General features: G+C 35.9%; 1 protein-coding gene across 2 annotated transcripts; it reads left to right on the top strand.

The window, feature by feature from the left end:
• The first annotated feature begins 39,336 nt into the window (after positions 1–39,336).
• On the top strand, positions 39,337–52,428 carry LOC141720352 (uncharacterized). 2 transcript variants are annotated; one of them, XM_074522709.1, is made up of 19 exons: positions 39,337–40,771; positions 42,145–42,230; positions 42,374–42,763; positions 42,855–42,938; positions 43,087–43,458; positions 45,173–45,233; positions 46,308–46,449; positions 46,560–46,666; positions 46,753–46,935; positions 47,107–47,357; positions 47,487–47,717; positions 47,792–48,013; positions 48,117–48,170; positions 48,319–48,384; positions 48,489–48,629; positions 48,717–48,770; positions 50,021–50,080; positions 51,321–51,725; positions 51,814–52,428. In XM_074522709.1, the coding sequence occupies exons 1-19, from the start codon at positions 39,610–39,612 to the stop codon at positions 51,979–51,981; spliced, it is 4,239 nt and encodes a 1,412-aa protein (XP_074378810.1). In that variant the 5' UTR covers positions 39,337–39,609; the 3' UTR covers positions 51,982–52,428. The 2 variants fall into 2 exon arrangements, with proteins under 2 accessions (XP_074378810.1, XP_074378809.1); XM_074522708.1 differs by having other exon boundaries at positions 39,338–40,771; positions 46,753–46,998.
• Positions 52,429–72,089: the final 19,661 nt, after the last annotated feature.

Below are 72,089 nucleotides of genomic sequence, written 5' to 3'. Positions count from 1 at the left end.
TGTACTGAGGACCCGATTGGCTGTTGCTGAGGCCCGACTGGATGAGGCCAGGAGGGAGTTGGATGCGGAGAGGGCGGGTAGGCGTACCCGAGCTTATGAGACTAGGGCTGCTATACCCCGATCCTTGAGGAGGGAGCTGACGGGGATAGAGCTCACGTCCCGAGCGAGACTAAGATCTCTCCAGGGGGACATGCATGGTAGGATCTCCAGGCGGCAGGCCGACTATATCTTCCGTCGTGCGATGGAAAGGGTATGGGAGCTGACCCGCTCCGGTGTGTGATTCAGGACCGACGATGGGATAGTCTAGTTGTCTAGTTAGCCGAGGCCTTAGTAAGAGCCAATTTTCCGGCATAGTTGACTTGTATATAACATCCCTTTTTCTGACTAGACAGATAGACTCTTGTGTATCACTTTTGGGACAGATGGCTGTAGCACTGTTGTACTTTTGACCAGATTAAACTATGTATTTCTCGCGTTATGTATATATTTGTTTCCTTTCGGTTCAGTTCCTTAGTGACGAGGTCACTATTTTTATCATTATTATTACTGCACTTCGTATTAGAACTGTCATAAAATAATAGAATTGCGATATACGTTCTCCCCATTATAGAGCTGTGCAAGGCACAATGTTGTATATGATTGTGACCTAATATTGAATTTCCCAATAATTTTTTTATTATCAGTATCATGCCGCCAAGAAAGATTGGAACTAGGGCGAACCCTGGATCTGAGGACCAGGGAAGCCATAATCAGGACAATAGAAACCAGGAACACAGTGAAGAGGAAGACGAGGATTATGTGGAACAGGATGACTCCCTGTATGAAGAGGAAGAGGAAACCTATGATGTTGAGGGATTTGAGATAGAGGCTGAAGAAGGAGAAACTGAGGTTGAGCAACCAGTACCAAACCCAGGCATGGATCCCATGGGCCAGTTCATGTAACTCCTAAGGCAGAACTTGGAACGTCAACCCAACCCACCCCCTCAAGGAAATAACAATGTTGTGGCAAACTCTTTCAGGGCTTTTAAGTCCCTTAAGCCCCCTGAGTTCCATGGATCAGCCGACCCAGTTGAGGCAACGGCATGGTTAAAGGAAATGGAGAAATCCTTTGAGATTCTGAGTACCGATGAGGCACAGAAGACTGTATTTGCTACCTACCTTCTGAAAGGAGAGGCTAACTACTGGTGGGAGGCCAAGAAAAACATGGAGACAGATGCTATTATAACCTGGGAGAGATTCAGTCAGTTGTTTCTGGGAAAGTATTTCCCGAGGTTTATGGAAAACCAGATGGAGCTCAAGTTCTTGGAGCTAAAGCAGAATAACTTGTCTGTAGCAGAGTACGAAGTGAAATTTACTGAGTTATCAAGGTTTGTGATGGAGTTTGTGAGCACCGAGGAAAAGAAAGCTAGGAGGTTTCAGCAGGGACTGAAACCGTGGATTCAGAATAGGGTGGCAATCCTTGAGCTTACGGATTATGCCACTCTGGTGCAAAAGGCAACGATTGTAGAAGCCGGAAGTGAACAGATGCAGAAGAAAAGGGAGAAGAAGGGAATAAAGAGGAAAAGTATGAGCATGGGTGGAGGTTCCGCAGGAAGGAGCTTTCCAACTAGGTTATATCGAGTAGCAGTGTCCCTACCGGGAAGGAACACTGGGTTTAAGCGGCCCATGAGCGCGAATGTGAGCCAGAGTGGCCAGAAGTCAAGAATGTCCTATTCCAACCAGTCTTGACCCCCATTGCCAGCCTGTAACACTTGTGGAAGGATGCATTCTGGGGAGTGTAAAGGAAAGCCGGTAATCTGCTTCAAGTGTGGTCAAGAGGGTCACTATTCGGACAAGTGCACTTCGCCAACCCCCATTACCCGCCCAACCACCACTTGTCATCAGTGTGGACGCCCGGGTCATTGGAAGAGGGAATGCCCAATGAACAAACCAGCAGCTTCGGGAGCAATCAGGGCTGCTTCCAGTAAGCCACCTACTGCAAGGACTTTCAACATGACAGTCCAGGATGCTATGAAAGATTCAGATGTGATAGCAGGTACCCTTTCTCTAAATTCAGTCAGTACAAACGTTTTATTTGATTCGGGAGCAACTAAATCTTTTATATCAAGGGACTTTGCGCGTAAATTAAGACTTAAAGCTGAACCCTTGATAGAACCCTTACAAGTAGAAATAGCCAATCATGAAATTATTCCTGTTAACCAGATTCACCCCGCCTGTGAGATAGGCATAGGGGAGCAATCTTTTAGTGTTGATCTGATTCCTTTTAAATTAGGGGAGTTTGATGTAATTTTGGGAATGGACTGGCTATCTAGCAATGATGCTCAGATAGACTGTAAAGGGAAGAAAGTTAAGCTAAATATCCTAGGGAAGAAAGAAGTTATATTTAGAGGAAAGAGGCAGACGCAAATTTTTTTGACTATGGCCCAGGCCAGAAGGATGCTACGAAAAGGAAATGAGGCCTACCTAGCCTATGTGGTGGACACGCAGAAGGAGGTGCCCAACTTACAAGATATTCCGGTAGTAAACGAATTTGAAGGCGTATTCCCACAAGACCTTCCGGGATTACCACCCGATAGAGTGATTGAATTTGCTATTGAGTTGGCCCCAGGGACGGCGCCAGTTTCAAAAGCACCTTACCGATTAGCCCCATTAGAAATGAAGGAATTAGCTATCCAATTGCAAGAACTCTTGGATAAGGGTATGATAAGACCCAGTGTGTCTCCGTGGGGAACACCAGTTTTATTTGTTAAGAAGAAAGATGGGAGCATGAGGCTGTGCATAGACTATCGAGAGTTGAACAAGCTAACCATAAAGAACAGGTACCCATTACCTAGAATAGATGATCTATTCGACCAGCTAAAGGATACTGTTTATTTTTCCAAGATTGACCTGAGAACTGGATATCACCAACTAAAGATTAAACCCCGAAGATATTTCCAAGACAGCGTTCCGTACCAGGTATGGGCATTATGAGTTCTTGGTAATGTCCTTTGGATTAACCAACGCCCCAGCGGCTTTCATGGATTTAATGAATAGAGTATTTAAGAAGTACTTGGACAAGTGTGTGATAGTTTTTATCGATGATATTTTGATCTACTCAAGGACTGAGGCAGAACATGCAGAGCATTTGAGGATAGCTCTAGGAATACTCAGAGAGGAACAGTTGTATGCCAAATTCTCGAAGTGTGAATTCTGGCGGAATGAAGTACAGTTTTTAGGACATGTGATCAATAAAGAAGGAGTATTGGTCGACCCCTCCAAGATAGAGGCGGTCTCAAATTGGGAAAGGCCAACCACACCCACAGAGGTAAGGAGTTTCATAGGATTGGCCGGCTACTATCGTAGGTTTGTGCAGGACTTTGCGAAGATCGCAGCCCCTTTGACACGACTTACTCGTAAGACAGAGAAGTTTGAATGGACGGAGAAATGCGAGAACAGTTTTCAAGAATTAAAGAAAAGGTTGGTAACGGCCCCGGTGTTGGCATTGCCGGACGGAAAAGGAGATTTTGTGATATATAGTGACGCGTCGCACAAAGGATTAGGGTGTGTGCTTATGCAGCACGGTAAAGTGATTGCGTATGCATCGAGATAACTGAAGGAATACGAGATTAGATATCCTACTCATGACCTTGAGCTCGTGGCAATAGTATTTGCCTTAAAAATTTGGAGGCACTACTTGTATGGAGAGAAGTGCGAGATTTTCACAGACCATAAGAGCCTCAAGTACATATTTACGCAGAAAGAGCTCAACATGCGCCAGAGAAGATGGTTAGAACTAATCAAGGACTATGATTGTGAGATTCTCTATCATCCGGGGAAAGCCAATGTGGTGGCTGACGCCCTTAGTAGAAAGGAAAGACTCAGAATGATAACGACTTCGGAAGAATTGATAAGGGATTTTGAGAGAATGGAAATAGAAGTAAAGGTAACCGGATCCGGAACTGAAAAGCTTTTTGAGATGTCAATGCAGCCAAAGTTATTGGAAAAGATCAGATTGTGCCAAGAGAAAATAATGAATGAAGGCAGAGAGTCAATGACTGGAGAGGAGATCCATACTGAGAAAGATGATAAAGGGATAATGAGGTACTCCTACCGGATTTGGGTTCCGAATGTTCAAGAACTTAAAGATGAGATTTTGGATGAAAGCCATAGTTCAAGGTATTCCATTCACCCGGGAAGTACCAAGATGTATAGGGATTTGAAGGAATATTACTGGTGGCCCAACATGAAGAGGGACGTAGCAGAATGGGTAAACAAATGTTTGACTTGCTAAAGAGTAAAGGCAGAGCACCAGAGACCCAGTGGACTTTTACGACCCCTGGAGATTCCCGAGTGGAAATGGGAACAGATAGCGATGGATTTTGTTGTAGGCTTGCCAAGGACGAAAGCCAATCATGACGCCATATGGGAAATTATAGACCGACTGACAAAGTCAGCCCATTTCATTCCTATCAATGAGAGATACACAGTCGATAGACTGGTGGACATTTACCTTAAGGAAATAGTGATGCGATATGGAGTCCCAGCGTCCATTGTCTCAGACCGAGACCCAAGGTTCAACTCCAGATTTTGGAAGAGCTTTCAGGAATGTGCAGGGACCAAGTTAAATATGAGTACCGCGTACCATCCCCAGATGGATGGGCAGAGTGAAAGGACCATCCAGACACTAGAGGATATGTTGAGAGTCTGTGCAATAGACCTTAAAGGAAGTTGGGATGATCACTTGCCGTTGATCGAGTTTTCTTATAACAATAGCTTCCATGCTAGCATCGGAATGCCGCCTTATGAGGCCCTGTACGGAAGAAGGTGTCGATCTCCCTTATACTGGGATGAAGTAGGAGAGCGGAAGATGCTCGGACCCGAAGTGGTCCAAAGGACCAAAGACATAGTGGATCTTATCAGAGGACGGCTTGTAGCAGCCCAAGACAGACAGAAGAAATAAGCAGACTTAGCCCGAAAGGACAAGGAATATGAAGTCGGGGACTTAGTACTGCTAAAGGTATCCCCTTGGAAGGGATTAATGAGGTTCGGAAAGAAAGGAAAACTAAGCCCAAGATACATTGGACCTTTTGAGATATTAAGACGGATTGGAAAGTTAGCTTACGAGCTAGCCTTACCCCCTAACTTGCAACAAGTTCATAATGTGTTCCATGTGTCAATGCTAAGGAAGTATCATCGGGATGCCAGACACATAGTGGAGTACGAGCAGGTGGATATGCAACCAGATCTGACTTACGTGGAGAAGCCAGTAAGGATTATCGATAAGAAGGAGCAGGTGCTTCGGAACAAAGTAATCAAGCTAGTCAGAGTGCTATGGCAGAATCATAATATGGAAGAATCAACTTGGGAACTAGAGAGTGCGATGCTAGAAAAGTACCCCCAGTTGTTTTCTATTTGATTCCGGGACGGAATCCTTTTAAGGAGGGGAGACTGTAATAACCCCCAAAATTTTCAACTTTTTGTAACCCTTGTGAATAGTGTTTTTGCTAAATGAGAAAACTTTTCATGCCACACTATGTAGGGGTTCTGTTATGGATATTCTGAGATTTTATTAGTACTCTACATGGTATATAAGTGTATGTAAAGATCATCAGAATCCAATTCCGAACACTTTGATTTTTCCCGGAAATCCACTAGATACGGAAAGAATTGAGTATAAGGTAACAGGATAAAAAGTATTTAAATTAAAGGATTATAAGAGAGGATCATAAAAGGAATATAATATATTGAAAAAGGTTAAGGGAACCTAAGTAATAAGATCCCGGGTATGATCCCTCAAACGATAAACGAAAAGGAAAGTTAAGCGAACCGTATAACAGATCAGCAGTCATTAGGCAAATAATTAAGGAAGTTAATCAAAGGGATTAGAGAGGATGATGTCACCCAAGCAATGAGAAGAGGACAAGGAGGGGAAGATGACATCATAGCATGACATAAGCATGACATAAGAAGGAAGGAAATGTGGTGGATTGTTAACCACACAAAACCAAGGTTAAATTGGTAATTAACCTAAAATAAAACAAATCCAATTCAATCAACCGAGCCAAACAAATCATTTCTCATCAAAACAAACTTTTATTCTTCATCGCCAAGGCTTGCTCTCGGCTTTTGCCATTTTCAAGAGAAACAAATTTCAAAACTCAAGATCAAGTCTTCCTAAATTGGTAAGATAATTCCCTAGTCATCCTTATGCATAGTTATGGCTATATTATGAGTTTAAGCCTTCAATTCTTTCTCAATCTTCTTCAAAAAATCAATGAAGAAGATAATGAATAGTGATTTCAAAGTTTTTAACTTGATTTTTTCTTGTTTTCCTTTAAGATCCAAGCATCCCTAAGACTTCTCAAGGCTTCTTAAGGCTTCCTAGCTACTCCCACCACTTCAAGGAAGGTATATCATCTCCAAACCCTAGATTCCTTCGTATATAAGATGATTTTGATTATTATGGTGATATAGTAGCTTAATGCTTGTGGTTTAGAGTTTGGGTTGGAGTGGTAGTGAAATGGAATGGTGAATCTTGTTATTTTGGTTAAAAGAACTTAAGTATAGTTAAATTCAAGCTTAGGCATAAGTATAAATGTTAATATTGAATTGATTGGGGCTGTTATGATGTGATAAGGATGGACTTTGGTTGTATGAATGGGTTGAGGTTGAATTCTGATGGTTTTTGAATGGTTTAAATTTGGGAAATCGCGTAAACATAGCCGTCGTAATGTCCGATTTACTTTAGACTGCTTTTGTTCATAATATTTGGACCCGAGAACTCCCTGCTATATTATGACCATTGCCATGTGTAGATAGCTCATGTTACGAGCTTCGTTTTGATATGTAGTTCGTTTAATTCCGATATACGGTTTAGGAGAAATGACCGTTTCAAGTAACAGCGTTTTGCGAACGAAACTTTTCCCCTCGCCTTACTTTGAAACATAGGTTAAAGACCAAAAAGGGTTAATTAATGTATGAAACAATTATGGTAAGTGTGTTAGGAAGTTGGTAAGACACCCGCGAAAGAATCACCTTGAAACTTATAATGATTAAATTATTAAAAATGGTGGAGCTGAGGGTACTCGAGTGACTTAAGAGAATCAGTAAGCGCAAAACAAGCGTTAGAGTCTAAGTTAGTTAAAGTATAGATTTACAAGTGACTTTGGTTTAATTCCAACTTACTTGTTGTTTATAGGTTACCAGACTCGTCCCGAGCCTTTTATCACCCCCAGTCGCTCAGGCAAGTTTTCTACCCGTTATAACTGTTGTTGTGATGTATATGTGTATATGCATGATCTTACGATAATTGCATATTTGTTATTAGCAAATTCTTGCGATATATTGTAGCATGTGATATGGTATATATGCATGCCTGTTTCATATTCTTGATTTATATATCTGTTGGTTAAAATGCTTACAATTGCATAATACCTATGCTAGAGATAAGCGGTAATGAGTTTACCCTTAGTGGAGGGGATCAAAAGGTGAAAACATTTTCTAAAACCGGGAGTCGAGGATCCCGAGTAGATTATATATATATATATATTTATATATAGATGGTTATAGTTTTCCAAACTATTAATCGAATAAGGTTTATTCGATAACTTTATTTTATTTAATGAATATTATTTGAATATTCATTCGAGGACTTATGACTCTGTTTATTATATTTAATGATTATTAATTGGATATTCATTGGAGGATGTATGACTCCGTTTATTTTATTTAATGAATATTATTTATAGTATTCATTCGAGGTATTATGACTCCGCTTATTATTTAATAATATTCTTTATTTTATTAAAGAATAATGTTTCGATAATCAAACTTATTTTCGATTATTCAAATAAAGATAGTACTTTCATATAAGTATATCTTTGGTTATTTAATATCCATTTCAAGTATAAGTTTTAAAACTTCTACTTCGATTATTTTTATAAGGATTATCTTTATGAGAATATTATTTAAATAATAATATTCAGATATTTTCTAATATATCGGGACTGATTTATTTTAATAAATCAGCAGTACTCCAAACATTCTTAAAAATGTTTTCGAGTCTTCAAAATGATTTTTAAAGTTAGAGTGGACCCCAAAACTCATTTTTTTATATTTAAGATCTTCCTTTCAAAGGGGATTTAAATACTCGCTCAAAACCTGGGGGATCCAGCTCTGTGGTGCATTTTACATTCGCAACGTGGTTGCTGTTTTGAGAAAACAAATGAATTGATTACTTACCCAACATTCGGGAAGTAAGCCCATCTAATTGAGTCGGCATAAGCGACAGGCCGGGGTACGGTCTATCAAAGTGTAAGTGGCTGGGTGGCAGTCCATCAACGCGTAAGAGGCCGGGTGGCGGTCCAGCACAAGGTCCTTATGTGGCCAGGGTGATGACCGGTGGGGGATTCATCCATCTACTAGTAGAAAAGGTACTTATTGGTATCTTTGCCTGATCAACAAGATATCGGGTTTATGCCAAAATTCTTTTCCTTTCCAAAATTCATTGGATGTTACCAACTCTGTTCATACTTTACATAACAGAGGTTCCAGGAAATGTTTAAGAGATATATGTGGATATATATCGGGACTAAATAAAGTATCTCGTAACTTTATTTCATTCAATAATATTTCAAAGATTGAATCTATTCAAGTCTTAACTTGTGGTCTCATCTATGGGATGACTTTTTTTTAAACCTATAATACTTTGAACAGGGGTAGTTCAAGTAGCCTTATAAATGATATAAGTATAGTGGAGTATTTGGTAACTTCATCTTCCTTTAAGCTTATATCCAGTAAGTAATTATCTTACTTTTGATAAAGGTTTTCAGTAAGTTATCTATTAGATACTTGTATTATTGATTACACTATATATTATCTTGCGAGCTGTAAGGCTCACTCTTGCTTTATTTCTTCATCACACAACAACAGTTAGGAAGGATGGCCAGACTCAAGCAGACCCAGCGCAAGCGCGTGGGAAGCGTCCCGCGTCTTCCCGTTGATGTTGTAGATGCTATAGCTGCAGAGGTAGATCTATTGTAGATCAGACCATCTACTTTTGAGAATCAATTATGTATAATTATAACTTGTGGCAGATAATGGCAATTAATTGTAAACTTATTAAGTAATCATTTTGGGTTGTAATAACTTTTAAATTGTGGATTCAAAGACTTGTACTTATTTCAATTTCATCTCTGAGACTATAACGGGTTGTGGTGTGTGTTAGTGTGGGGTCACAACATAAGGTTATTTATAAATTAAGTGAAGTGATATTGTGGAAAGAAAGACCGTGAAGACCCGGATCCCCGACCCCGGATCTGGGGGTGTTACAGATACCAAGTTAAAGAAACAATCACTCAAGGGTCCGTTCACTTCCATTTATCTCCTTTCCTTCATTGGGGTCTATTATTCTCCGTAATTAAATGAAAACTTCCACTATCGTTGCACGTTATCTTATTCGTAACTTCACATTAAGGCTCCCATACTGGTAGTATCCCCGTTAACCCCTTTGTAATCATTAAGTAGAACAGACTATCCAATAGTCAACAAGTCAGCTATTGTCGCATCATCTTGTTAGAATATATATATCATATCATTACAACACCATTTCCTAATTTCGAGAAATCTTCAGATCCCTAATCTCCTCTAACTCTCTCTCTTTAACACTTATCTACTCCATTCCACAAACTAGTCATGAGTGGCCTTAATTACCAATAGCTTCTTGTAATATGATAAAAGCCATCCTCCAGAACACGTGAATCTTCTTTCTAAACTCGTTTCTCACCTTGATTTGTATCTCAATACTCACCATTTACTGCAGCTATCGTGTCCCTTCTCGCAAATGCTGTTATTTCATTGGAAAGGTTTTTAAACTAAGGATATAGAATATAGTATATAGTAAACAGAAAAGATATATTCATGGTTGAATGTTCAAAAGAACAAGAATAAGCAAATGAAGGTTCTTGAATAGGTAGTCTCGTATCGAGAAATGATAGAATAGCGCTGAATAACTTGGAGAGGCGCAACTATCATAACAGAAAGTAATACCGCTAATACTGATGGAAGAACAAGGATCAAATCGAATATGGGAGAAGATGACGATCCTTAAACGGAAGGATCCAAACGATCAGTTGATGCACGGAAATCAGGATCTGCCATTGTCGTTGCCTGGATATCACGTCGCTAGTTGAGAATCCCGAATCGCAACACGACCCATGCCGGAGACCTACTATACATTCGCACTCAAACTCACGATAACCTATCTTTCTATTTCCTATTCCTAATCCTAACCCTCTACCCAATCCTGACAATCTAGGCTTATTTCAGTGACTTATAACCTGTAGCTCTGATACCAACCTGTGGCGCCCTCCAAACCCGGGTCAGAAGTTTGGGGTCCACAACACATACTCAATATATAAACCTGTATATAAATTATTATTTGCAATGACCCTACTTTACATAACCATGGATCGTAACAGGTTAAAGTATGAAAACAAACCACAACCTTAACTTTTATTACATCGTACCAAATCCCAACTAATTTAATTTACAACTGATATGAAATTATTCTTACAACCTTACTATCTCACTACTGCAATAAGCTCCTGCTAGCTCGATCAACCATAATCTGGAATCCTAGCTCGAACATTGAACTGTGAAACCTCGCTATCAACTGTATCCTTTGTAATTGTAGCATACATAAAAAGATTTGCAAGAGTGAGCTAACTAGCTCAGCAAGTCATATCATTATTCACTGAGGTTAAACAATAATAAACAAGATGATTCAAAGGAATCAAGTTTCTTGTTAAACAACCAATAGAATTGGATATTTATTTTAAGTTTTTAAAACCAAGGTTAGGCTGCTGATCAGTCACGCACTAACCTCGAGCAAAGCACACATCATTGCTCTAACTACTGGATCCAAGGCACACATTGGCCTAACTTGACCATTGATATGGTCTGACCACGAATCTGGTCTACATAAAGAAAACTATCCAATTCTAAAGCAGTTCAATATGATAAACAACAGAATTCAATAAAACCTGATCATAATCAATAACAATAAAACTTTTGTATAAAAGCATGGTAAAAATTCATGGTTACTGAAAGGGTATGTCAAAGTACATGAAAGAAGTGGCCTCCAACCTGCAGGACAATCGGGTATTAGATGAATAATGTTTTTACAGGGTTTCAATACTTTGATGTCACAAGGTATGGTTAAGTATAAAAGTTTCTGCAAGTTTAAAACAATTTTGTTCCAGTGTTTGGTATGTGATGGTTATATATTTGTGGAGTAGTATCGTATATGTGTGGTTTAATATTTGGTAAATCAACCAGAAATGGTTCACAAAGAATAAGGCTTACAGCTCAAGATCAAATGATGTGGCTCAGGTTCAAGGCTGAAGGATTCAAAGTATTTCCAATATAAAACAGAGCTATTTTGAGTATTAACAATATGTCACAGGAGAATTTAGAAATATTTGCAATATATCTCGAGAAAGGTTTAGAAGTACTTGCCTTATCATAATCGATTTCAACTTCACTTGTACTTATATACTGTCTCCATTCAACAATCACTCGTCTGCTTTTCTTATGCCTCGCTTCTATTCTCTGATTACTTGCTGTATTTTCTACATGACAATTCTATTTTCTGATCACCTGCTTCCTTTTCTTACGCCTTGCTTATTCTGCTAGGCATTATAAATATCTATCAATATTTAACTCATACGATTCTATTCGACATATACTTCTATCTACCCTTCGTTTCACCCAAATCCGATTAACGGATTGAAAGTTATGCTATAAACAAGTAATCACCGAATATATAGACCGACAGTCAACCAACAAGTCACATATAACACATAGCACGTCATATAATCAATGATATATCACTTATAAAGAAGTCTCAGGTCATAAACAGGCTTTCAGGTAATAAAAATGATTTTTAAAATATTTTTCGGAATTAAAACGGGTCGTTGGATCAATTTTAGATTAATAAAAAGGGTTCGATTGGCCACATCTGGTTTCGAAACAATTTTATAATAATTTTCGAGCCTTAGAAATAATTTACAATAATATTTTAAAGCTCGAAACTATTTTTTGGAATTTTTAAATCATTTTTAAATAATTAAATCTAATTAAATAATTAATTAAAATCAATTAATAATTAATTAAATCAATTAATCAATTAATTTTTGAATTAATTGACTAATTAATCAATTAAAAATTAACTGAAATTAATTAAATAATTAATTCAGATTTATTTTTGAATTAAAAATAATTTTTGGAATTAAAATAATGATTTTTGAAATTAAAATAATCATTTTCGGATTTTTCTGAAATTAAAACAATTTTGAAAATAATTTATAAAAAGAAATCTAAATTTTAAAAGAATTTAAAACAGGAATCCAGAATTTGTAAAATTCTGGAAACTTCAGGTACTAACTTGCAAAAACGCCAAAAACAACTTTGATTTAGGGATATTCTGGATCAAAACCGGGTTTTTAATAAAAAGAAACGGGTCAGGAACCGGGTCGCCGGGTCGGGATGAACCGCCAGACGAACCCGGAATCCGGTGACCCTTTCCGGATTCCGGTGACCTCAATCGGGGTCGAAAACAACCTCGTTTGATCTATTTTTCAATGCAAAATCAGTCTAAGCATTTCCAGAAGCCTAACCATTCAACAATCTGTCCACAACAATCATTTAATCAATTTTTCGGCCAAAACACGAAGAACTCCGGCGAGAACTTCAAACAACAACTCCGTTCAATCTAGAAATCGTCTGATAACATGCTATATACGATTAGATTGCAAATTTTAAGGGGAACAAAACCCACCCCTTTAGAACTTCTGATAATCCCTAAATAAGAAACCCCCAATTTTAATCAAGAACATTCAAACGAATATAAACCCTTATTATACAATTCGAGAATCAAACCTTAATTTGAACATGTTATTGAACTCCAAATTCGAAGTATAATATACCAAAATGATCAGGAAAACAAGCTCTACAACATACAATCATCAAATCATTCAAACAACCATCTGTACAAATATTCATAGTTTAAAGACCAAGAAATTCGAATATAAATAATTAAATAGAAAATCACCTGATGTTTCTGGGTTGAAATTGATGGAAGATTTGGATTCTAGATTTCAGTAGCTTCGTTTTGAGTATATGTACGCCAAAATCGGATATCGATAACGCCTCCGAATTTGTGTTTGATTATGAAGAACATAATATAATTATAGTATTTTCTCTGTAAAAACTCTGTAAATACTGTTTGTAAATGATTTCCAGTATAAAATAAAAAACGGTAGAGGCTATTTATAATTACGGAAAATTAGTATCTCGTTGGATCATTCCGGATATAAAACGGTACGTTTATTTATAAAAGCTGATCCAAACGGTACCGGTTTTCGAGATAATTATCCAAATCAGTACAATTTGTACTACGGTCTTGGTCTCAGCGCCTGGTTACACGTATTACGAGGTGATAATTATGATAGTTTAATAAAAAGCTCCCGTTTATCAAAAATACGAGTTTTATTGATTTACCGAAACGAATAATATATGAAAAATATTGTGCCGGGACCCGCGCAGGACAAACCGTACGCCGGATTGAAAAAGTCGAAACACGGAAAATGCTCGGAATATTGCAATTAGGTTAGGAAGGAGTTCTCGGAAGAGTTTCGGGTTCTAAAAACGTAAAAACGGATAATGGTGGTTGGTTCCCGTATTTATAAAATAGATTTTAAATACCCGGAAAAAGATTTTATAAAATCCATATGATTCTTATAAATTCATAAATCAACATAAAAATAATTAGGAAGATATGACAATTATCTGTATTTTATTTTAGACATATAAAAATTAAAATACTCAATTAGTAATATTTTTAAACATCCAACACATTTAACACTTAACAAATAATTCACATAATAGATACTGAACACATATAATAATTATTTAATAGCAAAAATAATTACACGATATATCCCGGATATTACATTAAATATCCAGAGCAAAACATAAGCATAGCAAGATCATTAGAGTTACACACAGAGTCAACACATAAGTCATAAAACCAAATAATTATGCCAAGAGTGTATCCAACAAGTATGCACCAATTGATTAGTCAACACAAGACTGAACCAATTAAAAACTACCCCAAACATAATCATGTCACAACTATCACTAGTTATGTTGCATATTTATTCTAGCACAAAAAAAACAGAGTTATTCTTGCATGAACAGAGAATCAGAGTGATCAAAGAATCTGTTGTCAGAGTTACCTAGGGTCTGAAACTCAACAAACATACAGGATTACTTAGGAACATGATACAATCACACATATATAAATAGAGTATTCAAGTTAGTTATACAGGATCAAAAGCAGGATCTAGACCTATAAATCAGAGTTATGATAGAATCACAAATAAGATTATAGGGTCTAAAATTAGAGTGCAAACAGTATTGAGATGTGTGTGTGCCAAAATAAATATCAATATCAAGAGCGTTTGCATCAGAGTAAACACATAACATGTAAAATTCAAACCACTCATATATTGCATCAAAAATTCTAACTTACTTACCATTAGCATATGACATGTAAGGCATGGTAATCAGTTAGCTTCAAAACAAGTTTACAAACATGGATATATATAATGAATAGATATGTAAACTTACTTTCCCCTCATAGCATCATCATTGGGGTAGTAAAGTTTACCCGCACCAAATTACATTTGTTGGTTTCCAATTAATTGGACAAATTCAACATGCTAAGTTCACTAACCAACTTATTGAAGGTAACTTCATCAAGTGGTTTCGTGAAAATGTCTGCAATTTGGTCCGTTGTGGGAACATTTTAAAGTTCCACAATACCATTCGTTATATGCTCTCGAATGAAATGATACCTTATATCAATATGTTTGGTCCTTGAGTGGTGAACATGATTGTTTGAGATCGTTATGGCACTTGTGTTGTCATAGTAGATAGGAATATTCTTCAAATCAAGTCCATAGTCTCGGAGTTGGTTTCTCATCCAAGGAATTTGAGAACAGCAGCTTCCAGCAGCAATGTATTCAGCTTCAGCAGTGGATGTAGAAACTAAATGCCACTTTTTACTAAACTAAGAAATCAATCTTCTTCCAAGAAACTGACAGCTTCCTGAAGTACTCTTCCAATCAATCTTACAACCAGCGTAATCAGAATCTGTGTAGCTGATGAGATCAAAGCCCGTATATTTAGGATACCAGATACCTAGATTAGGTGTACCCTTCAGATATCTGAAAATTCTTTTGACAACTATCAGATGAGATTTTTTTGGATTAACCTAGAACCGTGTACACAAACATGTTGCAAACATGATATCTAGACGACTTGCAGTCAGGTAGAGTAATGATCCAATCATGCCTCGATAATGAGTGATGTCCACCATCTTACCAGACTTTTCTTGATCAAGTTTCGTGGCAGTTGCCATCGGAGTCTTAGCAGGTGTTGAGTCTTCCAACTGATATTTCTTCAGAAGATCTTTGATGTACTTCGTTTGACAAATGAAGATACCATCTGATTTCTGACTCACTTATAGTCCAAGGAAGTAGCTCAACTCACCCATCATACTCATCTCATACCTACTACGCATAAGCTTAGCAAACCTTGCACAAAGTACATCATTCGTAGACCCAAATATAATGTCGTCAACATAGACTTGCACAAATATGGTATCATCTTTATGATTCTTATGAAACAGAGTCGTATCTATGACACCTCTAGTGAAACCATTTTCAAGTAGAAATTCAGAGAGAGTATCATACCATGTTCTTGGCGCTTGTTTCAGACCATAAAGAGCCTTGAAGAGAAAATAGAGAAAATTTTCAAACTCAGGATCTATGAAACCAGGTGGTTGCTCCACATAGACCTCTTCTTCAAGCTCACCATTTAGGAAAGCACTTTTCATATCCATCTAATATACCTTGAAGTTTGAATGTGCTGCAAATGCTAAAAACATCCTGATGGCTTCAAGTCTAGCAACTGGTGCAAAGGTCTCATTGTAGTCATTCCCTTATTCTTGAGAGTATCCCTTAGCAACGAGTCTCGCCTTGTTCCTTGTTACAATTCCATCTTCATCAAGCTTGTTTCTGAAAACCCATTTTGTGCCAATCACTGATTTGTCTTTAGGTCTGAGTACAAGCTTCCACACTTTCTGTCGTTCGAACTGATTGAGTTCCTCTTGCATAGCAATCACCCAATCAGGATCTCCAAGAGCTTCATTTACTTTCTTTGGCTCCATTTGAGAAAGAAACCCACAATAGAAACATTCATTTGTTGTAGCTCTTTTATTCTTAACTCAATTATCTCGATTACTGAGTGTCAATTTCCAAGGGTGGTCTTTACGCCATACTCTATGTCTTGGTAGACTGTCCCTTGATGACTCAGCATTTCCAGAATTGTGTTGTGTCTGGCTATCAGATCTTTTTTCTTCTCCTTGTTCTGCTCCCCCTGAGTTGTTTCCAGCTTGATCTCTATAATCTGAAGCTTGAGGACTAGTCCCTGAGATAGTGTGACTTGTCCCATGACCATTACCTTCAGAATCTGCATCAGAATTATGATCATCAGGATCATTGCCATTGTCATTATTGTCTGGAACAACTTCAGGCTCATCTTCTTCATCAGAAAGATCTTCAACATCAAGATTATCACTATCATCTTCCTTCTGAATACTTGGGAGATTGGCGTCATCAAATGTTACATTAAGGCTTTCCACAACCTTTTGATCACTAATCACATACACCCTGTAAGCCTTTGACTCCAGAGAATAGCCCAGAGAGATACCTTCTTCAACTTTAGCATCAAACTTTCCAAGATGCTCATCGTCCTTAAGCACAAAGCACTTTCCTCTAAACATGTGAAAGTATTTTACTGATTGTAAGTCATATGTCATAGCCTATTTGTATATTCGAGGATTCAACTCAACTCAAATAAGAATGTAATAAGTAAATAGTGGATCTACCGTCAGAGAGATCTCACAGAGTAATATCTGTCAAAGGATTCAGAAACAAGGTTCATCTACAGACTTGAGGAATTAATTCACTGGAAGAAGTTCAAGAAATTGATCATGCCTCAGTGATATAAATCAAGAGTGTGGATTTAATCAAGTGACAGAGATCTCGTCAGAGTATCATTAATTACAAGGATTTAATCTGAAGAAAATCAAAGTATCAAAGTCAAGACATGAAGAAACGTCACGGAAGTTAGTCACTCATGAACCAGACAGTACATCGAGTGTCAACGTTGAAGTGGTGGAATTGATTCATAATTCTCAGTGATTTTCAGAAGATATTCAGAAGATTGGTTGCTGCTCATGGTTAGTATTAATTCTCTATTAATTAATTAAGTCATATAATTTAATTAAGAAAATAAATTATATCTGCAAAGATTAATTTATTTGATTAATTAAATTAATTGATTAATTAATTCAGAATTAATATTAAGGATTTTCAGAAGTTAAATTGGATTAAAAACAGTCTTAAATCAACAAGACAATTGAAAATGAACTAGCATGACAATCAGGATTGTCATACCGATTGTCATGCCAAGTCATTTCAATTGTCCTACCGAAAGTTCTACTGGGAAGGAGATAGTCTTGCTAGTTCAACTGATTGTCATACCGAAAGTCATTGTAGTTCAATCAGATTGTCTTGCTAGTTCAATCCATTGTCCTACCGAAAGTCTTGCCAGCTATAGGATTGTCATTCCAGTTCAATTCAATTCTGTTGAATGAATTAAAAAGACATAGAAGCAGCAGAAAGAAAAATAATCATCCAATCAAGAACACAGAACTCGAGAACAAAGAAAAAGAAGCAAACACAAATATTTCATCTCATCTGCAACTTCAAGATCAATTTCTAGATTGTAAAGTTAAATCCAATCAACTAGAAATCTTTATCTTGTTCTTGTGTAACAATCTAGCGGATCAAAATCCCTAGAACATAATCTCAAATTGCGTTTAGCATTTGAATCTTTTTATTACAAAAATAGAAAAAGTTCATGTCGAATTTATTCTAGATTTGTGATAATTAATTTGAGATTAATTCCTTGTAATCGATACAGTTGTTGTAACACCTTTCAAGTTTAATAATATTTTTATTTAACTTGAATTTTGTTTCACATTTTTTATTCCGCATTTAATTCGATTATTCGGTACTGTTTGTATTCAACCCCCCTTCTACAAACACATTGGGACCTAACAATTGGTATCAGAGCCTTCTGATTAACGAACAAATCAAGATCCTAGACTTTTGTGATTTTTCAACTCCTTGAATTTTTATTCATTCAAAAATTCATAATGACTTCACAAAAAGTTGGAACCGTTAAAATTCCACAATTTGATAAAGAAAATTATATTATATGGAAGAAGAAGATGCTCTTATTTTTACAAGTGGCAAATCCCAAATATTCAAACTTGTTAAAGAAGGGGATAAGAACTCCGATGGTTATTGAACCGGAGGTGATAGTAGATGATGTTGTGATCACCAAAGCCAGAACCTATCCTAAAGATCCTGAGGATTTTTCTCCTGCTGAAAAAGATGAAGCCTCCTTGGATGCCAGCCTTCAGTTAATTTTAATTGATTCCCTTGATCCCTTGATGAACAGACATGTGATGAACTGTAAAAATTCCAAACATATGTGGGAAACTATTGAGGTGATCAATGAAGGCACAGAGGAAGTTAGGGAGAACAAGTTGGAGATCCTAACCTCTGAGTATGAATATTTTAAATCAAATCCAGGAGAAGGAATTACTGAAGTGTTTGAGAGGTACAATGCGTTGATCAACAACCTGAACATAAATGGGAAATATTATTCAATCAGGGAGGTCAACAAAAAGTTCCTTTTAACACTGCCAACTCATCTTGAACATAGAATCACTGCCATTAGAGAAGCTAGAGATCTGAGTGAGATTTCTTTGGACAGGCTCTATGGAGTGTTAAAAACCTATGAGTTGGAGCAGATTCAACAGAAGGAAGTCTAAGGGAAGGATAGAATGGTCAGCACATCTACTGCACTTGTAGCTGAAGGTCAACAACAACATCAATCTCAACAATTAGAGAGAATGGTACAGTGTTCCAAGGCTGAGGAAAATATGTTAGTAGCAGAATATGATCCTCCTACTACAAATCAATCAAGTGATGATTTTTATTCCTTGGAAGAGCTGGAGCAATTGGAAGACGAGTCAATGGCCCAAATTGTCAAGAGATTCTCCCATGTCAGATTCAAGAGGAATCCCAAGCTTAAGTACAAGTCCAACTACAACAAATTCCAGAAAGGTGGATCTTCATCATCTAACACCAGCAGTGGTGGATACAAAACAGGGATGGTTGATCGGAGCACCATTAGATGCTATAACTGCAATGAGTTGGGACACTTTGCCATAGAATGTAGGAAGCCAAAGCAAGTAAGAAAGAACTCTGAAAGGGCTTATCTGGCAAAGGGAAGAAGCTGGGATGATACTGACAGTGAAGATGAAGATGAAGGAAATCTTGCTCTTATGGCTATTGAAGGAAAAGCTTCATCGTCAAGAATAGAGGTAAAACTTTCTGATGCTGAAATGGTTTATCATCTAAGAAGTAACTTAGATTGTGCACGTCGTGATAATGAACTGTTAAGTTTACAGATCACAGACCTTGAGAAAGAGGTCAATGAATTAAGACTTGTGCACATTAATCAAGACAAATTAAAAGAACAAGTATCTTTTCTAGAGAATAGAGTTGACTGTTATAGAAAACTCGAAACTATTCTTAAAGACAAGATCACCGGTCTTAAGACTAAGGTTAGAGCCTACTTCAATTCTTGTTCGAAGGCTAAAGAGTTCTACAGTAAGCAATCTGTTAATTAAACATCTGGAATAGGTTATGATTATAATGTTGCTATTGGAGAATTAGGCATAAACTCCCCTCCTCGTGTCTGTGCTAAAGGGAGGGAAGTACCACATGTGCTTAAGGGTGTTGATGAACCCCTCTATAAACCATCAATTGCTGAACCATTTGATGCGACCTCTTCTGTTATTCAAGAAGAAATACGTGCTGAAGATCTTGCTAATGAGAAGGTTGTTTCCAAGTCAAGTGTGTCGAAAGTTCCAGTCAAAGTTGTGAAAGCAACTGAGACTAACTCAGACACACATGAGTTGGATAACAAAAATGCCATGTCTATCATGCATAAATTGCCTGCTGTTAATCACTCTCATAAAGCATGTGGTGTTTCTAATTGTATGTCTTGTGCTTTTAATATGATGTATGCTTATTTTAATGGTAAGAATGTTTCTAATGATAAGACTACTCTTCGTCAGCATGTGAATAACAAGAAGCATGATAGGTCTAAGACTGCCAGTCCTTCTAAGGCTAGAAAGGAGACATTTGTGCCTAAGCTTAAACATAAATTTGTTAAGGCTGTTTACAAGGTCAAATGTTTAGTCATTGAGAAAGTTGAGACAATTAAAATTAAAAATGTTGTTTTGCCTGACAAAGGACAATTCTACAAGTATGTCGGGCCCAACCAAGTTTGGGTTCCGAAGAAGGTCTAATCCATTTGTAGTGCAGGGCATTAAACAGGTATAACCGGTAGTGTGGATTCTTGACAGTGGATCATCAAGACATATGACCGGAGATAGAGCCCTGCTATCAAATGTGGTTGAGAAAGCTGGCCCCATGGTTACCTTTGGAGATAACAACAAAGGTTTATCTGAGGGATATGGCTGTTTGCAAGCTGGATATGTTATAAATGAAAATTTTGTATAGTGTGCTAGGTTATTATCAGGAAGCATCATCTAACATATAGCACCAGTGACGAGACTTGAGAATATTATGACATATCAGGCACCTGCTGCACATTACACTTGGAATTGGACTCTAGTAAGATGTGTACAAGTGTACTCCTGGTTGGTGAGTCAAAAGAGGAAGTCAATGCACCACAGTTCATGGACTTTGCAGCTGCAGATCTATTGGACTATGCAATCTCTTCTTCACAATCTCACTTCAGGTTGGTATGAACTAGTGTACTACTCAAGCAATCGTCAAGAACATGGTATGGCACTCTAACTGAAGTTATTGTTTAATATGAACTAGTAGAGTCGTCATATTTTTAACTCTCTTATCATTAGGCACAATCATATTGTTTTATATGTGCAGTGATATATTGTTAATGCAACATAACAATTAGTATCTAAAGTACTTGACAAGTATCGGTCAATGATATGTTGTTAACATTATGTTGCAGATATTTGTAAGCTTTTGACATGAATGAGAATTACTTAGACTTTACCCTAAGTGATCAATGTTTTATCAAAAATTCATTCATATTGAAAAACAAAATCAAACTTCTTTCTACATTAGTGATTTCTTATTTCATGTAAAATCTTTAGAAATCACTATTGTAAATCATTTTCTCTCTATTACCATATGTTCTGTGTTACAGGTTCAGTCTCCAATGACTTTCTTTCATTGACAGTCATGAGGTTGAAAACCCACAACGTCTATCCAAGACTGTAAAGACAATCACAAAAACAGAACCAACCAACACTCTCTTACCACTAAATGTAGTATGAATGAGCGTGAGGGAGATAGTGCCTTAGTGCACCACATAAGGAAGGTTCTGTAGTCAACCCAGTAGCTCTGTCTCCTACATAGATGAGTAGTATTTAAACCGAGACAACTGCTAGCCCCCATACATCTTCTCAAAAAGATGTAATGGCTGAAAAGGCACAAAAACAGTTACTAGATTCATTCTCTCAACAGGGTGCGTCTATTGAAATTTGCCTGTCGGCCAAGGTATCCTATGTAGTGTCACCACTTCAAACATAAACAATTCTTGATGCACAAGGAAAGGTTACACACACAAAGGATGAGTTGACGGAAACAAGAGTTTCGACCATTTTAAGGTCATATTCGATTGTTTAAGGTTCGTTAGTGGACCAATTGCCTTTACAGGTGTTAGGAGAGGATACTGATCCAAAAGCCATATGTCAGTGGTCAGTGTCTACCTCCCCAGGCTTAAATCCCCTGGATGCATCTGCGGATAGTGGATCTGACATAGGTGCAGATCGGCAACTTGTTGATAATGATTCAGATATTACCTGATGAGTCACAAGGAAATGTCTTCACAGACATTAGAAGGAAACTTTGATCTTTATGCTAAATTCGTTGGATCATTGTTTACCTTCCCATAATTCAAATCTGGAACCCTAAAAGGGAAACTAGCAACTTGTAGATTATGACTCAGATTCATCTGATGAGTTTAACAAGGATGGGGATTTATGAACTCCCATTGCACCACCTGTGACCTCCTTAAGGATGGCTAAGGTGATTTTCCTTGCAGGTACAGCTGATTTTTGGAGCTATGAGTGGAGTGATACACTTGTGAGAATGAGTGTAAACACGAGTGGAGAGAAGAGTGAAACACATGTGAGGTACACTAAACAGAATCACACACTCACAGTGAGGAAGAAAGAGAAACACTTGTTATTTCTTTTCCAACCAAGTGAAATATGAGAACTCCTTCAGACGACGGCATACATTCCTTCTTTAAGGGGGAGATAAAAGCTTAAGTAATAGTTTGGAGGATTCCTCAACTAAGGGGGAGAAATAGCAGGGAGTAAGAAAAAGATCCTACATGTACACCACACCACACCATTGTTGTTTGTAACTACGGATCCTATTGTACGGGAGAGGTGGTAAACACAATGTGATTTTCTAAGTAAGGGAAGAAGTTGTTTTCAAAAGGGGAGTACCATTGGCTTTTATCTGCGGATCCTATTGTACGGGAGAGGTGGTAAACGAAGGTGATCTTCTTTAATCAGTTGATTCTCATAGGGGGAGAAGCAAGAGAGATATGGGCTTCTCAACAGGAAATGTGGTTGTACAAATGAAAATAAAACTACTTGAAGATATGTTCAGTCTAGAGGAACATCTACCTGGAATCTGGAAAATGTTAAATCTAGTCCAGAACTTTTCTACTATTTACTTTGCATTTCTTTTTATATCTTTTTCTTATTTGTTAGTTGAGTTATCCTCTAGGTATTTGTGTGTTATTGTCTAACAAACAAATAGGGGGAGATTGTAAGTCATATGTCATAGCCTATTTGTATATTCGAGGATTCAACTCAACTCAAATAAGAATATAATAAGTAAATAGTGGATCTACCGTCAGAGAGATCTCACAGAGTAATATCTGTCAAAGGATTCAGAAACAAGGTTCATCTACAGACTTGAGAAATTAATTCACTGGAAGAAGTTCAAGAAATTGATCATGCCTCAGTGATATAAATCAAGAGTGTGGATTTAATCAAGTGACAGAGATCTCGTCAGAGTATCATTAATTACAAGGATTTAATCTGAAGAAAATCAAAGTATCAAAGTCAAGACATGAAGAAACGTCACAGAAGTTAGTCACTCATGAACCAGATAGTACATCGAGTGTCAACGTTGAAGTGGTGGAATTGATTCATAATTCTCAGTGATTTTCAGAAGATATTCAGAAGATTGGTTGCTGCTCAGGGTTAGTATTAATTCTCTATTAATTAATTAAGTCATATAATTTAATTAAGAAAATAAATTATATCTGCAAAGATTAATTTATTTGATTAATTAAATTAATTGATTAATTAATTCAGAATTAATATTAAGGATTTTTAGAAGTTAAATTGGATTAAAAACAGTCTTAAATCAGCAAGACAATTGAAAATGAACTAGCATGATAATCAGGATTGTCATACCAATTGTCATGCCAAGTCATTTCCATTGTCCTACCGAAAGTTCTACTGGGAAGGAGATAGTCTTGCTAGTTCAACTGATTGTCATACCGAAAGTCATTGTAGTTCAATCAGATTGTCTTGCTAGTTCAATCCATTGTCCTACCGAAAGTCTTGCCAGCTATAGGATTGTCATTCCAGTTCAATTCAATTCTGTTGAATGAATTAAAAAGACATAGAAGTAGCAGAAAGAAAAATAATCATCCAATCAAGAACACAGAACTCGAGAACAAAGAAAAAGAAGCAGACACAAATATTTCATCTCATCTGCAACTTCAAGATCAATTTCTAGATTGTAAAGTTAAATCCAATCAACTAGAAATCTTTATCTTGTTCTTGTGTAACAATCTAGCGGATCAAAATCCCTAGAACTTAATCTCAAATTGCGTTTAGCATTTGAATTTTTTTATTACAAAAATAGAAAAAGTTCATGTCGAATTTATTCTAGATTTGTGATAATTAATTTGAGATTAATTCCTTGTAATCGATACAGTTGTTGTAACACCTTTCAAGTTTAATAATATTTTTATTTAACTTGAATTTTGTTTCACATTTTTTATTCCGCATTTAATTCGATTATTCGGTACTGTTTGTATTCAACCCCCCCTTCTACAAACACATTGGGACCTAACACTGATGGTTTCTTGTTGGTCATTAACTCATAAGGGGTCTTCTCATATATCTTGTTGATCTGGGTTCTGTTTTGAGTATAGCATGCAGTGTTAACTGCTTCAGCCTATAAGTAGGTAGGAAGATTGGCTTCATTAAGCATAGTCCTTGCGGCTTCAACCAATGTTCGATTCTTCCTCTCAACCACTCTATTTTGTTGTGGAGTTCTTGGTGCTGAAAACTGTCTTGAGATGCCCTTCTCAATACAGAAATCATTCAGCTTTGCATTTCTGAATTATGTTCCATTATCTGATCTGATTTTTCGTACAGGCACTCCAGTTTCTAACTCAATCTTGTTAATGTGATCAATAATCATATCAGGTGCTTCATCCTTTGAATGTAAGAATAACACCCATGTGTATCTGGAATAGTCATCAACAATCACTAAGCCATATTTCTTTCTTGACATAGACATGACGTTGACATGACCAAACAAATCCATGTGAAGGAGTTGTAGTGGTTCAGTGATGTCAGTCATTGTCTTCTTCTTATGTAATGCCCTCTTTGACTTTCCCTTCTCACATGCTTCACAAAGTCCATCAGGACTAAATTCCATCTCGGGCAATCCTCTCACCAATTCCCTCTTAACCAAGGAATTCATGGTCTTGAAGTTCAAGTGGGAGAGCTTCTTATGCCATAACCAACTTTCATCTGGAGAGGCTTTACTGTAGAAGCACATTACTTGACCATCTGCAGAATTTTAGTCAGCTACAAAAAAATCACCCTTTCTAACTCCATTGAGAGTTAGCTTCTCATTCTACTGATTAGAGATAAAAAACTTCTCCTTCTTGAACAAAACTTCGCATCCTTTGTCACAGAACGGACTGATACTGAGGAGATTATGCATAAGACCTTCAACTAGAGAGATTTCTTCAATAACGACATTGCCAATTTCCAAACAGCCATATACCGTAGTATAACCTTTGCTGTCATCTCCAAAAGTAACCACTGGGCCAGCTTTCTCAACCATCTTTGATAGCAAAGCTCTATCTCCAGTCATATGCCTTGAACATCCACTGTCCAGAATCCACATGACCTTCTTCTGCTTAATGCCCTGAAAACAAAAGTGATTAAGTTTTCTTTGGTACCCAAACTAAGTTGGGTCTAGAAGACTTAGAAGCATTTGAATATATAACATTTCTCTTCACAGAATTGACAGGCTTAACAGTTTTTGCTTTATTATTGACTATTTCCTTGTCACTTTCAGAAGCACCAACAGACTTGCTCTTGGGCTTGGTGACAGGTACCACTTTCCTAGCTTTAGGAGGGCTTACAGTCTTTGATCTACCAGTGTACTTACTAACATGCTTACCATGATCATGAGATGTATTATGTGAGTGTGTGGAATCAAGATAAGTGTGCATGAAAGATACTACACATGGCATGCAAATAGATTTATCACACTTAGAAACTTTAGGCATGTTAGGCATGTTATACACATAAGCATTCTTAACATTGTCTACTTTAACCTTTCTACAAGCATGAGTAAGGTGACCAGCAGAACCACAGTTATTACATAACTTCCTAGGGCCATTAGTTCCTATCCTGCTATTTCTACTTCTATTCTTCTTCTTCTTGGAAGTGAAACCTAGTCCGGCAAAAGATAAGTCAGAGTCACTAGCAACAGACATAGGTTTCTTTGCCTTTTGTCTCCTTGAGAGCTCGAGATCCTCAACAAGCATCTCATGATGAATATAAAGATTATCTTCATCAAAGGTCTCAACAGTAGCTTTCTTAAATAGAAGCTTCTTAGCTTCCTTAAGAATATGAGGTGTATCAGGGGAATTAATAACTTTCTCTATAGGGTCAATTTCAACTACTCATTTCTTAGAAGCTTTTCTAAGTTCGTCGTAGTCTAGACCTATTCCGACCTTTCCACCTACTACTTGATCAGCTATGAGCTTCTTAGCAAGATTTGCAGAATCAGTAAAAGCATGTAATTTAGTTTCTAATTCTGCATTCTTGTTCCTTAGCTCTTCCTCTGTCTCGAGGTGTTTAGTAATCTTAAGCTCTAAATATTTATTGGTTTGCTTAAGATTCTCAACACTGGCACTATCTAGAACTAACATATCATTTTCATCTTTAACTTTCTTCAGTTCTACTTTAAGGTCTTCGACATCAAGTAGAGTACATTTAGTGTAGTACTAACGTTTCTATACACTTATTTCACCACATCATGTTGTTCAATGCATTCCTTTGTATTGCACCGTGAAAGAGATATGTCCTAAGTCCAATCATGTATGAGGATTTAGGAATAACTTTTATGTAATCTGTTTTGATTTAATTGATATTAATAAAAGACTTGTTTTGTTTTTATTGCGGGCTCTATCTATTTAAATGTTTAAATAAGATATACCACAATTTAGAGTAAAGCTTTTTATGGATTGTGATGAGATCATAATAATGAGACCTAAAAGATGATAACTCTAAACTTAAATAGTTCCTGGTCGTAGGATTACTAACTGGTAATTAATAATCCGCAAAGATCGGTACATACTATGCTTGCTTCATTATGAAGGATGTCTGTTCTCATAGACATTTGTGTAGTGACATTATAGCTAGTATGTAGGTGCTTATTATAGAATAAGTTCACTGAACATGACTCACACAGCTGAACAACTGATGGAGTTCACTCACGTGTCAGCAGTTATTCACATAGTGATAGTTGTACAAGTATCCTTAGACTTGAGGTCATCATAGTCATCTTGTGTACACTGAACTATGTTTTGGTTTAGTTCTTAGTCTCAAGGGACAATTATAAGGGCTCTACTGGGTATAGGAATTTGTACACGAAGATAGTGTATGATCAATAAAGGATCTACCCCTTCCAGTGAAGGAAGAGAATGTTCAATGCTGATCCACTTATGCCAGTTCAGGAATCTCTGGCCAGAGTGAATGAAATTAATAAGGAGTTTCTAATTTACATTAAATATAACTAAGCATAGTGAATGGGAAAGCAAATGATTAAATAAGATAGGCTTAACAAAATTTCCATGCCTTGTATTTAATCGTGACATTGCAGGGTAGAAGGAATTGATTGTACGGTAACTACTCACTGAATAGGTTCTTGTTATTCTCAGCAGTGAATTCGTATTATCCGGATAGTCGCGATATGCTGAGAAGTATCCCTCACGATGTAGAATAAATATGATTAATTTATTAATTAATCATATTTAATGAATTAGAGAATTTATATAAATAATGATAAAATAGTTTTATTATTATTTATTTCTACTACCGGCTTAATATTGAACCTACAGAGTCACACCATAAAAGAGAATGATTTAATGGTGGAGGAATTAATTAATAATGGCTGGTAATTATTTATTTGTGAAATAAATAATTAATTAGCAGATTTAATAATTGATTAAATGAGATTTAATTAATTATAAATTAATTAAGAAAAGTTCTTAATATTATTAATTAAGAATTTAATTTTGGAAATTAAATCAAGTGAGAGAATTATTTTTCTAAAGTGTTTAGAAAAGGGATTAATGATTAAAAGGTATTTTAATTATTAGTTAATTGGTTAATAAGAATAATCAATTAAAGGGTTAATAATAATAATATTTTATGGAAAAATTTCAGCTAAAATTTTTGCCTATAAATATACTATTATAAACCCTATTTGCCTCAACCCAAATAATTAACCCTAATTCTAAAGTAGAACAAGAGGGAGGCAACTAATTCTCTCAACCTCTTCCTCCTCCATCACATTGTACTCTTGGTGGATACCGGTGGAGTGCTTCACACTTGAGGAGCAGCTGCTAGGGATATCCGTTCATCGTATTTGGATCGCCATTAAAGACCTCCATCTTTCCATTAACGTAAAGCTTCTTAAGGTAAACATACTGAACTACGAATTAAATATTATTTTTCGCATGGATCCTGCGGAGGGTTTCGGTTTTTTTAAGATTTAAATTTATGTTTTCGCTGCGTTTATGTGCTAAAATCCCTTCAATGGCATCAGAGCTACTTGCGAAAAGTTTTTAATTCGTTTATGTGTTTAACTGTTTTCGATATATGAGCATGTACGTGATTCGCCATGATTTGATGTTGATATAATATGCTTATATATGTATGGTTTTGAATATATGATATTCATGTGAGTTGTATAATCATAAGATGATTATGTAATCTGTATATATACTGATATATACATGATTTATGTTTGTTCTAATTATGAGAATCATATTAGATACGGATTCTGAATTGGCTGCTGCAGATTTGCTGAAATCTAGGTCTGGTGTCCGATTTACGCAATTGAATACCCTATTCCATAAGTAAACAAGCGTCTGAACAAAACTGATAGATAAAGCTATCAACGACTCGTCTGTAAGGCGTTTGACGTCGTTTACTGCCCGTAAACAGTGATTCTTGTTTTTCTGATTTGATTCTGATTTCTCTGATTTTTGTCATATTTTTTTTATGATTAGATCATGGATAATATGATATGTTAAGATCATATTATGTGTTTTAACATGCTTTTATGTGTTGTATGAGCATGGTGGATGGTTATGGTCTTTTGACCTTAGTGTAATGGTTTTGGTTTTGGTTTTAAATACGACTTGCATGTCGTCAATCTTTGTAATCATAAATCTCGAATGTAACTCGAGTTATTCTTGTAAGTTCATTAGATTAGTTTTACTTTCAATCATGTAATGTAATTAATGACTCAAGAAGGCTATCCAATGGAGGTGATACAAAGAAGAAGACGAGGCATACAAGAAGTCTAAACAAAGAAGAAGACTTATGTAATAAGTAGTTGTATTTATTTCCATCACCATATTAGATTGACCTTGATCTTTATCATGAGCTTGATAAAGATCACATAGGATGGGGCCATAACCAAACACATTTACTTTATTGCACTTATATTTACTTGTTTATTTAATTTTATATATGAGATATATGCCTATATTTACCATATGATGATAGATTTAGGTGAACTTAAATCAATATAAGGCGTGCTCTAGAAAAACTAGAATATGAATCGTTTCTTGCCTTAACAATAAATATTATGAATACGATCATGAGATTCTTGTGTTTATGAAACACGTAATTGAATATGAATTTTCAATATTGAGAGAAATGATGATTTTGTCAACAACAGATTTCTATCTGTAAGAAAGGGTTATTAAGTGACGCCTCTGGACAATGCTCCACCCGATCTGGGAATCATCTGATTATCGATTATTGATTTGAAATATTTTAAATTTAAAAGGAAGAATCTCTTTATAATATGATTATGATTGTAACGTAATATAATCCCTCTAAAATTAAATAATATCAAGTAGTAATTGGCCAATGACACAATGGGCTTGTGTCGGTCATAGCCTTCCAACATGGTAGAAAGTGGTTTTTATTTTTAAATCATTGTCGTTTCGTGCTACAGCCGAGGGCTTTGATTTCGAAATAAGAAATACTTGTCTATTACATAGAGATGTGTACATTGAATTAGAATCTAAAGGTCGGTACGTGCTACAGCCGTCGGCCGTTGGAGACTAATTCAATTGTACGAAATGTTGGGTTAGACTTGACTTAGAGTATTGAGTTTGACGTGCCACAGCCGTGACTCAATTATTCAAGAGGCTAAACTTATATTAGGGAATAACATAATATGTAATTGACAAGAATTGTCTGCCTATTGAACATCACATGACGTTTCGTGCCACAACTGAGGTTGTGTGATGGAATGTAGGATCCCTATTCCCACTAGCATTATGAATGCTTAATTTTCACTTAGGGGGTTGAAAAAATTAGATAAACTAGTGGGAGACACTTATGAATAAAGACCCAATTCATATAGTATTTTGAAATGAAATTGAATATTTGCTAAGTGTTGTTATGTATTTATCATTTACAGATTTACTATATTCGTCATGTCTTCTGCACTATCACTCCGGAGCATACTAGATGCTCACAAGTTGACTGGTCCTAATTTAGCTATTTGTTTTCACTGTAACAAGTTGGGGCACTGGAAGAGGAACTGCAAGGTTTACCTTGCAGAATTGAAGAAGAAGGGTAGTGAGACTACCGCTTCTGATTCAGCCATGTTCATGATCGAAGTTAATATGTCACTAGGTCAAATTTCTACTTGTGTATTAGAAACCGCCTGTGGTTCTCATATTTGCAATTCGTTGCAAGGACTAAAGGAAAGTAGTACTCTTGAAAAAGATGAGGTGATTCGACGTATGGGCAATGGAGCAAGGGTTGCGGCCATATTTGTAGGATCATTTAGTTTACATATGCCTACGGGCAAGACTATTATTTTAAATAATTGTTATTACGTTCCCTCTATTGTGAGGATTATTGTTTCAATTCCTATGTTGGATGTGGATGGTTTTTCATTTATTATTAAGAATAATGAATGTTCTATCCTTAGAGATAATGTTCTTTACGGACGTGGCATTTTAAATAATGGTCTGTATGTATGTGACGTAGAGCATGATTTACTTCAGATTGAACAAACTAATAAAAGAAAATGAGATGATGAAAATCTGACCTATTTATGGCTCTGTAGGCTATGTCATATTAGTGAAAATAGACTGCGGACATTGCATAAGGAAGGGTTACTTGACCCCTTTGATTTTGAATCATATCCTACATGTGAGTCTTGTCTATTGGGTAAAATGACCAAATCTCCATTTAATGGACATGGAGAGAGGGCTGCAGATTTGCTAGGATTGGTACACACAGATGTATGTGGACCAATGTCTACGCAAACCATGGGTGGATTTTTGTACTTCATTACTTTCATAGATGGTAGATCTAGATTCGGATATGTGTATTTGATGAAACACAAGTCTGAAGCCTTTGAAAAGTTCAAAGAATATAAACATGAAGTGGAGAAACAAACCAAACACAATATTATAACTCTTCGATCAGATCGAGGTGGTGAATACTTGAATGGAGAGTTTCTAGATTATCTCAAAGAAAATGGTATAGTCTCCCAGTGGACTCCTCCATATACTCCACAGTTAAATGGGGTATCTGAAAGGAGAAATCAAACTTTGTTAGACATGGTTCGGTCCATGATGAGCTATGCGAATCTTCTAGTATTCCTATGGGGTTATGCATTGGAAACCTCAGCATATTTACTGAATAAGGTGTCTTCCAAATCTGTTCCTCAAACACCATATGAGATATGGAAAGAAAGGAAACCGAGTCTTAAACACGTTAAGATTTGGGGATGTCCAGCTTATGTCAAGAAAGTTGACCCAGATAAGCTGGAATCTCGATCCGTAAAATGTAATTTTGTGGGATATCCTAAAGAGACTTTGGGGTATTACTTTTACACCGATCATCGGGTGTTTGTCTCCAGACATGCTACCTTCTTGGAAAAGGAGTTTATCTTTGAAGGAAACAGTGGGAGCAAAATTGAACTTGATGAAGTTCAAGAAGCACAAACTACTACGGATCAAGTGGAAACACCTGTTCAGACTGAACAACCTTCTGTGGAACAGCCCATTCGTAGGACAGGGAGAGTGTCTCGCCAACCTGAGAGGTATTATGGCCTTGTCATTAAGAATGACAATGAGTTGTCAATCATTGATGATGACGACCCTGTGACCTATAATGAGGCTATGAGTAGTGTTGACTCAGAGAAATGGCATAGTGCCATGAAATTCGAAATGGAATCTATGTATACCAACCAAGTATGGACTCTGGTTGAGGCGCCTGAAGGTGTTAAGCCTATTGGGTGCAAGTGGGTATACAAAAGAAAGATTGGAGCAGATGGCCAGGTGGAGACCTATAAGGCCAGGCTCGTGGCAAAAGGATTCAAACAAAGGCAAGGGATTGACTTTGATGAAACTTTTTCGCCTGTAGCCCTGTTAAAATCAATTCGGATTTTGCTTGTGATTGCTGCTTACTACGACTATGAGATCTGGCAAATGGACGTGAAAACGGCCTTCCTCAATGGGGAACTTGAGGAGGAAGTGTATATGACACAGCCAGAGGGTTTTCTTTCCAAGGGAATTGAACACCTAGTGTGTAAGCTGCTGCGAACCATATATGGTTTAAGGCAAGTTTCCCGTAGATGGAACATCCGTTTTGATGAGACAATCAAAGAGTTTGGTTTTATCAAAAACATAGATGAACCATGTGTCTACAAGAAGGTTAGTGGGAGCGCGGTAACATTTCTTGTATTGTATGTGGATGACATACTTCTTATAGGAAATGATATACCAATGCTACAATCAGTCAAAGTATGGCTATCAAAGAACTTCACCATGAAGGACTTGGGAGAAGCATCCTACATTCTCGGTATGATGATCTATAGAGATAGATCTAGAAGAATGATAGGTCTTACCCAGGGTACATACATCCAGAACGTGCTTAAAAGGTTTAGCATGGAAAACTCCAAAAGAGGTCTCATACCGATGAGCCATGGAGTGTCCCTTTCCGAAAAAATGTCTCCTAAGACACCTGAGGAAAGAGAGCGTATGAATAAGATTCCTTATGCTTCAACAAAAGGATCTATCATGTACGCAATTTTGTGTACAAGGCCTGATGTTGCTTATTCAATTAGTGTGACGAGCAGATATCAGTCCAATCCAGGTGAAGACCACTGGAAAGCAGTGAAAAACATCCTTAAGTACTTGCGAAGGACTCGTGACATTTTTCTTGTTTTTGGTGGTGAATCTGAGTTGAAAATAGAGGGTTATACTGACTCTAGTTTTCAATCAGAACGTGATAGCAAATCCATGTCAGGGTACGTGTTTACTGTGAATGGTGGTGCGATTAGTTGGAAAAGTTCCAAACAGTCTACAACGGCTTACTCCACAGCGGAAGCAGAATATATAGCTGCAAGTGAGGCTGCAAAAGAAGCCGTTTGGATGAGGAAATTTATTTCTGAGTTGGGAGTTGTTCCCAACACTGAAGAGCCTATTCTGTTGTATTGTGATAACAACGCGGCAATAGCACAAACCAAGGAACCTAGGTCTCATAGAAATTCCAAACATGTCCTGCAGCGCTTTCATCTGATTAGGGAGATTGTTGAAAGAGGAGATGTCAACATCGAGAGAGTTGACACACATAACAACGTAGCATACCCACTCACAAAGCCACTTTCTCAGAGTCACTTTGATCGTCATAAAGACAAGATGGGTATTAGATACCAGAGTGATTGGCTTTAGTACATGTGGGGGATTGAAAGAGATATGTCCTAAGTCCAATCATGTATGAGGATTTAGGAATAACTTTTATGTAATCTGTTTTGATTTCATTGATATTAATAAAAGACTTGTTTTGTTTTTATTGCAGGCTCTATCTATTTAAATGTTTAAATAAGGTATACCACAGTTTAGAGTAAAGCTTTTTATGGATTGTGATGAGATCATAATAATGAGACCTAAAAGATGATAACTCTAAACTTAAATAGTTCCTGGTCGTAGGATTACTAACTGGTAATTAATAATCCGCAAAGATCGGTACATACTATGCTTGCTTCATTATGAAGGATGTATGTTCTCATAGACATTTGTGTGGTGACACTATAGCTAGTATGTAGGTGCTTATTATAGAATAAGTTCACTGAACATGACTCACACAGCTGGACAACTGATGGAGTTCACTCACGTGTCAGCAATTGTTCACATAGTGATAGTTGTACAAGTATCCTTAGACTTGAGGTCATCATAGTCATCTTGTGTACACTGAACTATGCTTTGGTTTAGTTCTTAATCTCAAGGGACAATTATAAGGGCTCTACTGGGTATAGGAATTTGTACACAAAGATAGTGTATGATCAATAAAGGATCTACCCCTTCCAGTGAAGGAAGAGAATGTTCAATGCTGATCCACTTATGCTAGTTCAGGAATCTCTAGCCAGAGTGAATGAAATTAGAAAAGGAGTTTCTAATTTACATTAAATAGAACTAAGCATAGTGAATGGGAAAGCAAGTGATTAAATAAGATAGGCTTGACACAAGTTCCATGCCTTGTATTTAATCGTGACATTGCAGGGTAGAAGGAATTAATTGTACGGTAACTACTCACTGAATAAGTTCTTGGTATTCTAAGCAGTGAATTCGTATTATCTGGATAGTCGTGATATGCTAGAAGTATCCCTCACGATGTAGAATAAATATGATTAATTAATTAATCATAGTTAATAAATTAGAGAATTTATATAAATAATGATAAAATAGTTTTATTATTATTTATTTCTACTACCGGCTTAATATTGAACCTACAGGGTCACACCATAAAAGAGAATGATTTAATGGTGGATGAATTAATTAATAATGGCTGATAATTATTTATTTATGAAATAAATAATTAATTGGAAAATTTAATAATTGATTAAATGAGATTTAATTGATTATAAATTAATTAAGAAAAGGTTCTTAATATTATTAATTAAGAATTTAATTTTTGGAAATTAAATCAAGTGAGAGAATTATTTCTAAAGAGTTTAGAAAAAGGATAAATAATTAAAAGGTGTTTTAATTATTAGTGAGCATAATAAAGGGTTAATAATAATAATATTTTATGGCAAAATTTTCAGCTGAAAATTTTGCCTATAAATATACTATTATAGACCCTATTTTTACCTCAACCAAAAAGATTTACAAAACCCTAATTCTCTCCATCTCCTCCTCCTTCATTACATCGTTTTCTTGGTGGATACCGGTGGAGTGCTTCACACTTGAGGAGCAGCTGCTAAGGATCTCCGTTCATCGTTCTTGGATTGCTATTAAAGACCTCCATCTTTCCATAACGTAAAGCTTCTTAAGGTAAACATACTGAACTACGAATTAAATATTATTTTTCGCATGGATCCTGCGGAGGGTTTCGGTTTTTTAAGATTTAAATTTACGTTTTCGCTGTGTTTATGTGCTAAAAACCCTTCAGGCGCCTGCTACCAGGCGGGCGTCTGCTCCTTCCAGGCGGGCGCCTGCAAGCCTTCTGGAAAAATCCAATGTTTGCTTCTGATTTTGCTGAATTTTTCGCACAACTCCCCGAGACTAATTCCAAGCACATCCTTAGGCTTATTTTTATGAAATTCTCCTGTCTAAGCAAGTTATACCCTGAAATACAAAAACACTCGAAAACGCATTAAATACACAAAATACTCGAGTTCAAGATACCAATTCAAGCCGTTATGAGACGCTCTAAGTGGTATAAAATGCCACTTATCAGATTGTCAGTTTAAGGACGCTTAAACTCGGTAATGATGCAAACTGAAATTGCTGGTTTTTGGGACGCTAAAAGCTGGTAATATCAATAACAAGTGAAGCCTTAAGTCATAACTAGTAAAGTTATTTCATAAATGTGAAATATGTCAATATGAGATGTTAAACTGATTCAAAATCAGAGAATTGACAAGTGTGCATGTGTTATTTATACATGATATGCAAGTCATAATTGATTGCATGTGAGTGATCTGATCATTACGAGAAGTAATGACAAGAGGATCGTCTCTGAAAATCTTGATGAGATTGAACAGTTTTGATTTGAAGATTACAATCTTCGTGACTTTAAAAGTCTTAGATGATACATGTCACATGTTGGTGATGTGAATTTTGAAGAGATCAACGAAGCTAAAGTTGTCATAGCTAGAATGAATTTATATTATCCCAGCGTAGATGAACAAGGATCTCTCGAGAAGGATTGCAAGTCTGTTATACTTTTTAAAATTGTACAAAATTATACATAAGCTACACATTTGGTAAACTGGGTAGATGCACAAGTACAATGGAAATTGGTCACTTGGAAGTGATTGCAATGAGATTTAAGGTGTATGATATGTGCTCGTGAACTTGGACTGCAATACGAAAGATATATAATTGTACTATGTGAATATAGTATGTAAATTAGATATTTGACTTTAAGAACTTAAAAGTCATTCGAGAATACATTTCACACTTAGCATCCGTGTCACGGAAATCCTAAACTTAGCTCGACTCATGATGGAATACGAGTTTGGTGCATAAAATAAATGCAATTAAAAGGCTGAATAGCCACTTTCTAAGAATACTCCTAAATGACAAGGAAAATGTGTCTTCAATATGCACATATCGTGTAATCAATATGCAAATTGGGAGATCACATTATTGTGTATGAAATGGTATGTCTCACATCTATGATGAGGACATAATACCATTAAACAACTATTCATAACGAGAATTATCATGATTGACTATGTAAAGTCAAATGATAATGTTTGGATCCACTAACCAGATGGTTAAACTGAGCGAATCTGTTAAGCCAAGGGAATCTAGTTAGACCGAGAGATAGTTGTCAAATCATCGAGAGGAATGAGCCTTGCCTATTTCTTAACGGCGTCATGGTGGACACCCAACCTTGCTGACTGGAGATCCCAAGAACTTGGTTCAATGGGACAACTAAATCATGATGACCAAATCACTGTGGGGGTAACCCCTGGCCTATTTCTATCATGATGAAACAGTGAGACCCGTAAGGTACGAGGTTAAGCTTTATGCTTTTAATGATCTTTGACGAATACAAGGATTTCAAGTTTGAAAACATAATATTCGGTTGAGTAAACACGGGTTACTCTATAAGATAAAGATCACCTATGTAAGAGAGAAGTATGGCCGCTCCAAAGGAGAATTACGAGGCACAATTCTTTAGAAACTCTTGCAGAACCAGGATGATGTTCCAGGGCCAAAATGGACATAATCATGAGAACTGAATGAGTCAGGAAAGATATAGTGATGAGTATGTCATCGCGTCATACTGTCTACCAGTAAAGTCGATATACTTATTCAAGCGAAGGTTCAAGGAGCATTCTCTACCTATCGTATGATATATCTTACCGCCAGAACTATTACCAAGTCAAGCTCCGCGTCTGTCTGTCTATGTGGTGCGTGCTACTGGACCATCAATCTCATTTGTGGGGGATTTTTGGACAAACATAGTATTTTATACTAAGTTGTGAAATATTTTGAGACTCTATATGAGTGAGACAATTTATGTGTTAGTGGTGTGTAATTATTGGAACGTATTCTCCTCTTCGAGGGGATTCCAACGCATATTTACACGCTCAAAATGAGTAAAAGGTGAATGAGAACTGATGTTCCAAAGTTTTATCTTTTAATATGAAAAGTGGTTTTGTACCACATCGAGAGTAGCACAAATCTATTTCTTAGTTTTTCTTATAAATATCATGTACCACATCGAAAAGAAATACAAGTCCTTTCAAACCACTCTTTATAAATAGTCTTAGGGCACCATTTTATTAAGTCGAGGAAATAAGAGTCATCTCTTTCATTCTCGGTCTCTTTAGTCTTAAATTTTTCCAATATTCCGGTGATAGTTCTCGGGCTCAGTTCAAGTTCGTTGAGAGTATATTCGATCTATCGATTATACTAGTATCTCGTTTTATCCTGGAAAGCAGGTCGCTAGACACAGATGGTGCGGGGAGAAACTGCTTTAAGGAGACAGTTTTCTGGACTTGAGATTAAATCCAATCTCTGTCTGTTTTCTCAAACCCTTCTCCTAATTTAATTGTTAATTCTTATATGCTTATGTGATTTAAGAATTAGGAATGTTCTTGTGAATTAGTTATATATTCTATATATATATAATAATGTCTTTATCGTACAAGATTGATAACAAGATCGTGTGCAGATTTGTACCACTAAAAATAGAAATAGATAAAAGGACTTTAGAAAATATGTTAGTCTATTTTAGTGCAAATTCTGTAAACTGTGCATGTTGATCTATAAAACATGTCACGGGTACTTAGTTCCAGGAATATCACAATAGTCTCGATTTTCTTATATTCTCTCAGGAAAGCAGCTAAGTGTAAGTCATATGTCATAGCCTATTTGTATATTCGAGGATTCAACTCAACTCAAATAAGAATGTAATAAGTAAATAGTGGATCTACCGTCAAAAGAGATCTCACAGAGTAATATCTGTCAAAGGATTCTGAAACAAGGTTCATCTACAGACTTGAGGAATTAATTCACTGGAAGAAGTTCAAGAAATTGATCATGCCTCAGTGATATAAATCAAGAGTGTGGATTTAATCAAGTGACAGAGATCTCGTCAGAGTATCATTAATTACAAGGATTTAATCTGAAGAAAATCAAAGTATCAAAGTCAAGACATGAAGAAACGTCACGGAAGTTAGTCACTCATGAACCAGACAGTACATCGAGTGTCAACGTTGAAGTGGTGGAATTGATTCATAATTATCAGTGATTTTCAGAAGATATTCAGAAGATTGGTTGCTGCTCAGGTTTAGTATTAATTCTCTATTAATTAATTAAGTCATATAATTTAATTAAGAAAATAAATTATATCTGCAAAGATTAATTTATTTGATTAATTAAATTAATTGATTAATTAATTCAGAATTAATATTAAGGTTTTTTAGAATTTAAATTGGATTAAAATTCATTTAAATTCAGCAAGTCAAACTGATTGTACTAGTATGACAATCGATATGACAATCAATAGTCATACCGAAAGTCATGCTAGTACAAACAATGGTATGCAAATCGATCGTTGGGGGATGGAGAAAAATACAGTGAACTCGAATTTTAAATAACACTTACCGTTTGATATATATATATATATATCAGAAGTTAGACTTATCATACTTATTCTATTAACTTTTTCATGAATTAAGTGATAAATGATATATTTTGAGTTAAAGACTTATAATTTATTCCGTATATATAAAATTATTTGAATAGTTAAATCGAAAACCAAACACAACAAACTACAATTATATAAATAAATTTGATTAATTTTTATTTACTAACGATTTGTAAACAAATTGCACAGAGTAAACTCATATTTACGCATATGCAAGCTTACGTACAGTACATTACTACTAAAAATCCGAAATATCCCATATCCCTCTCTGTATAAATTATTTTGTCTCTCTGGATAAATATTCCTGAAATTAATCTGTCATCGAAATTAAAAAAAAAAGGGAACGAAACGCAGGAATCATTACCGGATCCCAAACTCACAAAAAAAAACCCTAACCCTAGCCGCGAACATTTCTACATCGATAATCCCTCCCTCTTAATTCTATTCTATACATACAACAAATTACGTATATCTAAAAATTCTTGTATACGTGAGGTTGAGATTAGGATTTCGATTAGGAATTAGTTTAATTCTGTTATGGAAAACTGTACACGCCGTGGTGGTTCGTCTTGGAAATGACCGGCGGCCGATGTTTACGACGGCGTAAGGCTGGAATTGAGATTCCTAGGGTTCCGACTGAAGAGAAGATTGAAATTGACAAACATGACGAGGAGAAAGTTGTTAAGAGTTTAGATTTGTTTACGCAGGCTCGAAAAGCGCTTAGCGAGCGCTCTCCGTTTGATTTCGAGGATGGAGTGGATGTTTTTAGTGGTAATTTGCCTAAAGAGTTAGCGAGTTTGTTGAATAAGAGGACGGATGGGCGGAAGAGGCATAGGAAGTCGCATTCCGCGGGAGAGAGTAAGTCGCAGAGGTTGGAGAAGAGTCGTGGTGCCGCGTTTTGGGCGGGGAAGGAGGTTTATTTTAGGGGATTGAGTGTTGCTGATATTGATAAGTTGTGTGAGTTGTCCAGTTTGGAGTTTACCGAGAGTTCCGAGTGTTTGTTAATTCCGGTTTTGAGAAATGAGAGGATGGAGAGGACGTGTAGTGGTAGTGATAAGGAGGAAGTTGCGGAAGTGAAAGATAAATGTGATGAGCAGTTTATGGAAGTTGATAGTGTTGGTGTCGAGTTGAATGTAGAAGAAGATAAGGATAGTGGTTTAAAACAGCAGGTTAGTGGTTTAGAGTGGCTTTTAGGTTCTAGGAATAAGATATATTTGACATCGGAACGTCCTTCCAAGAAACGGAAGCTTTTGGGTGGTGATGCGGGTTTAGAAAAACTTTATGTTTCTTCTGCAGTGGAAGGGTCATCTTCTTTGTGCCACTATTGTGGTTTGGGTGATATTGGGGACCAGTTGAACCGATTGATAGTCTGTAGTATGTGTAAAATGGTGGTTCACAATAGTTGCTATGGGGTACAAGAAGATGCATCGGAGTCTTGGTTGTGTTCATGGTGTATAAATAGGAATCAGCAGGAAAATTCTGAAAGGCCTTGTCTGATTTGTCCTAAACAGGGCGGTGCTTTAAAACCTGTGCAGAGGAGCGGTTGTGGGAGTGATAATGGCGGGTATAAGGAATTCGCTCACTTGTTTTGTTGTCAGTGGATACCCGAGCTTTACGTAGAAGACACCAGGAGAATGGAGCCGATTATAAATTTTGATGGGATAAAGGAAACTCGGCACAAGTTGATTTGTCGTCTATGCAAGATAAGATGCGGGGCATGTGTACGATGCAGCAATGGTAAGTTCTGCTGCATTATTTTTTTTTATGAAACCCTATAGTCTTCTTTTGTTAATGGTTAAGCTTTTGGTTATGTGGCTTTGTTTCTTATGTAGTCATGCTTGTGCATCTGTGCTCACGTAATTTCAGGAGAATGATTTTAAAAGTAACCAAAGAACAAGCTACATTAATTTGTTCAAGAGACTAGGCATGTAATGTGCTAATCCATGTTGAATTAATGTGGTTGACAATGAGGTTGGTGACTTTGAAACCTTACTTGCTGAGTTTAGGACTCCTGCACTTCTCTAGAGCTACCGAGCCAATAATTGCATGTTTTATTTAACATAATTGTAGTTTACCTTTTCCGTGTAGGAAGTATGTTATGGTAACTATTTATAATAGTTTAATTGAGCGCAGTTGTAATGATCTTGGGTCATTTTGCATCGAAGGTTGAAATGTAAATGGAATATGTTGAAGATGCCAATAACATATAATAAGCTACAGCAGTGCGTAGCTTCAGGATGAAGGTCTCGTCACTCGTGGACTAATCATACACCATTATACTCTAGAGTCTAGACTCACATAGTAGAATGTTCTTGGTGCACATAAATAATGCACGATAGCCTATATTAATTATTAAGCCTGTATGAGCTTCTTACAAAACAGAATATGTTTATACACTATTACAATTATAACGAATTTGGTATTAGTTGTAATTATAATAAATGTTATAATTCATTAACCAAGAAAAGAGCTGCTTTTAAATTAAATTAAATATTCAGAAAAATAAGTTTATCATTATAATGAATTAGAAGACATAACATTTAATAACACAATAAGTCAATTCTGATGCATTGTAAAGTAGTTGGGTGATTAAGTAATAATATATATATATATGTAAATAATATGAATTATATGTGAACTAATTAGATACCTGACACCTACATCTTCTACGCCAATTCAATGCCCACTTGTTTATATATACAAAGCGTTGCACACAAGTAACAAACATACACGCACACGCAGTTAAACATGTGTATGTGCATATATAAATCGACATCATCGATCTGAGAAGAAGAGGGAAGCTGTAAATTAGGGCTTATTTTCACTGCATAATTAAAGAACTACTCTTCCCGCATTCCCTTGCACTTCTTCCCAAAATTACGCAGATACTCCGTATGACATATCCCGTAGGAACGCCGTCGCACCCTTGCACGCAGGGTGTATGGGATACTCGGTGATCAAGGAGGGTGACTAATTCCTGATTTTTAGGTTGTTATGCTGTACTCGGCCGATCTAGTAGAAAATTATAACTCTGGATAAACAATTAGTTTCTCCTCACTTGCATGTTGGATCATGTCATTTTTCTTGAAAATTTTGTCTTTACTGTGTAGGAACTTGTAGAGCTTCTTTTCATCCTATGTGTGCAAGGGAAGCAAGACAAAGAATGGAGATTTGGGGAAAATATGGAAGTAGTGATGTACGTTTTTTCGTACTTTTTGTTTTATTTTGTTTTCTATATTTGACTCTCTTAATTGGTATGATATGTCGTTTGTAATGAAGAGGTTTGCCTTTAAAATGGCAGTTTCTTTCTGGTTAATTAAGCAATTTCAAACTTTCTAGGTTGAGCTGCGCGCATTTTGCTCAAAGCACTCGGAGGGCCAGAATAATGCAAGCATTGTACAAGGAGACCAGTCTCGTTTGTCTAGTTCTGATCTGACCATTACCAATCATCAGCCTGTCACATCTACAATGATAAAGCCACACAAAATTAAATTCAGTAAAAGAAATGGAGATGTAGAAGGCCATCTTGAAACAGCAGAGTTGGATTTGGATAGGGTGGATTGTATTGCATCCCGTGATGGTGTGTTGCCTGATGCCACTACGAATCCAACAAATCAATTGGGATCTGATGATACTCAACAGCCAAATTCTGCTTTGAGACTAGATAAGAGAAGCAGTGAAGATGTCGACACAACTGATTCTTCGAATTTTCAAATCATCCTAAAGAAGGTGGAAATATATGTTTGTTATTTGGATAATGTTCTCTTGATTTTTATGCTTGAAGCATATATGTAAACTTTTGTTTATTAATCTAATACAGTTGATGGACCAAGGAAAAGTAAATGTGAACGATGTGGCATCAGAGATTGGCGTTTCTTCTGAATTTTTGGCATCAAATCTCATAGTAATTACCAAACTTTACTGATATGTTAATTTATAATGAGCGATTAGAAATTCTGTGCGACATGTCTACAAATACTCATAAATGTGCTTGCCACCCATCTTTTGCTTTATATTTCAACATGCATGTGAACACCGTTTATTGACTACAGGGTGATAACTTGGTGCCGGGACTGCAAAGTAAAATAGTTGAATGGATGAAAAATCATGCTTATATTGGTCCTTCGCAAAGAAATCTGAAAGTTAGATTTAAAAATCTAACGAAAGTTGAAGCTGTAGACAGTGATGAAACAGATTGTACAGTATCAGAATCTTGTATTCCTGATGTTTCTGTTACATCAATTCCACCTCGAAGAAGAACAAAAAGTGACATTAGGATTTTGAAGGATGGTAAAGCATTATGCTTGACTAGGGCAGATTCCATTGGAGATGGAATCTCCATGACACACAATGGTGCTCGGCATCTCATCAGAGATGAACCTGCTTCTCAAAGTGAGGAGTCTGTTCCTGATACCTCCCAAAAGGTTCTCTCTATACAGTCAGTGTTCATTTTTTAATAAATATATGTTATGTGGTCCTGTGCATAAGATTTTTAATCGAATTGTAGTTTTCTCTCCCTCTATATATTCTTGTTGTACTTCAAAGAAATTATGATAGGATTTCTTCTTTATTTAATCTTGACTTTAAATAGTGTAATTTGCGTTGTTAGTTCTATAGAATTCTATTGGTTTATTTGTTTGTCATGGTGTGATATTAAATAATCATTTTTCTTTGTCTTACAAAAGTTTATTTGTGAATGGGATTCCAAAAAGTAGTATTCCAGATACACCAAACAAAGCAGCACCTTTCCCTTTCAACAAGTTTCTTGATCATTATCACCTCTGATTGGTGTTTAAGCTTTTACTCTGCGTGCAGCAGATATATTAAATATATCTAACCTAGAGTCCCCTCCCCCTTTCCTCTTCAGATACAGTTTACTGTTAGTTTAGGAATTGGTTTCATGCAGATTAATGGGGCAGTTGGGCAAGTCAACAAATTTGTTTGTGGATGTCAGATGCAGTACATGCATGTATAGACCATAGTTGTTAAGCCGTCGCCTAGGCGACTAGGCGGTAAAAAATGGGTAGGCGTCTGACCCTTCTTCATTTTTTGTGGGTAGGCGACGCATAGGGGCTCCTAGGCGGCTAGACGACGTCTAAATCCGTCCAAATCCGCTTTCCTTATTTTAACATGGGCTAGCCCAGTCTATCTTTGACCAAGCCCATATTCAAGTTATAAACACGACTAACTACACTTAACTCGAATTAACCAGCAAGACATAGACAAGCATCTCCAGGCAGCGATCTATAAAGTAATATTCTCATTTTTCTTCCTATATGTTAGATAAATACATACATACATATACATATATACATATACACGTGTATGTATATGTATTATATGTATGCACAAACTACAAACATATAACATATATCATTGGGTATTACATATATGTATGTACTTTGATATGTAATTATAGTATTTACTCTTTGGTAGTGTATTTAATGGCTAAAATCAATATTGTTGTAACATATAAATGTATGTATATATTGAATATACCCAATTTATATAGTGAAATGTATAATCCGCCTAATGACCGTCTAGGCGGGCGCCTAACTGTCTAGGCGGTTGTGGTACAGGCTCGTCTTTATGTCTTTACAAGTATGCTTTAGACATATTGAAGTTTTTTTGCAGTTTAGCACTTTTCTGTTTTTAGTTGATGTAATTGATTTTACTGATGGCTCAAGGGTTTAGGCACCTATCACCTTATTAAATGATCATTTGAGTGTAAGAACTACCTGACAAAACCTGATAAATTTGAGGACCTTCATCTCCACCATGTGCCATCCAATTTGATTATAGCAGTATTAGTCTTCCAACCTACATAGTTTCATTTTATTATAAAATGTTGTGTAATTGCCGATCATGTTCCACTTAACTAGAGGTTTTGTAAATCTTGAATTATTTAGGCTAAGACTATACTTGTGGTGCCTCGTGTTTTTGTTTTAACAAACAGTGCTCACTGCTTGGCATTTTGTGTGCACACTGTGATTGTATATAAATGTTAAGACTTGGGAGTCCTGGCCATGAAGTAGTTAAATATATGCTGTAGTGTTATTGTCAGCCAGCAATATATATATATTATACGTAAATTAGACGCCATCTTAATATTTTCTCGGTTCATATTTATTTGGGCAGATCCTGCTCGAGCTTGCTGGGTTTCGAGATACTTTTTTGAGCAATTCCTCTAAGATTGAAGGTTCGCTTTACATATCAGTGTGTCAAATTAGATATAGTTTCTGTAACTGTGTGCAGTTTATATGTATTTATCTGATATGACAAATACAGTTCTGTAACAGCATCTTAGAGAAATCTTAGCAAGCGGAAGTTGTATAATTCCAATTAATATAAACCAATTAAATTACATAATCCTTACCGTGGCTTTCAGATGTGGCCCAGTGAAAAATCATTCAGATGGGTTTTCCCAGTGACAAATCGATTAAATATGTTTTCCCCTCGTGAGTTCGTATATTGAAGAGAGTTAAATTTCTCCTGTAATTTAGTAGGATTAGATGAACTTTTTTTATTAAACTCAGTTAGATGGGGCTTCTCCAGTGACAAATCGTCTAAATGCGTTTTCCCCTTGTAAATTCGTGATATTGAAGACAGTTGAATTGCTTTATATGTATTTATCTGATATGACAAATACAGTTCTGTAATAGCATCTTAGAGAAATCTTAGCAAGTGGAAGTTGTATAATTCCAATTAATATAAACCAATTAAATTACATAATCCTTACCGTGGCTTTCAGATGTGGCCCAGTGAAAAATCATTCAGATGGGTTTTCCCAGTGACAAATCGATTAAATATGTTTTCCCCTCGTGAGTTCGTATATTGAAGAGAGTTAAATTTCTCCTGTAATTTAGTAGGATTAGATGAACTTTTTTTATTAAACTCAGTTAGATGGGGTTTCTCCAGTGACAAATTGTCTAAATGCGTTTTCCCCTTGTAAATTCGTGATATTGAAGACAGTTGAATTGCTCCGATAATATAGTTAGATTAGATGATTTTTTTTTGAAAAAACCTATATTTACTGTAGACAATAATGATTTTTTTTTTGGATTTTTTTTTTCTGTAGATAATTACTCATAATTTTTCATTAGATACAGTCAAATTGTAGTCCTAGGATCAAATAAGACTGAATTTGCATTTTTCTCGTGATGTTCAGATATTATATGATGTAACGTGGAACCAGTAAAATGTATAAATGTATTGGTTGCAGTGGCGGTGCTGTGCTTTTCTTCATACTTCATAATTCCTATATGTTGGGCAGGTGAAGGATCCAAGTTGTCGCATGCCGCTGCCTCAGGCTCTTTTCTGACAGAAGGTGCTGTACCTGAGAAGAGTGCCGGGTTGGACTCTATTCAGGAAAATTCTGTTTGTGATACTGCTGTGACTAGTGTCCCTGACAACATGTAAGCATTCAAAAATATTTATAATTCACCATAATCTCTAAAGATAGGGTTGATTGATCTCTACAATTGTCATCTTGCATAAAGTCAACATCTACTTTTATATAATACAGTAATGTGCAATCAATATCAAGTTCCTACATGCACCCAGCTATACGGAAGACGCTGTCAGAGATATCAAATTGTGCTGCTACAAGACTTGTAATAGACAAAAATGATGGTAAAAGTTTCATCTCATCTAGTGCTAGTGTCTGTACTTGTTTGTTAATATTGTAAAGTTATTTATTTGCTTGCATTGCCTGGCAGGTTTAAGGGATAGAGAACTTTCAGCACCGGAAGCATCTTTTAGCTCTAGAAGTTGTTTTAATAATCAAAGTGACGAATTAGCTCCTCCAGGCTCAGCCTATAATTTTGGACCAGGTCTAGAACAGTTGGCCAAGGCTAGGAGAATGGGCATTTTAGAGCAGTCACCTGCAGATGAAGTAGAAGGTGAACTTATTTTTTTCCAGCAGCAGCTACTCTACAATGCTCTTGCAAGAAAGCGGTTTAGTGGTCTCTCTCACGACACTCATTTAGTCATTCATTGTTATTTTGAGTTAATTTGCTGCAACTTATCTCATCGATCTTTGATGTTAGTCCAATATGTTTGGTTATTGGCAGATGATCTAATGTCTAAGATTTTGACGAATCTTCCGGAGGAGATTGATTCTTTAGGCAAACAAAAGTGGGATGCAGTTACAGCTAATAGGTTTATTTCTGAGCTTAAAGAAGTGAAAAAGCAGGGAAGAAAAGAGAGGCGCCACAAGGAAGCTCAGGCTGTGCTTGCTGCTGCAACTGCGGCTGCTGCTGCTTCATCTAGGATTTCCTCATTCAGGAAAGATTCTCACGAGGAATCTGCTCATCAGGACATAGTAAGTTCTCTTCATTCAGCATATTGAGTTCTGCCATGTGGCTAGATATGCTGGAGAAATCTATGGAATTATCTTTTTTTTTTTAATAATTTTTTGGACCCGGCCGTCATTTTTTTACTTCTCTTTTAGAATCCATTGAAGGCAAATTTTTCTAGTGGAAGGGCTGGTCTTTACTCGCAGCAGATGCCGCGAGCAAAGGAGACGCTTTCAAGATTAGGTACCACAAGGGTTTCATCAGAAAAGAATTATGATGCTGTTTATTCAACTTCTGATTTCTCGAAGGACCGCCCTAGAATGTGTGAAATCTGCAGACGGTCGGAGACAATTCTGAACCCAATCTTAAGCTGTAGTTGTTGCAAGGTTCATAACTTTTGACACCTGTACACTTAAGTAGAATATACATGGTTGAATCTTAACTTTGTTACTGGTACCAGATTGCAGTTCACTTGGATTGTTATCGCAGTGTTAAAGACTCTGGTGGGCCGTGGTATTGTGAATTATGTGAAGATTTGTCTTCCTCGAGAAGTTTTGGTGCCCTGTCTGTCAATTCTTGGGAGAAGCCTTACTTTCTAGCAGAATGTGGGTTATGTGGTGGCACTGCGGGCGCCTTTAGAAAGACAACTGATGGTCAATGGATTCATGCAATTTGTGCTGAAGTAAACTTTTCCTTCTCGATTAGTAGATCTCATTGACACATCTTTGTCAGGTATTTATTGTCTTCACTGTGAACAGAATCTTATATTTCTATTTATGTGCCAGTGGGTTCTGGAGTCGACTTTCAAGAGAGGTCAAGCCAATCCTGTACAGGGAATGGTATGTCTTTATATCTGGGTGTACTAATGAACCTGTGTAATTTTGCAGTTCTCTATTTTTTAAGGTGGTTGAGAATTAATACTTCAACTAAAACTTTCTGCATTGTGATTTACAAAATGTTCTTGCAATAATTTCATTTATATGCCAGGAGACTGTATCTAAGGGGAGTGAGATGTGTCATATCTGTCGGCGCACACAGGGTGTTTGCATAAAGGTTAGGATTTTGTTGTAACTTGGCTCTTCACATGTGGCCTGTGGGTAAAGGCGTTGTTTGTAGAAGTAGAAATGGTGATTGATAAACAATATTCTTGTAAACAGTGCAGCTATGGTCATTGTCAGAGCACTTTTCATCCTTTTTGTGCTAGAGGTGTCGGCTTTCAAATGAATTTAAAAACCAGTGGAGGCAAGTTGCAGCACAAGGCATACTGTGAAAAGCATAGCCAGGTAGAGAGGGCAAAGGTAAGCTTCTTGTTACGATATTTTGTGTGTGTATGAACATTATTTCATATTCTATTCCTTCTCATCTAACATTAAAGTATGTGCCAGGCAGAGACTCCAAAACATGGAATGGAAGAGCTAAAGAGTTTTAAGCCAGTTAGGGTAAGTACCCGTAATGTAAATATTGTACTTGTGTTAAACTTGGATAGGATATCCGTTTAGTGGCTGAATAAGTTACAGTGCATCTTTTAGTTCTTAAGTGGTGTATGCATTTTTAGAAGTTCTGATGGATCTTATGGTCTTCTATGTCGTGTAGTCCGTAGTTTTAAGTGGTTTGTCCTGTGTATTATTGTGTTAAGTCTTGAGACATGACCAAGTATGTCTCCTATGTTCTTACTCTACTAAAATTTTAATGGTTTATAGTTGTCTGATATGTGAAATACATGATAGAAAATGCATCAAGCCACTGGCACTGCTTAAAGCTGATTGAAAAACTTACAAGTGTTTCACATATTTAAGCATCTCTCACTCGCCCCTCTCCTTTGCAAAGAAAAAATAACATAACAATTAGGAATCCAACAAACCAGATATGACTGGAACTTGTCATGAGCAATTAGCTATATATTTAACAAGGGTTTTATATCAAAAGTGACCACCCTTATTGTTAAAATGCATCATCTAGCTACCCGATCTCAACGACAACTCATTTTAGACAGTTAAATCACTATAGAATCAAAGAATTAGTAGATCTGTTCCGCCCAAAATGGGAATGATCACTCCATTAAATTTAAAAACAATATAAATAGAAAATTAAAAGAATGCTAGTCACAGGATGAAGTGTACTCCACATGGCTCATATTATATATACTAATCACGATTATATACGCAGAGACACGTTAAAACATATATATGAACATAGATGTATATCAATTTTCTCCCAACACCTTCAACCTTGATTTGTCCTTGTACTGGATTTATTGAACATCATCCCAAAAATCGGTCAATCGCATATGTCTAAAATTAATCTATCAGAAAAATCCTCAATTTTGTTAAATAAAATTCTAAATTTAACAGAGTGATATATATAGTGATTTAAGTGCTTTAAATGAGTCCCTGTGGAGATCGGGTAGGTAGGAGAGATAATTTAGCGAGAACAGTGGCTACTTTGATATAAGACCCTATTTAACAATGCATATGTAGTGCCGGCTCAATTGTCACCAATAGACAAAACACCAAAAGACATATACTGATGTACAATTGTACTTTCTGTTTTTCAATCTATTAATTATTTGAGTCCCTTGGTGACAGCCTTCTGTCATAGGGGCTAAGAAAGAAATTTGGTAACTGATGTATGATTGCCAGCCGTTTGTGATTTTATATATATGGAACCTTATCAGCTCTTCTTTGATCAGGTCGAATTGGAGAAATTACGACTTCTCTGTGAGAGAATTATCAAAAGGGAGAAATTAAAGGTAACTTTCAAATTTTTCATATTTTCTTACAGAATCATGTTTTATGTCGTATGGAATATACTTTTGAGCTGTGTTGTTGAACTAATGGTTCTTAGTTAATCATATTACTTTGGTTCTCTCACTCTGTATGTTTGATATTATGATCTTTATACCGGATACAAGTACTAGCTTTACAATCACAGCTTCTTTTGATATTATCTATTTTTTTTCTGATCAATTTTTGAGTTAAAATATGCTAACCTTCACTCTTTTATTTTGTTGTGTGGTTATAGTCAATACCTTGTAAGTTTTTTACGCTTGTATATAGAAGCACATACTGGAGAGTTCAGTTTATCCATTTTCTCTTTTCTTTCTGAAGATGAAGATAACAGTTCATTTAAAAAAAAACGAAGAAGATGAAGATAACAAACAATCTTTGGTGTATTCTTTTAATCTGTTATTTAAAAGCATTTGTGGATCGTACCTAATGCTGGATTGTCTTTAGGCTTAAGATTTTAATACTCTGTCGTGAGATAATCTCTCAGAAGAGAAAAATTCTCACAAGGGGAAGAACACACGGTATCACTTATCACTTATCAGTAATGGATATATCAAATTTTAATAAATATGAAGGTGCAATAGCTTATGACAACTAATATATCTCAATATATTAATGATTAATATAATAAAATATATTTTTTTAATCACATGCTCTGCTAGTTAGGTTTAGATACTGTGAAATAAGAATTTTTAACACTGTACGAAGAGCTTAAAAGTAATATTTATTACAACACCTATGTATGTGTTTTTGGAGATGCTTACGAGGACCTTTGGTGCTATATCAGACTTTTTTTTATCTATGTTTAAATATGAGGGTAAATTACTGTATAATATTTAACATCTGAGATTAAGAATTTTTATCGAACATTTTGTTGGTATAACTTGTTAGCTTTCTTGTTTAAAAGCTTGGGTAGTAGATCAGAATTTCAGATTTTGTTATGTATAGTTAGTTGGTTATCACGTTTTCTTAGGATGGAAAGAACGAGTGGCGCGATAGTTTTATTAACTGAGCATCTAGTTGGTTAAAGCTTATCGCTTTCTCCAGTTAAAGTTGCAAGTATACACTCTTGTTTTTGACATGTATACATTAGCAGTCTTTCTATGCTAGCTGTATCCCATTAAGGTTTAAGTTGTTACTCATGTAATTTTGTAAGCCGAAGTTGTGGCAGAACAATGAAATTTTCACTTACTGATGTTGCAGCGTGAGTTGGTTCTTTGCTCACATGAAATACTGGCTTCAAACCGAGAAGCTGCTTCTATGTCTGCACTTGCTTGTAGTTCCTTTTGCCAAACTGATGTCAGTTCTGAATCAGCTACAACCTTGCTGAAAAGTTGTACAGATGGTTATAAGTCGGGCATTGAAGCAATACAGAGATCTGATGACATAACTGTAGATAGCACAGTTGCAGGCAAGAGTCGTATGAAGCTTCAGGTGACAGTGGACAATGACCAAAAGACAGATGACAGCTCTACTTCTCAGCAGCTTTTTCCTTCAAAACCCTCAGATGGGGCATCTTTTTCCGGGAAGCAAATCCCAAGTAGACCCTCCTCTGTAGCATCATGGAGCCTTCCTAGTGAGGCAGAAATTTCTGCAAAGTACATGAAGGTAAAGTAGTCCTCTGCAGTATTATCTTGCTTATACGAGGTTCATTCACATTCAATTCAAGTTGACACTTTCCTCGTAAATTGTGCAGCATACTGAAACATTTGAAAAGGAGTTGGTAATGACTTCAGACCAAGCATCTATGAAGAACCAGCGGTTACCTAAAGGACTTGTTTATGTTCCCATTCATTGTCTTTCCAGTGAGAAAGAAATACTTCCTGACGCATGTAGTACCCAGGAACTGAAAAGTGATGAGTAGAACTACATGACATTGTAAGATATCTATGCCCCTTCGGATGCATTTTTTGGTGCCTGAGCATTGCTACAATGTTTTAATTTGACAGAGATGGCAAAATTGGCATCTGCATGTATGGTCGGTGCTTTGGCACATCTCTAGAGATAGTTGTTTTACATAAGTTGTGCCATCTTTGTTGTATATTGTGAGAGCAAACTGTACAGTGGGTTAGCGCGTTTGTTCCCGTTGCATGTTTGTCAAATGGCTCAAAGTTTAATCTTTATTCTTTTTGGTTCCTTAACCCTTTCTGCTAGGCGATAGAAGCTTTGCTTATTGTAATTGTATACAGAGTTGGATAGCATTACCTGCTGTACGGTCCGTGGAAATTAGTTAGGTGTACATACCTTACAGTGTTGCATAAAATAGTAGGCCTAGCATCTGATGGTTATCATTCTATAAATTATTTCTCAATATGTTGGTCTTTGCAATTGTCTAATGCAATTTATGATTTAAGGTGGTATGTTATTAACGTACTCCCTCCGTCCCGAAATGTTCTTTCTATTTTGATTTTTTTACTGTTTATGATAAGCGATTGACTACTAATTTATATTGTCAAACATAGTTATGAGTGATTTTGTTTGATTCGCTTTTATGAGTATTTTAATACAGTGAAATTTTTATGTTTAATACTAATATGAAATTAAAGATATTAACAATCAAAATTGGGCATTGACAAACGTGTACAATATAAAGAGGAAATGTTTTTTATATGAACTTCTAGGCAGCTGTGAGGGATTTAGGTTACTGTTTTTGCTACGTACGATTGCTTTTCAAGTTTCAGCTTTGCATTGGATATTGTATCTTGTGGATAAGGCCTCTGTTAAAATTAGGGGTGCACGCGGTTCATATCGGATCGGTTTTGGGGTAAAATTCGAACCAAACCGCGAAGAGCGGTTTTAAAAAATTGTCATCGGCAAACGCATTTGCGGTTGCGGTTAACCGCGTCATTTGCGGTTGCGAATTTGCGGTTATTGCAGATCGGTTTGCGGTTCAACCACTTATTTTAAAATAATTAATAATTTGCAAAAAAATAAATTCGGATTATTAATAAATTGAAGTTTAAGTTACGTGATAAATTATATTCAAAAATAAAATATAAACTAATGCTCCGTGTATAGTAAGGATATTAAAAACATATAAAAATGTGGAGGCGAGAGAAAAGAAAAAAGAAAAGGATTACAAAAATTACAGGATTATATTTTTCATTTGTTTGATTATATCTCTTATAATAATTGTGAATCTTATGAACGAAATCTTAACATTAACCTAAGATTAGTTGATAAATGTGTATACTTATTAATTTATATGATATCAACTAAATTTTTGAAAATATATTTTATTATAAATATATGTTGCGAGTTGCGGTTGCGATTTTGCGATTTTCAAGAATTTAAAACCGCATCCAAACAGCGAATTAGCGGTTTTTAAAATTTAAATCCACAACCAACCCGCGTTTCGCGATTATCCGCAAATGCGGTTCGGTTGCGAGCGGTTAAGCGGTTGGATGCGGTTGAGCGGTTCGTCTGTACACCCCTAGTTAAAATAATGGGGCCTTATCTACCGAAATTAGGGGTGTACGCGGTTCAGATCGGATCGATTTTGGGGTAAAATTCGAACCAAACCGCGAAGAGCGGTTTAAGGAAATTGTCATCCGCAACCGTATTTGCGGTTGCGGTTAACCGCGTCAATTGCGGTTGCGAATTTGCGGTTATTGCGGATCGGTTTGCGGTTCAACCACTTATTTTAAAATAATTAATAATTTGTAAAAAAATAAATTCGGAATATTAATAAATTCAAATTTAAGTTACGTGATAAATTTACATTCAAAAATAAAATGCAAACTAATGTTATGTATGGAGCAAAAATATTAAAAATATACAAAAATATGGAGGCGAGAGAAAAGAAAAAAGAAAAGCATAAAAAAATTACACGTCGATTACATTTTCCATTTGTTTGGTTATATATCTTATAATGATTGTGAATCCTATGAAAGAAGTCCTAACATTAACCTAAGATTAGTTAATAAATGTGTATATTTATTAATTTATATGATATCAACTATATATTTGAAAATATAATTTATTATAAATATATTTTGCGATTTGCAGTTGCTGTTGCAGTTGCGATTTTGCGATTTTCAAGAATTTAAAACCGTATCCAAACCACGAATGAGAGGTTTTTAAAATTTAAATCCACAACCAACCCGCGTTTCACGATTATCTGCAAAATGCGATCGGTTGCGATCGGTTGCGAGCGGTTGAGCGATTGGATGCGGTTGAACGGTTCATCTGTACACCCCTAACCGAAATGTTTGATGCACCCACTCAATGAATGAAATGTTCTAGTATACTATCTTTGTCCTCTCATTTTTTTATATTTTTTCATATATTTGAATATTATATTTTTATTTAAAAGAAAAAAAAATAATAAAAAATATACAACTACATTTAATAAGATTATTAAAGTACGTGCTGAGCGCTTATTTTCTAATGTAAATAATTGATGGGACGGAATGAGTATATACGAGCAACTCCAGCTTACTTATAAAAGATCCTTACCTAAAATTATAAGGATTTAATCAAAATGGAACTCCAACAACATCGTAGTAGTTCCCTGAAAAGTTAAGATCATTCTTTGCTTCCTTAAAGATAAGGGATGCTTAAATATTTCATATCTTACTTTTATTAATTAAATATTCATTTTCCTCCTTTTTACACATTCATTTTTCTCTCTCTTCTTTATAAAATATTAATATGATTTGAATTTAATATTATAATAATATTAAGGAACCAAAATAAGGATTGTTGTTGGAACTGCACTACCTTATAATGTCTTAAATAACTAGGATCCTATTAATTTATAGTATTTTTAAGGAACACACAAGGATACTATTGGAGTATTGGAGTTGCTGTTAGAAAATATGGATTTTAGATCATAATTTTTATTATGTTCTTGATGATAATTCTAAAATCTAATGATTGGAAGTTGTTCCATGATACGTGAACTTAAACTTTTATACGGATCTAAGTATTTTCTTAGTGAATTCCATAGAGAAATAGAGTTGAAACTAGTAGCTTGTAAAAGTTTGAAATAGAGAATATGTCATTTGTCCCATATTGAAAATAAATAAAGTAAAGATTTTATTTATTTGTGATTTAATTTTTTAATTAGAATTAATTTATCAGTCGGGTTGAGTTATTATTTCTGTTGGGCTTGGTCACTTTGTAAGTGGGCTGAGTCAGATTCTGATAATATAAGTGGACATGTAACTGATAATATAAATTCATAATTGAAAACATTAAAAATGATTTAATGTGTGGATTAAATACAAAAGTTGTCAAGAAGTTAGCAGTATCTTGGTAACTGTACTAGACCAGGTATTTCATATTCTGTGTCTAAGTTGGCTAGATATACAAGCTGTCCAAACATAACTCATTGGGATGCTCTTGATAGAGTACTTAGATATCTAAAAGGTATAATGTACCTTAGTTTACACTACATGAGATTTCCTGGGGTGCTTGAAGGGTACAGTGATGCCAGCTGGATAGCTAAGAAGTCTGGTTCCAATGGAGTGACTGGATATGTGTTCACCTTGGCTGGTGGAACAATATCCTGGAAGTCAAGCATATAGACTATAGTGACTCGGTCTACATTTGAGTCTGAGTTGTGTGCACTAGATTCCACTGGGACGGAAGCTGAATGGTTACACTGACTTATGTCCGCGATACCTGTAGTAAGCAGACCGCTTCCTGCTGTTGATATTCATTGTGATAGTCGAACAACTATCTACAAGATTAGCAGTAAAAAGCATAATGTTAAAATAAAGAGACACATCCAAGTTAGACTCAAGTCTATAAGGGGTTTAGTGTCTGATGGGATTATAGCTATAGAGTTCATATGAACTCAGAATAATATAGCTGATCCTTTAACTAAAGGACTGGAACCTGTAGTGGTCCTCAAGTCAAGGTTGAGGATGGGACTGTCAACCCATCATAATTTATCAACAGTGGGAACCTAATACACATGAGAGGAGATCCCTCGAAGTGTATTTAATGTGGTAATAACAAGCTGTAAGGATGAATTGGTAGTACCTTTGCTACATAGATGATACTATTGTATCTGTGTCTATCCCCTGTAAACCTAGAAGGTACTGACACTGCTAGAAAAGTAAGAGTGTTAAAACTCTGAATGAGGTCAAGTCATTTGACGAGATAGAAGCAGTATATCTTTGGAGATGCCCAGCTAAGCGAATGTAATTACGTGGTCGCAATTAGAGGAATGGGTAATGTCTCAAAGCCGTATATTGACACCATAGCCGTTGACTTGTCGTCGTCCATGGAACATGGTTATACTAAACAGATTAAGATTCAAGGTGAAACATTCCATCTGAATCCGGTAGCCATTGAAGTAGAGGACTTAGGAGGGTTCAAACCCGGAAGGGTATTGACTCTGAAAAACAAGTCATGGTGAAAAACTTGATCGCATTTCTGTATGGATTTATGGGGGATTGTTAGAAAATATGGATTTTAGATCATAATTTTTATTATGTTTTTGATAATAATCCTAAAATCTAATGATTGGAAGTTGTTCCATGATATGTGAACTTAAACTTTTATATGGATCTAAGTATTTTCTTAGTGAAATTCATAGAGAAATAGAGTTGAAAATAGTAGCTTGTAAAATCTTGAAATGGAGAATGTGTCATGTGTCCTACATTGAAAATAAATAAAGTGAGGATTTTATTATTTGTGATTTAATTTTTTAATTAGAATTAATTTATCAGTCGGGCTGGTTTATTGTTTCTGTTGGGCTTGGTCACTTTGTAAGTGGGCTGAGTCAGATTCAATGAATCTGGACATGTAACTGATAATATAAATTCATAATTGAAAACATTAAAACTGATTTAATGTGTGGATTAAATACAAAAGTTGTTACATTTTATTTAAATTCAAAATCAGCAGTTTTGATTTATGTATTAAATGAGCAGTTTTGATTTCTGATATTAAAGTTTATTAAAGTCTATTAATGTTAGGGTGTTCAGTTACACTTAGCTTCTATTATAAATAGAGGCCTAAGTTGTTGATGAATAAAAAACTACACCTACATTCTCTTCTTCTCTCTGCTTTCTCTTCTCTCCCAGACACAATTCTGAGCTGCTGATTTTTTCGGCAACTGAGGTGCTAGTCGAAGTAGGATTTGTTGTTGCTGTGAACATCAAGTCCGGAGCTGTTTTATCCTGGAGGAGGCATTGCAAGCATCCCAACGCAGCAGGTGGGGGCAATTATTCAAGAGCAGTCAGGGCTTCGTGCAAGGCCTGGCGACTCAGCTGCTTAGTTTTCTTGTTGCATTTTACCTGTTGGCTACTTCTGTTTTTTTGTTTATTTTCACTGTGTTAAAGATATGGTTACTGTTACGCTTTCTGTTCTTTCTTCGTTGTTACAGTTACTAATATGCATGCTGTTTACCTACATATTTTATTTCGTTAATTATTATCTTGGTCTTGACTTGTTAAATATGTTATATAACTACCTCTATATTGCTGTAATAATTAATATTTACAACACTTGCTCTAATAGAAAATGGGGAATATTCTTCCAAGTTGCAAGTGGGCACAAGTCTAGGCGAAATTCTAACTTTTGACTACTTTAAAATTTTGAGGTCCTCTACATTTTAGTGTTACTTGTATTACTTGGAGCAAATTTTATGGCAGTGGTGACATATTTTACGTATAATTATTATTGTATTTTGAAATAAAAAAGTGATTTAAAGGAAAACTTGTATCACTATCAATGTAAAATATCAAATATACCTGGTAAAATTATTTCAAAAACCTAATTCTAAAACGTATAACAAAGTCTGTCTAGTCATTTTTGTCAATTGTTTTTCACTTGCATACTTTTAGTCATTTTTCTCAATTTTTTTCAGAGGGAGTGCACACTACGACATGCCTTTTTCCATGTGTAGGAAATCGAAGCTAGGGAAAAATGAATCTAGTGTTTTAAAAATTCCCGATTTTTAAAAAAATACCCGATTAATCCCCGATTAATTCTTGAAAAATATTTGACCGATCTATTTTTTTAAATCCGATTAATATTTATAAATTATTTTTGAAATATATATTTCATAATAAATAAGGTAAATATATTAAATATTATTAAAAATTTTAAATATATCCAATTTTTGTTCTGATTAATTCCTCCAATTAATTCCCGATTTGCCGATTAATTCCTAATCGGTACCTAAACCGATTAGTACCGATTACCGATTTTTACAACCATGAATGAATCTCAAAATTTTCTCAAGTAACAGATACTTTAGTCAATGTTGTTCACATGCGTTCATAAGTTCATTCCATTTATAAATTGATAGATTATTAATTTCTGGAAAGTTCTAGCGTTCTGATGTTTTTTTAAACTTAGCGTTCTCATGTTTGATCAGGCTCTTTACGGAGTTTCAGTAAGTCAGCTCATATTGTAATATACTCCCTCTCTTCCGGCATATTTGTTCTGTTTGAATTTTTACGGTTAAATTAATTAATTTTGACTTAAAATTTCATATAATATATTATCGAAAATATTTATAAAAATTATATCATTAGAAAATATATTTATTCTGTTTTAATATTTATTTTTTTAGTTTTTCAAAATAATTAAAGAATGAGATTTTATTTACCGTTAAATTTGATTTGACTATCAAAAATTAAATAAGACAGATAAACTGAAAGGAAAGAAATATATATTAACCACTAACGTTCCGGTTACAATATTTGTAGGTTATAAACGGGAGACAGATAATTTTTAAAATAAAAAGGTATCATTCATTTATTTAAAAATCTAACCACTGTTATTTGAAGTATAAAATAATGATACCAAACAACGGTGGATCTGGCTTAGATTATAAGGAGGGTTGAATTTTTTTTTTAACGAGTTCGAGCTGAGCATTTGATATATATAAAAATATGATTTTATATATTTGGATTATTGCGAATATTTTTGACTGAAAATACTCTTTTAATTGTTGCAGTTGTAAGCGCTAAAATCACTGACAGTTTTACCAATATTTAAACCCAAGAATATTCAATATCTTTGTTTTTTAACCATTTTTTGAGTGGGATCAGAAATATCCTTCAAATTTTGAAAACCAAGTGTTATATATATTTCATAATATCATGGCTAATATGTTTTATGTTTAGCTTTCAGATCTTACTTGAACAGGATAAATCAGTACTTAACTGTTGATCAGTACTTATACTGGAAGTCAGGACTTAAGGATATCAGTACTTATGTTATCAGGAGATAATCATCAGAAGATAAATATCAGAACTTAAGTGCTGAAGGATAATCAGATAAGGACAGTAGCTGATTAAAGGAAAAAAGATCAAGATAAACATAAGAAGAGATATGCATGAAGAAGGAATTCTGTAAAGAATGGAATACTTGGAAGAAAAGATATCTGATTGATATATTTTAGGAAGCAGAATTATATTCCATATCAATTAGCGATTATCTTGTAACTGTGTAGTATATAAACACAGACATAGGGTTTACACTATAAGTGTTATCATTATTAGAGAAGATTATTCATTGTAACCCTAGCAGCTCTCGTGATATTTGTTCGTCACTGAGAGGTAACAGTTCCATACTGTAACAGAGTTTATTGTTTCAATAAAGTTTGTTTTCTGTTACTTAAGTTCTTAAAGTTCGATTTGAGTGTACTATACACTGTATTCACCCCCTCTACAGTGTGTGTGTGACCTAACAATTGGTATCAGAGCCTATCTGTTAACATACATACAGTTAAAGATTCAAACACAATCATGTCGGACACAAAAACTCCAACTAAGCCTACCAAAACTGAGGAATCACCAAAGACACAAATTCAGAGTCGGTATGAGACCATCAGAGTTCCCATACTGAGACCATCTGAATATCCCATATGGAAGGTAAGGATGACCATGTTCCTGGAAGCAACAGATCCAGAATACCTTGATAGAATCAAGGAAGGCCCTCACAAACCAACCAAGCTTGCTGTTGCAGTTGCAGGTGAAGCAGCAAAGATCGTACCAAAAGAGAAGAGTGATTATACTGCTGAAGACATAGCATCAATTGCTAAGGATGCTAAGGTACGACACTTACTGCATAGTGCCATTGATAATGTAATGTCAAACAGGGTAATCAACTGCAAGACTGCTAAGGAGATATGTGATGCTCTGGAAACAAGGTGTCAGGGAACTGACACAATTAAGAAGAACAGGAAGACAATATTCACTCAAGAGTATGAACACTTTGACTCAAAGACTAATGAGTCATTGAATGATTTATATGATAGATTTGTCAAACTTTTGAATGATTTGTCATTGGTTGATAAAGAGTATTATCTTGAAGATTTAAATCTTAAGTTCCTGTTAGCTCTTCCTGAATGCTGGGATTTGAAGGCAACGACAATAAGAGACAACTACAATCTTGATGAAACAACTCTTGACGAAATCTATGGAATGCTCAAGACTCATGAGCTGGAGATGGAACAAAGAAGCAAGAGAAAAGGAGGAAAGTCAAGGACAGTTGCTCTTAAGGCTGAAGAAGAATTCCCCAAAGCAGCTTCCTCAAACAAAGACAAGGGTAAAGCTCTTTTCATAAAGTCTGATACTGAGTCATCAAGTTCTGAGAGTGATGATGACTCAGATTCTGAAAGCTTGCCTGAGACTGATGCTGATGAGGAGATGATGAAGCTGTGTGCTCTTATGGTGAAAGGAATCACAAAGATTGCATACAGGAAGTTCAGGAAGGGAAAGAAGTTTTCCAGGAAAGGCATAAGTTCTGATAAGAAGAATTTCAGAAGATCTGAAGGCAGAGGAGGAAAGTCTGACAGAGGAGATTACACCAATGTTAAATGCTATAACTGTGGTGAGAAAGGCCACATATCTCCTGACTGCAAGAAGGTAAAGGGTGACAAAGGCAAGGCTCTTGTCACAAAGCAGAAAAGCTGGACAGACACCTCATACTCTGAAAGTGAGGAAAACTATGCATTGATGGCAAATGCTGATAAAGAAAGTGCTGAGAGCAGTTCTGAAGCTGCTGAAACAAAGGTACCTCAGACTACTTATGCTTTTCATACTGATGATATTAATGAGTTGAGAAGATATCTTAAAACCATGTTTGTTAGTTATAGAGATCAAACTTTAACATGTGAAAGATTAACTTCTGAAAATCTTGCATTTAAGAAAAGAAATGATTTCTTAGAAAAAGAGTTAGTCATGTTCCATCAAACTCAGAAGGATAGAGATGATGCTTTTTATGTTAGGAATGAAGTGCTAAAATTAAATGAATCTCTAAAAACTGAGTTAGAAAAGGATAGAGAGATTATCAGGACTTGGACTAACTCTGGCAAAACAACTCAAAATTTGCTAAGTAGTGGAAACTGGAAAGAGGGCTTAGGTTATGGAGAAGATAAGAAAGATAAAGGAACTGAAGAAATTAAGTCTGTTGATAAGCAAAAGCCAAAGTTAAAACCTGTTAAGTTTGTAATTGTAAAGTCTGAAAATGAAAAATCAGAAGTTACAAAGAAATTAACTTCTGACAAACTAAAACAGGAAAAGACAGCTGAAGTGAACATAGGCTTAATGACAAAGAAGCAGCTTAAGCATAAGCTGAAAGATGTCAAGAATGCAAACAAGGTAAAATCACCTAGGAAAAATAGGAATGGAAAGGAAGGTGTGAATAAAAGCAATAATTATAAACCTGTTCCTGATGCTTCTAGGAAAACATGTCAAAACTGTGGAAGTTCTAACCATCTGGCTTTTTTTTGCAGGAAGAATAAGAATATTAACTCCTTACCTTCAAAGTCAGGAGTTAAGAGTCAGTTTGTTAGATACAAACCACAAAATCCTTGTTTTCATTGTGGTAGTTTATGGCATTCCATTTATACTTGTAAGGAATATCATAGCTTGTACTATGATTATTATCAAATAAAACCTTCTTTGAAGAAAGTTTCCATTATTCCTTCTAGTGTAAATTCTGATTCAAAGTCTGATAGTGTAAGTTCTAATAAAAAAATTGTTAACATAAACTCTGATGCTAAATCCGCTGCAAATGTTAATAAACTTAATGAGGCCAAAGGATCCAAGCAAGTCTGGGTCCTTAAAATTAATAATTAGTGGTCTTTGTGATTGCAGGGCAACAGGAAAAATATTCTAGTTCTGGACAGTGGATGTTCAGGACATATGACTGGAAATAAGGCCCTGCTATTAGACTTTGTGGAGAAAGCTGACCCAAGTGTTTCTTATGGAGATGGCAACATTGGAAAAACATTGGGATATGGCAATATCAATCTTGGAAATGTCAGAATTAAACAAGTAGCTCTAGTCTCAGGACTTAAACACAACCTACTGAGTATAAGTCAAATCTGTGACAGAGGTTATCATGTTGATTTCTTTGAAGAACACTGTGAAATTGTGAGTAAATCTAAAGGCAAAGTTGTTCTGAAAGGATACAGGCGTGGTAACATATATGAAGCTAAGCTTTCAACAAGTACTGATGGTTCTGCAATCTGTCTGATGAGTAGAGCATCAATTGAAGAAAGCTGGAATTGGCATAAGAAACTCTCTCATTTAAATTTCAACAATATAAATGAACTGGTCAAGAAAGATCTTGTGAGAGGATTGCCAAACACAGTATTTGCTCCTGATGGTCTTTGTGATTCATGTCAGAAAGCCAAACAAAGAAAATCTTCATTCAAGAGCAAGACTGAATCATCAGTTCTTGAGCCTTATCATCTACTACATGTTGATCTATTTGGTCCAGTAAATGTCATGTCTATTGCAAAGAAGAAGTATGCGTTGGTCATAGTGGATGAGTTCACCAGATACACATGGGTGTATTACTTGCATACAAAAAGTGAAACTGCATCAACCTTGATTGATCATATCAAACATCTGGATAAAATGGTCAAAGACTCTGTGAAAGTTTTAAGGAGTGATAATGGCACTGAGTTCAAGAATTTGATAATGGAAGAGTTCTGCAAAAGCCATGGAATAAAGCAGGAATTTTCTGCTCCTGGAACTCCACAGCAAAATGGAGTTGTTGAAAGGAAGAATAGAACTCTCATTGAAGCTGCACGTACAATGCTTGAAAAAGCAAAGCTTCCAACCTATTTCTGGGCTGAAGCTGTACAGACTGCTTGTTTTACTCAAAATGCAACACTCATTAACAAGCATGGAAAACACCATATGAGATGGTGAAGAAAAAGAAGCCAAATCTGAAATATTTTCATGTATTTGGATGCAAGTGTTTTGTTCTCAAGACTCATCCTGAACAGCTATCAAAGTTTGATCTAAAAGCTGATGAAGGAATCTTTGTTGGATATCCACTTTCCACAAAAGCCTTCAGAGTCTATAATTTGAGAACAAAAGTGGTCATGGAATCTATCAATGTCTCTTTTGATGACAAAAATATTACTGGTCTTGAAGATTTCATTGACCATGATCAGCTGAGATTTGAAAATGAAGACTCAAATTCTGATACAGAAAATCCTGACAGTCTAAGTCCTGATACTGTAAACTCTGATGGATTAAACTCTGATGTTATTGAAACTGTGGAGACTACGTCAAAGAAAGATGCACCTATGCAGGGGGAGCATACTCAAGATTCTACCACATCTCAAGAAACATCAGAACATGCATCTGGCTCTTCAAGTTCTGATTCGTCAAGTCCTGATAAGCCAAGTTCTGATAGTGCTGAAAATCTAAATACTGAAGAATCCAACTCAGAGAGCATAGTTTCAGGGGGAGCATCAGAAAATGAAAATGAAAATAGCATGGATCTTGGGGGAGCATCCAGTTCTAGAGAAAAACCTTCCATCTGCAAGGAAGTGGACAAAATCACATACACCTGATTTGATAATTGGAAATCCTGATGCAGGTGTCAGAACTAGAACATGTACTTCAAATGAATGTCTTTACAATTCTTTTCTCTCTCAGACTGAGCCAAAGAAAGTGGAAGAAGCTCTTCAAGATGCTGATTGGGTGCAAGCAATGCAGGAAGAGTTGAATGAATTTGAAAGAAACAAAGTCTGGACCCTAGAGCCAAGACCAAAAAATAGGTCTGTTGTTGGTACAAAGTGGGTATTCAGAAGCAAAACTGACAGTGATGGCATAATTACAAGGAATAAGGCAAGGCTGGTTGCAAAAGGATATTCTCAACAGGAGGGAATTGATTATGATGAAACATTTGCACCAGTTGCTAGGTTAGAAGCCATAAGGATATTCTTGGCTTATGCTGCTCACAAAAAGTTTACTGTCTTTCAAATGGATGTGAAAAGTGCTTTTCTCAATGGAGAATTGGAGGAGGAGGTATATGTTGAACAACCTCCAGGTTTTGTAGATACCAAACATCCAGATTATGTCTATAGGCTTGATAAAGCACTTTATGGACTTAAGCAAGCTCCTAGAGCATGGTATGAGACTTTAGCTCAGTTTCTTCTGGAAAGTGGATTCAACAGAGGGACAATAGACAAAACACTGTTCTACCTCAACCATGGAAAGGACTTACTTCTGGTCCAGATTTATGTTGATGATATCATTTTTGGATCTACAAATGACAAACTTTGCAAAAAGTTTGCCAAACTAATGCAGTCAAGATATCAGATGAGTATGATGGGGGAACTTAGCTATTTTCTGGGCCTTCAAGTCAAGCAGAATGAGGAAGGCACTTTTATTTGTCAAACCAAGTACACCAGAAACTTGCTGAAGAAATTTGGAATGCAAGATTGTTCAAGTGCATCCACTCCAATGGCCACTGCGACAAAACTGAATAAGGATACCGGTAAATCAGTAGATATTACTGACTACAGAGGTATGATTGGCTCTCTACTCTATCTAACTGCTAGTAGACCTGATATCATGTATGCTACCTGTCTTTGTGCAAGATTTCAAGCAGATCCAAGAGAACCTCACTTAACAGCTGTAAAAAGAATCTTTAAGTATCTTAAAGGAACAGCTGCTCTGGGATTATGGTATCCTAGAGAATCAGATTTTAAACTAATAGGTTACTCAGATGCAGATTTTGCAGGTTGTAAAATTGACAGGAAAAGCACAAGTGGAAGCTGCCAATTTCTTGGCGCAGATTGGTTTCTTGGTACAGCAAGAAACAAAAGTCAATTTCCACATCAACTGCAGAAGCAGAGTATATTGCTGCAGGAAGCTGTTGTGCACAGATTCTTTGGATGAAGAATCAGTTACTGGATTATGGGTTAACATATTTTAAAATCCCTATTTACTGTGATAATCAAAGTGCTATTGCCATGACAGGTAATCCAGTTCAACACTCTATGACAAAGCACATCAGCATCAGGTACCACTTCATCAGGGAACATGTGGATGAAGGTATAGTGGAATTGCATTTTGTTCCCACAGATCAACAACTAGCAGATATCTTCATAAAACCACTGTGTGAAGCTACTTTTACAAGATTGGTAAATGAACTTTGAATGGTTTCAGGTTCTTTCTCTAAATTTGCTTAGTCTTGTTCTGTGTTATCAGACTTTATGCTCAGTATTTACAGAATTAATCTCATTGTGTATTCTGTGCTTAATTGATAAATATCTTTAAGTACTGATTGTTGTCTGATATATGTTTCTAAACTATGATAAGTGATATATCTGTTCAAGTACCTATTCAATCCTATGAGGATAACTGTGCTAGATACTGACCTAGTAGTCTTCAATAAACAAATGATTCCATGTAAGAAGTAATTATTTCAGTGGAAACCCTATGACACTAGCAAATTCTGATAATTGAGCTTAGTTAAGTTTACTTTGTATATCTTATTACTAAGTCACAAATTAGAATAATGCTACTCATCTGTTAAGTTCTGATACTAGTAAAACTGCTGAATGTACTAAGTGTTGATAAACCTCACTTATCAAAAGAAAGAGCAAAAAGATCAAAGAATAAAATCAGGTACTCCTTTGAGATCTAGAGTAAAAATGTGGAAGGGACGACCCAAGTGCATTGCTGGTATTAAGTAGATATGCATTAGAAAAGCAAAATATTTTCTTGGTGACTTTTCACACTCTATGATTACTGGAGAAATACTCTGATAATAGCATAAATTCTGATAAACAGTCGTGACTCACTTACACTGAGAAGCCACTGTAAAATAGAATTTCAAAAGATGCATAAAATTAGCACAAAACAGTTGAGGTGGACTCAAGCATGAACTCATTCATCAGTAGGTTTCAGGACAATGACAGCTCTTTAGCAAAATTTTAGTTATGCCTTATTTCTAAGATGTACTGAAGTGAATCAGACTTTACTCTTTGTCTGTTATTTAGCTTAATGCACACACTAATCACTTTATCTGAATGATGAAAATTTCTGTGGTGGTCTATGTTATTTTAGATAAACAGTCATTATGTCATTTTTGCACAAATTCTGAGGACAAGTTCTAGTTACACGTTCTGATGATTAAGTTCTGAAGTCTATAACTCAGAAATTGTATGAGGATTTACTAAGATGGGCATTCCTTTTTCGAGTTAAGAAATTATGTTCTGATGACTGTTAAGTTCTGGTATAGGTCTAAGTTCTGATTTCTCAGTCTAATCCTTTACTTGGGTTATCTGTGAATAAAATTTGATAACAGTCTCAGTTCGAACTAGAATATGTTGAAGTGGAAGATTAATAGTCACTATGATTAGGATTAATGGTATTCGTACTTGAACAGTCCACTGTTTCTTGTTTCTTGTGCGGTTTAAACCATGATTCCTCTTTCCAATGAATGTTATTCTTTTTCAAAGTCTAGGGAGACGAGGTAGAATTAATTCTACCTGTCAGCATTCAATTTCTTTGCGTCTTCTGGCATTCTCTTGCCTATATAAGCAGCCACTTCACATCAGTCTTTCCATCAAATTCTTCTCACACACTTATCTTCATACTTCTTCTTTCAAAAACACAATGGTCAGATACAACATGTTTTTGAACTACCAAAACTTCAATATGGAGCTAAGCTGTGCCGAGTGGCAGCAGGAATGGCATGTCACAGCCATTCCTGAGGAGATATGGGACTCTGTCCCACAGGAGGTACTGACACACCTTCTGTTCTTCTATATGGACTACCATCGCCATCTGGAGCGATTGGAGGAGGAAAGGCTGGAAGCTCTCCGCCAGCAAGAGCGAATCATCAGACTCGCCATTCTGTTTGTCGAGAGTAGGAAGAAGAAGATGACTTAATCTCGTCTTCTTCCTGTTTTTCTTCATCATCAGCTTTGTCAGGCTTCTTAGCTAGGACTAAGGCTGTTGATGTTAGGTTTAGAAGCTTAGGGAAAATCTTGTATAAGTATTGATGTAATTTCCATTTCATAAATGTATTGTCTTGATATATTAATGAAAGTTATTTTTACTTCAAGATTTTGTCTCTGAGTTATTTTATCTTGTGTTGATAAATCCTGATTGATATTCTGATGACCATATAAATTTTGTTTTATATTAAGTTCTGATTCATTTTCAGCACTTACTTATCTAATTTATCTTGGTCATTTTCATGTGATGTATTTTCAGAATATTAATGATGCAGTGAAAAATAATTCAATCAGTGCTAACGGTTTAAATTTTGAATTAAAACTGTTTCTCTTGATAAATGGAACGGTTTTTCCTTGAAACTAGGCAAATGGGTAAGGAATGATTCCTGTTTTCTCGAGCCCAGTAACTATCCGTTATTACTGCATGTCTGACATGTGTCCAACGGTAACATTTTTGTTCAGAGTATAAGTACAACAGAGAGAAGATTTCTTTAATCTTTTATTTTCTTCATATTTTATCTCTCTCCTTACTTTTACTCTCTTTCTCTTTATTTCTCACGTTGGTTTTTCATACAGACATTATCTCAAACACCTAACAGGCATACTTGAATCTCATTTTTTTTCACATGGCACCAAAGGATTTAATCATTGATGGAGTTAAGTTTGTCCCCAACAACTATGCTGCAGTTCTTGATCACACTGATGCTCCATCTGAATTGCACTTTGTGCAAGATCTTCTTGCACATAGTGAGGTTGGGTATGCATTAACACAGCCTGAATTCTTTTCAAGCCAACAAGTTCTGAGGTTTTGGAGGACTGGACTTTTTGATGATGGTGGTCAACGTGGAACTCCCGTATTATCTTCCAAGTGGGTGATTCATCCTTTGTAGTCACTCCTGGTACAGTACGCAGGGCTTTACATCTTCCAGAAGATTGTACTTTCTCAATTCCAGAGGACTCAGCCCTTCGGGAGTTAATGGCTGAATTGGGATATGAAAAGAGTCTGACGAAACTTGGACAGTTGAAACGGGCCAATATCAGAAGAGAATGGAGTTTCTTCTTTGATTGCATCACCAAAGCTTTTGGGAACAAATGTTCGAATTTCGATGCTATTCCAATTATGAGTCAGCACATCGGGTATGCAATTATCAATCAAACTCATTTTGATTTTGCAACTGCTTTAATTGGGGATAGGATGACAGAGGATCGAGATGTTGTTTATTTTGCTAGATTCTGTCAACTTATTTACACTTATTGTACTGATGAACCTCATTTAGTCAGCACTCAAACCCCACCTTTTAAGGTTGCAAAATGATACTTTAATGACTTGGTAAATGCTGATACTAAGAAAAAGGTGGTTAGACCATTACAGATTCCTAAGTCTGTAAAACAGATCCTGGTAAATGCTGATCCTGATACTTATAGATCTGTTTAATCTGATGTCCAACCAACTCCAAACACCCAAAATCCATCAACCTCAGTACCTACCTCTCATTCTACTCAACCTACCCTCAGAACATATCTTAAATCCTATCTCTCCACTTCACAGCCTGCTCGACCTTCATCTTCAGCACCTACTGTGAAATCTTCATCTTCCAAGCCAAAGAGGACAAAGAATGTTCCTCAAACATCTCAAAAGAGAAGGAGGATTGCATTGAGCGATGAATCTGATTCTGAGGAACCGGTTCCTGCTAGAGAACCTGTTGTATCTGAAGCTGAGAAAGAGATTTCTCAGAAGGATTCTGAAATTGGGGGTTCTAGGCTTCTCAAGAGGCTTAGACGAATGACAGTTCCTGAAACTCCCAAGGAATCGAAATCAACAAGGAAGTACAAGAAACAGAGGGCACAAAGGCCAGTTTCAGATGATGAAGAGGAAGCAGCTAAGGAAGGGGATCAAGAATCTCTGATCTCACAAGACAAGGAATTTGCTCCAGTCACTTCTTCTCCATCAACTCCATCTCAGGAAGCTGTATCTGACAAGGCTAACTCACCATCTGTGTCTCTTGTTGATCCAGGCACAAGTGCTGATATTGATGTTCAACACTTGGTTGTGTCTGAAGTATTTCTCTTAGAAGCTCCAACAACAAATAATCCTTCCACAACACCTGTTACTGATGTTGTTCAAACTCCAGAGTTATCAACAACACCTTCTCTGCATCAAGATGTTGATGATCAGACTTTAGGTGAGCATCAGGATATGGCTGTTGATCAGAACTTAGTACCAGATCCGCAATTAGAGGATGCTGAAGCCTCCATTGCTACTCACACTGTTGTCTTATCAGAAGATACTGATTCTTTAAGTTCTGATGCTGCAAATGCTGGAGATACTGGTGATGCTGCTCCAACTGTAGATGCTGATGAAGCAGGTCCTTCAGGACATACTCCTCAACAGACTCTTCCTAAGTCTGAACTGGTAAAGAAGTTTGTTACCGGGGATGCACCAGTACCTTGGAGTAAAACTCCTGCAGGTCAGGAGTGGATTAAGGAATGGAACTCAGTTTCATGTGTTCCAACTGCAATACATCTTGCTGAGCACTTGACTAAAACTGATGAAATGTTAAATTCTGATGATTTAAAAACCCAGCTTAGAGTCACTGCATTGAGTACTAAACATCTACAAGGTCTTCATTCAACTTCTCATGCAGAGCTACACAAGATTCAGGAGAACTTTATCAAACAAGAACAAGTTTAGAAAATTGATAAGAAAAAGTTCTTTCAACCTACCATTGACAGGATTGCTTATATTGAAAAAACTCAAGAGAAACAACAAGCTCAGATTGATGAAATTCTGACAAATCAAGTTTCTCAGCAATCGCAACTTACTGAAATCCAATCCTCAGTGGAATTACTTATCTCTCTTTTACTACCTGCTGATGCCAAAAAGGGGGAGAAGGTAATTAAGTCCAAATGCAACACTAACAAGACACTGCAAGGAAAGGATGATGGAAATGATGATCAAGGATACTCTGGAATGGGTAGCGGTCATAGTCAAGGTAGAAGGTTTACATCAAGACAAGCTAGTCACAGGACAAGTTCTGATACTGGGAAAAGAATAAGTTCTGCTGCTGGTAAAAGGATAAGTTCTGATGAACTTCTAGATCTTGATGAGGAAATGTCAAGACAGTTATTTCTTCAAGAAAATCCAGGAATGGACTTGGAAAGTTTAAAGGAAGAAGAAGCTAGACTTAAATCAGAGAAAGTCACATCTAAATCTGAAGCTTCTGGTAAAAATTCACTTCCAAAACTCAAAGGCATTGTGATCAAAGAAAGGACACATACTGAAGCAACGTTGGCTAGATTACAACCACAGATAGATCCAAGATCCAAGGGTAAAGAAAAGGTTGGTGAACCTATCAAGGTTTATGTACCTCCTGAGGAAGAAGAAATTACTGATGAAAAGGATGATCTTGCTCTGACTTCAAGAAAAGTTCTTAAAACAACCTCTGACATGGCTCAAGTTGTTCAGATTCAAGAAATTGTAAGTTCTGATATTCAGAAGAAGCAAGTAACCTTTGACAGAGCTCAAGTTAACTTGATATCAGAAAATAGATCAAAGACACTCCTACCAGGATTCACTAAAGCAAAACAGACTCAATCTTTGAAGACTACTGCAAGTGGTTTTGAAGCAAGAGTAGTTACTGGAAAGGAAGCTAGAGATAAAACTGGATTGGGAAGTGCTGATGAAAGAAGAGTACACAACACTACCAATGATCCAACTTCCTTGAGTGAACCAGGTATTGGAGCAACTCCTGAGAGATTGAATCAACTGGAATCTGTACAGATGGTTTACCATACCTACTTGAAAGAATACATCATGTTGTATTTCATGACAGATGGTAGGGTTTATCATATAAGACAAAATGCCATTCCATTGAAGTATTTTGAAGAATTGGAGCATGTACTTTTCTTACTTCAAGTGGATGACAGAATAACAGAGACTGCTGCAAACTACTTAAAAGAACAGATTCAGAGACAGAAAAGGCTTTATTCTGTTAGGTCTGACAGCATATATGTTCCAAAGTACAGAGATCATAATGGTGATATTGTTGATATGAAGCCTAATACTGCACAGATCAGAACATATCTTGGTATTAAGGGACTTGAATTCAATCTGGAGTCTGACAAAGCTTATGTCATAAGACTAGATCAGGAGTTGAGAAAAGCAAAGATCAATGATCTCAGAGCTGCAATATTTCAAACTGGTGAAGATACTGCAGAGCTTAAAGATGTCAAAAGGAGAATGATTGATGAACTAAGATATGCTGAGAAATGTTTGTTGAAGAACTATCTCAGAACAACTCCTGACATCAGAGAGATCAGAAAATGATGAAGCCAAGTCGAAGATCTACAACTGCTTAAATTCTGATATTTATACAGACTGAAGTTGTTATCAGAAGTTGAAATTGGTAAAAGCTTTAAGGACTGTAAGTTGTAGTTATCTAGTCTAATTCTCATGCATTTGTACTTAATATTTTTGACATCATCAAATATCTGTTAAACTTGTATATTATGTTAATTTACAAGTTGGGGGAGATTGTTAGATATATTTGATAATGTCATGGCTAATATGTTTTATGTTTAGCTTTCAGATCTTACTTGAACAGGATAAATCAGTACTTAACTGTTGATCAGTACTTATACTGGAAGTCAGGACTTAAGGATATCAGTACTTATGTTATCAGGAGATAATCATCAGAAGATAAATATCAGAACTTAAGTGCTGAAGGATAATCAGATAAGGACAATAGCTGATTAAAGGAAAGAAGATCAAGATAAACATA

Source organism: Apium graveolens, chromosome 4 (genome assembly GCF_009905375.1).
Source record: "Apium graveolens cultivar Ventura chromosome 4, ASM990537v1, whole genome shotgun sequence".
Taxonomy (NCBI): domain Eukaryota; kingdom Viridiplantae; phylum Streptophyta; class Magnoliopsida; order Apiales; family Apiaceae; genus Apium; species Apium graveolens.
Note: the sequence above shows the minus strand (reverse complement) of the source record. Positions and strands in the feature narration are given on the sequence as shown.

Bases quoted from the DNA above. Each gene is read 5' to 3' on its own strand.
- LOC141720352 (XM_074522708.1), top strand. From the start codon at position 39,610: ATGACCGGCGGCCGATGTTTACGACGGCGTAAGGCTGGAATTGAGATT. The intron at 48,171-48,318 runs GTATGTCTTTAT...TTTATATGCCAG, and splicing joins CCAATCCTGTACAGGGAATG to GAGACTGTATCTAAGGGGAG. The intron at 48,630-48,716 runs GTAAGCTTCTTG...AGTATGTGCCAG, and splicing joins GCCAGGTAGAGAGGGCAAAG to GCAGAGACTCCAAAACATGG.